Genomic DNA, 72,089 nt, shown 5'->3' with positions numbered 1-72,089 from the left:
TTTACCAGCAATTTGCTTCCCTTTCTTATTTGGGCCTGGCATGGCTAAGTGGTGAGGGCGATAGACTCATTAGCTGAGGATAGCAAGAAACAAGCTCTACATTTTTAGTTGTGGCGGTAGGTGGTGACGACTAGTTGCCTTCCCTCTATTCTTTCACTAATAAATTGGGGTCGGTTAGTCCATGACTCTCTCTACCTATAAAAAATCAAATGAATGTTATTCTTCCAACTACGTGAAAACAACTAAATGTTCATATTGTTGTAATAATCTTGGAAATTTATGCAGAAAACTTGAATTGAAAATTGCCTTATACCATTACTTTTCTTTTTGTTCAAGAATACGTTGAACATGATTCAAAACCTGCTTTCTGGTTGAACTTACTCGTTTGTTAGTGTTATTAAGCACTTTCATCTTTTATCTTTAATCACTAAAATTGGTACAGCACTGTTTATTTCTTCGTATATATTTTTTTGTGGATCCAGCATTTAGAAATAAAGTGGCCGACCTTCATTGGAATTCTAAAGCTTGGTCATTAGTAATTATACCACGGGAAATATGATATGCATGATATTATTTAACTAACAAAAGTTTCCGCCCCCGACAATCGTTTCATTTATTTCGTCTATTTCAAGATGGAAGTTACAATATGTATGCACGTCATTCGTCATGCATATTTACAGGATATTTGTTAAGAATCTCTTTAGATATTTGCTCTAACTGATTAATTTCTTTTTATTAGTCTACGTGTCATAAAGAACTCCTTAAAAACAGAAGCAGACATTAAGGTAGTAACAAGAAACAAAACTGAAGTGAATGTTGAACTCACATGAATGAGCAAATTTAAAAAATAATAGATTTATGAATCCATCTGGATCTTTTTAAAACTGCTGAAGTTTTCATTATAATCATAGGAAAGAAATTGGAAGTCTTGCGTGACTGACATGTAATATAAAACTGCTGTAACATATAGACTATTATTGGGTATTGCACATTTTCTGATAGTAAAACAGATTCGTTGCATTCTGGATTATTTATAAAAATGTACATTACATTCAAAATGTATAGCAGGTTACTTAATATAATTGTGAAAAGAAAGTCCACGACAAAAATTGAAAAAATACTCAAACTAGAAAATAAGAAATGTTTTTTTTTTTTATTTATTTTAAACATTTGCCTGCGATATCGAACTAATTTCCAAATAGTTTGAAATACAAACAATATATTTTCTCTATCCCATTGCTTTATTAAGAAACATGTTTTCTATTAATTAAAAAGTTTTAATTATTTAAATAATAATTTTAATAATTGGAAAAGAATTTTTGTATAATAGGTTATTATTAAAATGTTGTTTCTTTATATTTAAACTATAAAATATATGATATTGAACGAAACTTAGGAAATAATTTTGTTTTCCTTTAGCATAACGGTAAGTCTGGGCACATACAGCTATGGAAACGGCTTTCAGAACTCTCAGTAAGGATATCGCAATGTTTTCCACTGCGCAGCTCTGCGTTAAACTAAGAGAAATGAAGGAAAAGAGAATTTACACTGTAATTACTAATTATTATTGAATTAAAAGACTAAATAGAACGTAGCTTCTCAAAGCTAAACTGAAAACATATTTAGTGAAAAATGTTTTTGCTCTTTAGTATAACTTGCTTAGACACCTCAGTTAAAACATTTTATGAGAAAAATGTTCCAAGTTCCTTGTTTCCTTTGGAACTAGTTTCTACATCGCTATTTCTTCTCATTCTGATCGCCATATTTAAGAAGTCTTGTAAACACCGCTATATCTGTTCTAACTATAATTATCCACGAGAAACGGCACAAAAGTTATAAACAAATCCGTTGAAACTACTTAGAATTTTAAAGACGAACGTGATTGTTGTTATTCTAGTTGTTTAACAATCCATCTTAAGAGAAGAGTTTTTTTTTTAAGGTATGATTCGAATCTTATGAATCTTAATTTAAATCTTATTTATTATTTTAACAATACCGAGAGGAATAACCAGATCTATAATTAACGCTTATAGAACATAACAACGGTTCAGTAGTTGTTCCAGTTTATGCAAGTAGGTTTCTTTAATCAGTAATTGATATTATTTTTGTCGGTCGATTTGTATGTGAATTGCAATGAAGTCCACTTCATACTGTAAACGTGGTTTATTCTCTATTTGATATCAGGTGTTATGGTTTACTAAATATGGAATGATATGTTATTGTGGGTTATTACAACTGTTTTGACGTTATGATTTTACCTAACTTCTAAGTGATCGATTATGTGTTTAAGTTTAGTAACGAAGACAATTTGTTCTTAGTATTCATTAAAATACTCAAATATTCTGTTAGTGGTTTGAACTCTCAGGGCGCATGAATGTTGGTTTTCATTTCACTACACCCACATAATTATTCAAACTTGATTCGGTTAACATCGAACTACAGGAGACCAACCGTGCAATTTATTATTAAGTTGTGGTGCTCCTTGTTAAAAAAGTGTAAATATTAACATTTTTATTTCTATATTATTAGTATAAATACATGTATAATTAGTTATATACATTGTAGTAAAACTTCAATTCTACGAATTCAAATTTTAACAAATTAGAATCTGGGATAACTTATGATATCACTGTACTTCTAGTGAAGTATTATCCAATTAAAAGGCTAGTTTTAAAATATTAATATAATGATTACAAATCTATACTTAGTAGTTTATAAATTCCGTACAAACATAATATTTCATATAACTTTACCAACTGATGCGGTATCATCATTTAATATTGTGCATACCAAGAGTTATATGTAACAATTTCCCCTGTTTTATAAAATTTATATACACCAATAATACCTATTTTGAACTCTTTTCTTATGACTCATACCTATTAGTGTGAAGCTTCATTGGTTCAGTAATTATTTTAAGAAACTAAATTTCGTTATTTGTGATCGAAAGTCACAGATGTAATTCATCTATGAATGTCGTTTTCTTAAACCCAACCGACACAATAATGATACTTTAATTACATTAATAAGTGAATATGTGAAGATAAATGTCGAGACATTATTCAATCAAGTTTTGCGGGAAATTCGTAATTTGTACTCGCTGTGCACTATTCGCCACAAGAAGAAGTCCTACATGAATTACTCTGTACACTATAATGTGACATGAAAGTAGTTTTTAAAACAGCTGTTACATGGTATACCGTGTGGAAAGAAAAGTATCTTCAACTGACGACATCATAAAACAATAACTCGTGTTTTATCATTGTCTTTATATTGTTGCTATAGTGTAGTGGACAAAAGAAATATAAAAAAGCAATGTTAAGTTACAAACGTTTATTGAAATAGATACACTAATTAATTTACACCCCCAACTATCAGTGGATCAACACCGAAAGTTTCAGTAGACGACAACAGATCGAAACACTGAAATGTACATAAAAGACATATTTTAGAAATAAAATATGAATTCTTATGATTATTAATCAATCTTTTGCAAAGTTTAGGAAAGAGTTAGAAAGACTATTTTATTACACTTAACGTTTCACTAGTGATTATTAAAAGTACTTTATGACTTACGTTGATATTGTAAACTGTGATTCTTAAATATTATTCACTCAGCACTGATAATACAATAAAATTCGTAGCCGTGAAAAGCGAACATTATGAAGTAGGTACATTTTTGTTTCATTAAAAAATATTTACCTTGTGTCAAAGCAGAGGCTTTAATGTAATAAAGATTTTCCTAAGCCGAGACCATAGCCATATCCTAGTCCTCCCAGACCAGATCCATATCCCAGTCCTCCAAGACCATATCCATATCCCAATCCTCCAAGACCATATCCATATCCCAATCCTCCAAGACCATATCCATATCCCAGACCTCCCAGACCGTAGCCATATCCGAGGCCTCCCAGACCTAGTCCGTGGGCACCAACTCCAAGACCCAAGCCTACACCACCGTGGTTGATACGGGTGACGGAGGCAGCAGCTCGTCCAACGGGAATGCCACGTGCAGCAAAACCTTGAGCAGCGGCAACAGCGCCAGTTGCATCAAAGGCAGCGACAGGTGCTACGGCAGCGGGAGCTACGGCAACACGAGCAACAGCAGCGGGAGCGACACCAACAGGTGCAACACCAGCTGGACCAACAAGACCAGCGCCTAGCAGACCAGCATGGGTGTAGGCCAGAAGACCGAGAAAAACGATCTAGTAAAAAGAAATAGAAATTTGTTTTATATTTTTATAGAGCTCAAGCGATTGTAATGTCATCGGGCTAAACGTAATAAATTGGAACTTACCAGAGTGTTCATGGTTACTGCTGGTGTCTTTAGTTCTCAGAAAGAAATGTGTTGTTCTCTGATTTCCAAATCCTTTTATACTCTCATTTTGGTTCAGAAGAATGCATATGTTTAGTTCTCCATTCATAATTCACACCTTCCTTTGAAGGTGGTCAACTATTTGCCCACGCATTTCTGGCTCGTTTTCACCTTTAGAAATCGCTCATACATGCTCAGACTAATTTACGTTAAGTAAAACATCAGGGTCAACATGCTCTATTCGTAACTTAGCTTGTAGTACTTTTGGCTTGAGCTGTATTGAAATTGAAATTCAACCCAGAATTCTAAAAAAGAAAAACAAAAAAACAGCTTTTAATTTTACTTTAGTGTTTATACATGGAACAACTGTATGGTAAGATTGTTTTATAGCATTATGTTCTTCTAGGCTGAGTTAATGTTTGAGTAACTACACTCTCGTTATAAATTATTAGACTTATTTTAATATTTTCTGAGATGATAAATATCCACGAATAGTTTACTAGCTCTGTTCTTTGTAGTTAACTAAATCTTTACTGTAGACTTGTCTTATGTAAAATATTTATTTGCTGTCTTTCTCTTTCCTAATGGTGTTTCTACTTCTCTAATAAAGTGACAGTGATGTGAAAAAAAACACAAAGAAAATAATACTCTGATGGAGGTATATTTTAATCTATTTTGTGAATGAAACATTCAAATAGTCAATTACATGTCTATATTTCACCAATACCTTTCATCACCATCAAATAGATTACTCGGTCTCCACAAAACTTTTATATAAAGAAATCATAATCAGATTATGATTAGGAGGATTAGTAATCGTCAAGAAGTACAGAAACAAGTCCAAGCAAAATATAAATGTTATATTTTCAAGTTTACAACTAGGGTTTCTAAAAAAGTTAAAACTCAATTCGATATAGTTCTTACATTATTTACTTTGGAATACACTATTCCCTATTTGACTCCATGTTCACATTATTTGTGCCACAAACATGAACATGAATTAAGATCAGTTTTGCATATTTTTCAACCTTCTATTGCTCCATTTAATTTTTTTCACTCAACCATTATTTACTGAGCCAGGTGGTTTTGAGATTTCATGTGAAAACTGTTTGTCAGGTGTAAATTTTAATATTTATGGTGTTTTGAGTTTTGATTCATTAAACTAATTCTATACTTACATTATTTACAGAAAGGTTGGTGGTAACGTAAACCACTTCATACATGTACCCTACACCGCTGTTAGAAGCCTGCTTTGCCTTTTCGACCTTCCTTTATCTACCCCCGCTAGTACAGCGGTTAGTCTCCAGATTTACAACTAAAATCATAGGTTCGATTCCCCTCGGTGAGCTGAGCAGATAGCCCTTTGTGTCATTGCTATACGAGAAACACACAGACACACACCCTTCCTTTATCCACGTACCCACCTATTAATGAGTACTGGAACTTCTTGAAACCGGTATGAATCAGATACAAGTGTTGAATCAAATGACTTAGGTATTGATTGGGCTTCGTATTTAATTTTAATATTGTAATGTAAATTCTCGCATTCTTCTAAATCTTTAGACGAGTTAATAGCATGTTTTTGAGCTTCCCGTGCATTTGTGCGATCGTTCATTGTAACAGCTATTTGTTTTAAAAATAATTTCGTATTACAACAAGATGTGTTATAGAACCATTTTGACTATATCTTTTAGTAGTTATTCAGTTATTTACAAATTTAGTCATGTGCGTTATATAGGGTTTTTTCAGCCTTGAAATTTTTAAATTTCTTTTGAGCGTCTTAAAATATCAAATTTCATATATTTTAAATAAGCTCGAAAGAAAGATATCTTGTTAAATGATTCAGTTTTGTTAATTAGTTTGTTTATCATACATGCGATCACTGTGGCTAATTTTAAACTGATAAACTTAAGGAAGACCAAGCTAATAAACAGCGATCACTGCTAATAATTTGGCTAATTTAGTCGAGAAGTGGGACTTGACCATCACTTTGAGCCCGGCATGGCCAGATGGTTACGGCACTCGACTTGTAATCACAAGGTCACGGGTTCAAATCTCTGTCACACTAAACATGTTCGCACTTTTAGATGTGTGAGGCGTTATAAAGTGCGGTCAATTCCACTATTCGATGGTAAAAGAGTAACCCAAGACTTGGTCGTATTCGAACCACCAACTTGAACATTACGAGCATTGTATCATGACAATCAGAATATGCCATGCTCTCATAGTTTTCCAACTATGAACAAGAATATTTAATCTTTGTGAGCAGTAAATAGCTGAGTAGGAATGTTCAAGGCTCCTCTTTGGTAAATATCATGTACATTCACTTGAAGTGCTCAAGGTCCATTTTTAATTATTGTCATATTTTTTCTCTTGGAGTGTTCAAAGGCCATATTTAGTTGTTGCCATATTTTACACTTGAAGTGCTCAAGGCTTGAATTTAATGACTGTCATATTTGTTCACTTCAAGTGTTTAAATGCCATCTTTAGTGATTCTTATATTTATTCACATGACCTGGCTAAACGTGACACTAGTCGAAATCTACAGTTTTGTCCTACCAGAACAAGTGTGATGTACATATTTTTTCTTAAACCTTTATTATAATATCAAATTACTAAAAGTATGTCTTATTATTCTCCGTCATTTGCAATGTAACAATTTTTAGAACATCTTTCTTCTTTGAACATGTATTTAAGAAGAAAAATATTTCTCTTTCATATGAGAACTAACTTTACGCTTGTTGGTATTTAGTAGAACAGAAACTTCACTTATGTTTCGTTGTTTTTCAAAATTACAATGTATCATGTCGCTTTCTGTGAGTGACCGTTTCAATCATTTATGTTTTCATTTTTTACTACACGAAATTTATAACGCCTCGCATTATAATGAGTTATAATAAACCGTTCCGTTTTGATATTGGATTATTTCTGTCTCCTTGATCTACGTGAATTGTACTCACAGTATGCTTTTTAAAAAACAACAACAAAAGGCAATAAAACCGATATTACTGTAATGTATTGTTTTTATCTTTTCTCTGAATGAAGTGTATTCTTACTTAAATTACTGGGGTTTGTAAAATCTTGACAGTTGCACTAACTACGTTTCATGTTTTCTTCGTAGAAAGTGTTGATAACCTAATTAACTATGTTTTATGGTAGAATGTGTTTTCTGTATATCTTTTTTAGTGCATTAGTTACGTTAGATTGTAGGTGTAAATGAAAAAAAATTTTTGTTAAATAACAGAATTAAATTTCCATGTGAAACTATGAAAAAGAAGAGGTCCTTTATCGCAGAAATTCCAATGTGTAGCCCTGTTCTTAAAAACAAGAAAAAATATATATAGTTTAACAGTGTACTAATTTAAGTTATAAAATGTATATTTCTTCATATGGCTCTAGTTTCAGATTCTACATGGTTCTGGTACTTGTGTTAACTCATAAACCGATACGACAGTTTAATTACGACAGCATGAGCAAGTAATGAACATGACAGGTCATGTAATCCAAAAGGTCAACAGGTTTTTGTCATCAGAGTGTGTTGGTGTGTTGCTAATAAATTATCATTGAGGTCTAGAAAAGGTTAAATATCCGCTCGATATTAATCTTTCTCTTTTTTCTGTCTCCTTCTTTCAATCCTGTATAATGTACTAAGAATTCTGCATTATATCCTCTTATATGTCTTGAAAATAAAAACCTTGTAACAAACACTATGCATGACAGCGTGATCTGTTATATTTCATTTACCGATCACCATTTCACATGCCTTAAGACTGCACGATCAATATATGTGTATTCAACAGAATGTGATCTGGGTTCTTGAGTATATTGCATGAAAGATTCACTAAACTGTGGTCTTTACTTTCCGTACAGAGATGTGTGAGATTCACGAGTTCATATTATGTTTCACAGTTCGTTTCCTATACAATACTTCGTGTTCTTACGTATTTTTGTCTTTACACTGCTTTACGTTTTTTTATAGTTATTAAAACCAGTATTTACTTTAAAAGGCACAAAATGTGTGGTACAGTTTTTCAATATTTTTTATAGATACAGTAAATCTGAGGTCTTGGAGAACTCTTGGTTCTGTATATATGGCTAAAACAAAAGACATCTATTTATTATGTAACGTTTTAAGGTATCTGGTGAGTTTATATCTTGCCAGTACCACAGACTACTGAGCGACGTATGGTATAACCTGAGTGGTTGCAACTTGGACCCATGACGTCTAAATTATTGGATGTTATGTGTTAGAACAATAAAAGTATATCATGTATTTGAATTTTTCTTTTTTCGATATCTGGAGTTCTGAAAAATTCGATTCAGAACAAAAACGAATATTACACGTTTATAATACCCACATCAACTGTTCTTTGGACGATATGTGGTGTCTGTAATAATTTGTGTTCCAACAATAAACCAGTATTACTCGTCTTTAATATCCACCTGAGTTGCTCTTTGGATATGTGGAGTCTTTAATAATTTGTTTTCCAAAAACGAACCAGTTTATCACGCCTATAATAACTATCTAAGTTGTTCTTTGGATATGCGGAGTCTTTAATAATTTCTGTTCCAACAATAAACAAATATTACACGTCTGTAACACATAGATGAGCTGTTCTTTCGATATGTGGTGTCTTTAATAATTTGTGTTAAATAAACAAGTATTTCGCGTCTATTATATATAACAGGTAGAATTCCCTGAAATTGGTGTAACTCAATGACAGTTGGTGAACTAAAAGGAATGTTGATCTTCATTTCTATTTTTGTTTTGTACTTGTAGAATTATAATACTTTTTAACAATTAAAGAAGGCTTTCATAATCACATCTGAGCTTATTATACGAAATCATTGCGTGTTAATCATATATGTAACAGTTTTTTGCCCTTTTTAAGAGTCACTTATTTAGGTTTGAATGGTAGAAGTTCAATAGTTTTACATATACGATATACTTAATTTGAGTGGAACAACCAATACACTGGCCATGGGGTTAAGGTGAAAGCTACAAATTTCAAGCATAACCTTATGTCATTTTCAACTTCTAACTAGAAGGAAGGCAACTTGCAAGTAGTACTTACTGCTTCTGTTGGTATTTTAACCTAATAACGTTATTGATAAACACATTTATAAACGACCCTCCAGTTTAAAGTGAGTAGCGTATTAGAAGCATGTTGCTTGCTCTAACTTTGGACTTTAGAGAAAACAGTTCATCACAGAAGAATTCGGCCATGTAGACATAGAGTTTTGTATATTGAACGCTTACAGCAGTTTCAACACGTTTGAATCTCTCTTGAAATACAGTGTTTTATTTGATGAGTTCAATCATTATCGTCATTCGCAAAAGTGGCATAACGGTATGTCTACGGAATTACAACGCTACAAACCGGGTTTTATGATAAGTAGAGTACAGATTGCTCATTGTGTAGCATGGTGCTTAACTTCATATAAACAAGTGAACAAAAAATAGTAGCGAAAATGAATTGAACAAAAACGTCATACTACATAAACCACAGAGCGAAGACAACGAATGCACCACAATTACCGCGTTGTCGTAATGTAAGGTGACACTGCATCTTTTTTCTTTAATATACTGCTAGAATTCAAAATTCACCTTAGAAAACCAAATGACTTACTCAATATTCGTGTTTAATTACATTCTATTGATCACATACACCAGCTGTATATTTTGTATTCTCCCAGCTTTCTTACAATTCGCCACAATCTCGCTCAGGATTTAGATCATAACCTGTTTTAATAGATCCCTAATTTACTGTTGACCTAGATAATTAGTTAATTTCGAAAACCCTGTTTCGCTACTACAGCCTACATGTTATGCCTGCAGAGTTTTCACCTGACCTTAAATCCATTACTAGTGGAACCTTGAAAGCATTACAACCTCTTATAAAAATCATATTCATTTATATATATATATACTATTACCATAAGCCTTAAACCTGTTTTAATTCCATGTTGTTACCGACTTTATACGGCTGACTAAGATATAACATCATAAAGTATTTGAAAGAATGCTTATTATGCATTAAGTAGTTTCTGAAAATAAAAAAAGTGTACTCAAAGTTTTATATATTTAGTTTTCCACCTTTTGTTTTAAGTTTTCCTTCTTCTTGCAATTACTGATTTTACCCTTTATTTTCACTTGTTTTTTTAACTATTTTAAACTGAAATTGTTTCTTATTTAACTGAAAACTGTCAACAATGAAACAAAAAAGTCAAACAATAGTTTTGATTGGAACCGATTTGATTCAGTTAAGAATTGCCATAAGAGTAGATTGTTTCAGGTTTTATGAATCAATTATTTTAAGTTCTAGAAATAAACCAGCTTTAGTTACCTATAACAAATTAAAAAAAAAAACTTGGTATTTTCAAACGTATGTAACAGAAGAGCTAAATGGCTAGCTGACAGACCTCTGACGTTTTGTTTGTTTTTGGATTTTGCGCAAAGCTACACGAGTGCTATCTGCGCTAGAAGTCTTTAATTTAGCAGTGTAAGACTACAGATAAGGCAGCTTGTTATCACCACCCACCACCAACTTTTAGATTACTCTTACGGCTGAAAGAGCGAGCATGTTTTGGTGTAACGGAGATTCAAACTCGTGACCCTCACATTATGATTCGAGAGCCCTAACCACCTATTTATGCCCTAACGTTTTAAAATTGCCATTTCTTTGTTGAAACTACCGAACTGCAACCTTTCACCATAACCATCATGTCATGTCAATGTCCGGCCCATTGAAAAGAACGTAGCAACTACTTTAAATAATGTACTTATGTAAAATAAGAAAAAATAGCATAACAAACTGTTTTATATAAATTATTTAGTATTAAGCCTTCCACCAAATAGGGTTTACTTTTGAGGAGTAAATATCTTTTCGCGAAATGGGGATAATTTCTTTTCTGTGTGGATATAGCTGGCGAAGATTGATTATAATATATATTTTTAAAATAAATCCTGCCACATTTATATAACAATTGACTTCAGTTTTTTAACGTTATTGAAACCATGTAATAGCTGTTGAATGAACACCCTCATCCGCCTTGTGGCTCAGCAGTAAGTCAAAAGGTTTATAGCTCTAAAAACGTGATTTTATTGCTTCTGGTAGGCACATTACAGATGACCAATTATGTAGTTTTGCACTTGACAACAAACAAACAATCTGTTAACGTGCTTATAGAATACCGTATTAGGTTTGTACTAACATACTTACCGTAACTAAGAGAAAAGCTATTAGTGACAGAAATGACGCGAGTTTAAATTAGCATAATAATTGTGTTAATTTTGAAAATCTAAAACATAATAAAGATAAAATGCTTAATTATCGAAAAAATTTTGTTTTAAATTTAAGTATATGTTATGTTGTTACAGATTATTAACTTAATATGTAAGGTAATGAAAGGATAACAACAAAATAATTTTGTAAATTAATTCTTCGGGACTTTTTGTGGAAAATAATAAAACACCGAATATAATGGAAAGTATTGAAGAAGATTTGTTTCTAATTATTAATATTCTTCTACTAAACAAATTAATATTAGGTATAATAGATATGAATTTCTCTGACTTAAGATTGTTACATTCGCTCCTTCCCCGTCGCGCCAAACATGCTCGCCCTTTCAGTCGTGGGGGCGTTGTAATGTGACGGTCAATCCCGCTATTCGTTGGTAAAAGAGTAGCACAAAAGTTGGCGGTGGGTGGTGATGAGTAGCTGCCTTCTCTCTTGTCTTACACTGCTAAATTAGAGACTGCTAGCACAGATTGTCCTCGAGTAGCTTTGTGCGAAATTGAAAAAAGAAACAAACAAAACATTCGTTCTTCTATGTAAAAAATATTTTCTCAACCCAAACCAGCCGTTTTTACATATAAATATCTTGTTTAAATGCTTAAGAATTATCGTGACATCTGGTGAGAACAATTAAACTAACATTCATGGAGCATCGTTTTTCAGGTCTGGTTTTGCTGCTAAGAGTTCATATGATCAGATAGAGAGCTTTTTAAAAACAATTTATTAATGCCCTATTGTTTTAAATTATTTAATAGGAAGGTCTTTTCAGAACATATATTATCTCCAAGAGTTCAAATATCATGACAGCACTTACCTTTAAAACATTAAATTTGGAACTTTCTGGGTTTCACATTAACTCTAAAAGCAAGACACTCTCAAAGTAAAAAAAAAAATTAAATAATTTTATTAATATTAATAAAAGTATTAACATTATATGTGTCTGAAATTAAATAATGATGTTATTTTTCAATATATTGTGTATTTGGTATTTTTCAACCTTGTGTGATACGCAACTTTAAGGATCAGGTCAACGTGTAGGCATGGCCAGGTAGTTAATGCACTCGACTCGTAATTCGATGATCGCGGGTTGAAATCCTCGTCACAACAACCATGCTCACCCTTTCAGTCGTGGGGGTGTTGTAATGTAACGGTCAATGAGTAGCCCAAGAATTATCTGTGGGTGGTGATGACTAGCTGCCTTCCCTCTAGTCTTACCCTGTTAAATTAGGAACAGTTAGCGTAGATACCCCTAGAGTGGCGTTGCGAGAAATTCGATAGCAATAAGTAGGATGAGGTAATTCCAGGTGATACAATTACTAGTGATACCTTCGTCATGTGATTATGTCCTTTCATCATGAATGCAAGATAAAACAAAAGAGAATCACGGATTATAAGTTTTAACTATTTGTTAACCCTATATTTTGTATAAGTAGAATAACGGGTATTATCATGATCGCTCTAACTGTGCCTTCACTACCCGTATGTAAAGTATGAAGAGCATTAAGAGCTTTTATTCATTTAGGTTGAGAACCTTCCTTTCTTAATCAAGATAAAAGGGAAGTATTGAACACGTCTTTACTCAGAAATTAACTCTTTAGTGACATAAAAATAAAAATGGTATACAACTACAACTATGAATTAACAGTTTGTCAAGGAATGATATTGGTTTGTTATTTTTATTATAACAAGCTTTCTACGATTATTAAGCCAAACTACACATGTGAATTATAACTGGGCTCTAAGGAAGAGAAAGGTAATTAATAGCAAACACATCATTATGTTAGAAAACCTTTAAGTTTAATTGGAATGGACGATTGAAAAACAAAATTGAGCAGCATAATAAAAAAAGAAAGTTAACTTATTTGGGCAAATAATTGAAGATACCCAAACATGTTATAAACAAGATGCTGTCAAATTATTTAGGAACGGAATCTGTGTCAGTTCTCTTTAGCTTTCTTTTCAACCGCTTGAAACTGAGTTTCGACACCTATGGTGTGGTCTTAAACTTTTGTCCAGCTAGTATTTAGGCTAATTTCATAGTTTTCACATCTACGCTATTAGATGTTAATTTTTTTTATTTTTATGTCTTCTTATAGCAAAAACACCGAGTGGAATCGAACTCTGATTTTAGCATTGTAAATCCTGAGACATACCGCTGTACTTGCAGGGTACTTCGTTTTCTAAAGCTCTATTGATATTAGTGGTTGAGTCTAACAACACAAAATACATATATTTTCTTTATGTTCATTATCCTTAACAGACAGCATTGTATATACTTTATTTTATTTTCCTCTTCGTGCCTAATGTTTTGCTTTCTTTCAGTTTTTTCTGTGAACGTTTCTGGTTTTAAATTTATTATCTCTCTCTTTATATATGGCTATTACACATCATGAAATTTTATCCTGTTTACTTTTTATTTAATGAATAAAATTCGGAAACCAAATCACCATAACCATGTCAACGTTTATCTTATTTGGTTGTGAGGTCGTTTTTACGAGCCATTTCCTTCCATTTCTTATCCGTGACTGGCATGGCTAAGAGGTACGGGCGGTTGAGTCGTCAGCTGAGAAAGGTAGGTTCTTTTCCCCGTGACACCAAACATACTTGACGGTTTTACTCGTGGACGTGTTATAAAGTTACAGTTAATCACACTATTTGTTGGTAAAATAGCTGCCAAACGGTTGGCAATAGGTGGAAACGACTAGTTGCCTTTCATCTATTCATACAGTGGTAAATTAGCTTAAGTATCGGTCTTGTAGGTTTGCGCGAAACTCAAAAACAAACAAATATACCAAGTATGCTCGCCCATTTCAGTCGTGGAGGTGTTATAATTGTCCAGTGAATTCTACTATTCTTTGGTAAAATAACATTAACAAAGACAGCGGTAAGTGTTCAGGAATATTTGTCTTCATTCTATTCTTTCTCTGCGAAATTGGGGTCGGTTAACGAAGACAGCTTTTGTGTAGGTTTGCGTGGAATTCGAAATGAACCATTTGTTACGATCAGTTATGACATTTTCACCTTCAATAACGCAATTTTCCGTGTATTTTCTAATCTACATTAGAATCTAATGTATTTTCTACATTTTAAATTCTATTCTATGTGAAGTTTACACATTTTATCTCCCACTGAGTAACCTTTACACCCAAACATTATGGCTGTATCAAGTTTTGTACAATATTCCTTTCAATATCACAGACATCTTTTCTTCACCTGTGACTTTAGATACGAACAACATTTCATGCATCTTTTTGCTATCTTTGCTTTTACAGCTTTCTGAATTCTTCTATAACACTGTAATAATATTTATTCATACATTTATAACCACACGCTATAGTTTATCCAACAATGTTAACGGTTCTGCTGTTTTGAATTTCATGGCAAAAACTACATTCTATGTCCTTAGAGTAAATACGAGAATATGTTTGGAACACTGGAAATTTAATACTATTTTTTTTTTGTTAAGCGAGAGTCAGCACAGTCAACAAATGTTCATGATTAAAAAATAGAATCTAGAAGCAATAACTTCACAGCCTGAGTGCACAACATAATAAGACTTTGTAGTGAGAATGTTCATCCGACAACTAACGACATCATTTGGACATTTTAGTAAGAACTGAGACTTAAAAATAACTTGATTGGATATAAAAAAAAAAAGAGATGTATGGAAGGATTTGTTCACATCTATTGCTAACCTCCTAAGTATTATTTAACTCAAGAATACTTTAGTGAATCATGTCAAATATTTGACGACCGGCATGGCCAGATGGCTAAAACACTCGATAATATGAAATAAATGTTCCTTTAGTTATAATAACCTTGAAAATTTATGTATAAAATTTGAATTAAATATTTGCCTTATTCCATTATTTTTCTTTTTGTCCAAGTATACGTTGAACTTAATTCGAACACCTGTTTTCTGATGGAAGTTAATAATTTGTTTCATGACAAAAATTGGTGCAGCACTGTTTATTTCTTCGTATATTTTCGTATATTCGAAACATTAATAAGTCTTATGTAAAATTGACAAAATACTCAAACTGGAGAACGAGAAATGTTTATTTTATACTATTTTAATCATTTACTTACGATATAGAACAAGTTTTCGTGTCGATTGAAATACAAACAATATATTTTCTTTATCCCATTGCGTTAATCTGGTGCAGATTCTCTATTAATTAAACAGGTTCTTCTTCAGCACAAATAATCTTTAATAATTGGAAAGATATTTTTGCGTAATAGGATAGTAATATTTAGACGATAAAATATATGTTATTGTACAAAACGTAGGAAACAATTTTGTCCTCCATTGGCATAACGGTATGTCTGGGCACTTAACAACGAGAGAAACTGGTTTCAGTACCCTTGTTAAGCAGAGCGCAGTATGGTTCATTGCTCAGTTTCGTGCTTAACTACAAGAAATGAAAAAAAAAGTATTTAAACATAAGTTCTAATTCTTATTTAATTAAAATAGTAAATAGAACGTAGCTTCTGAAAGCTAAACTGAAAACATTTTAGTGAAAAATGTTTTTACTCTTTAGTATAACTTGATTATACACCTCAGTTAATAACATCTTATAAGAAAAATGTTCGAGTCCCTTCTTACCTTTGGAACTGGTTTCTTCATCGATATTCGTTTTCATTCTGATCGCCATATTTAAGAACTATTGTCAACACCGCTATTTCTGTTCTAACTATAATTATCAACGAATAACGGCACAAAAGTTATAAACAAATCCGTTGAAACAACTAAGAATTTTAAAGTCGAACGGGATTGCTATTATTCTAGTTTGTTTAACAATCCATCTCAAGAGAAGAGTTTTTTATTTAAGGTGTGATTCGAATCTTATGAATCTTAATTTAAGTCTTATTTATTATTTAACGATACCGAGAGGAATAACCAGATCTATAATTAAAGCTTATAGAACATAACAACGGTTCAGTAGTTTATTCAAGTAGTGGCCTGGCATGGCCGAGCGCGTAAGGCGTGCGACTCGTAATCCGAGGGTCGCGGGTTCGAGCCGCGTCGCGCTACATATGCTCGCCCTCCCAGCCGTGGGGGGGTATAATGTGACTGTCCATCCCACTTTTCGTTGGTAAAAGAGTAGCCCAAGAGTTGGCGGTGGGTGGTGATGACTAGCTGCCTTCCCTCTAGTCTTACACTGCTAAATTAGGGACGGCTAGCATAGATAGCCCTCGAGTAGCTGTGTGCGAAATTCCAAAAACAAACATTATTCAAGTAGGTTTCTCTAATCAGTAATTGATATTATTTTCGTCGGTGGATTTGTATATGCATTGCAATGAAGTCTACTCCATACTGTAAATGTGGTTTATTCCCCCTTTGGCATTGTTTACTCAATATGGAATGATATGTTATTGTGGGTTATTACAACTGTTTTGACGTTATGATTTTACTTAACTTCTAAGTGATCTATTATGTGTTTAAGTTTAGTTACGTGTAGGTAATTTATTTTCAATATTCATTAAAACATTGAAATATTCTGTAAGTGGTTTAAGATCTCAGGCTGGATGAACGTTGGTTTTGATTTCACTGTACCCACATAATTGTTCAAAGTACAGGAGACCACCGTGTAATTTATTATTGAGTTGTGGTGCTTCTTATTGAAAGAATTTGTCTAAATTCTCTAAATTTAAATTTTTTTATATATATGTTATTGCATTTCTAGTACGTACAATTAGTTATACACATTGTAGTAAAACTTCAATTCTATGAAGTCAAAATTTTTACAAATTATATTTTGGATTATCTTATAATATCACTGTCATTCTACTAAAGAAGCATCTACTTAAAAAAGGTTAATTTAAAAATATTAATGTAATAATTCCAAATCTGTATTTAGTATATTATAAATTCCGTACAAATGTAATGTTTCAAATAACACTACAAACGAATGCTTTACCGTTATTTAATGTTGTGCATACCAAGAGTTACATGTAATATTCCCCCTCTTTTATGAGATTTATAAACACCAATAATACCTATTTTAAACTCTTTCTTTATGACTCATACTTATTGGTGTAAAGCTTAATTGTTGCCGTAATTATTTTAAGAATGTAAATTTCGTTATTTGTGATCGAAAGTCACAGATGTAATTCATCTATAGATGTCGTGTTCTTAAATGCATCCGACACAATAATTATACATGAATTACATTAATAAGTGAATATGTGAAGATAATTTTCGAGACATTATTCTATCAAGTTTTGCGGGAAATTCGTACTTTGTACTCGCTGTGCACTATTCTCCCTAAGAAGAAGTGTTACACAAATTACTCTATACACTATAATGTGACATGAAAGTAGTTTTTAAAACAGCTGTTACATGGTATACTGTGTGGAAAGAAAAGTATCTTCAACTGACGACAACATAAAACAATAACTCGTGTTTTATCATTTACTTTATATTGTTGCTATAGTGTCGTGGACAAAATTAAATATAAAAAATCAATGTTAAGTTGCAAACGTTTATTGAAATAGATACACTCATTAATTTACACCCCCAAATATCAGTGGATCAACACCGAAAGTTTCAGTAGACGACAGCAGATCGAAAACACTGAAATGTACATAAAAGACATATTTTAGTAACAAAATATGTAAAGTTTAAGTAAAGAGTTACAAAGACTATTTTATTACACTTAACGTTTCACTAGTGATTATCTAAAGCACCTTATGACTTACTTTAATATTGTAAACTGTGATTCTTAAATACTACTCACTCAGCACTGATTAGACAATAAAATTCGTAGCCGAGAAAAGCGAACATTATGAAGTAGGTACATTTTTGTTTCATTAAAAAATATTTACCTTGTGTCAAAGCAGAGGCTTTAATGTAATAAAGATTTTCCTAAGCCGAGACCATAGCCATATCCTAGTCCTCCCAGACCAGATCCATATCCCAGTCCTCCAAGACCATATCCATATCCCAATCCTCCAAGACCATATCCATATCCCAATCCTCCAAGACCATATCCATATCCCAGACCTCCCAGACCGTAGCCATATCCGAGGCCTCCCAGACCTAGTCCGTGGGCACCAACTCCAAGACCCAAGCCTACACCACCGTGGTTGATACGGGTGACGGAGGCAGCAGCTCGTCCAACGGGAATGCCACGTGCAGCAAAACCTTGAGCAGCGGCAACAGCGCCAGTCGCATCAAAGGCAGCAACAGGTGCTACGGCAGCGGGAGCTACGGCAACACGAGCAACAGCAGCGGGAGCGACACCAACAGGTGCAACACCAGCTGGACCAACAAGACCAGCGCCTAGCAGACCAGCATGGGTGTAGGCCAGAAGACCGAGAAAAACGATCTAGTAAAAAGAAATAAAAATTTGTTTTATATTTTAATAAAGTTCAAGCGATTGTAACGTCATCGGGCTAAATGTAATAAATTGGAACTTACCAGAGTGTTCATGGTTACTGCTGGTGTCTTTAGTTCTCAAAAAGAAATGTGTTGTTCTCTGATTTCCAAATCCTTTTATACTCTCATTTTGGTTTAGAAGAATGCATATGTTTAGTTCTCCATTCATAATTCACACCTTCCTTTGAAGGTGGTCAACTTTTTCTTTCGTTTTCCTTATCTTGCAGATTAACTATACGTACTACATGCCCACGCATTTCTGGCTCGTATTTTCACCTTTAGAAATCGCTGATATTTTATTGCGTCAGACTAATTTACGTTAAGTAAAACATCAGGGTCAACATGCTCTATTCGTAAGTTAGCTTGTAGTACTTTTGGCTTGAGCTGTATTGAAATTGAAATTCAACCCAGAATTCTGAAAAAGGAAAACAAAAAAACAGCTTTTAATTTTACTTTAGTGTTTATACATGTAACCACTGCATGGTAAGAATGTTTTATAGCATTATGTTCTTCTAGGCTGAGTTAATGTTTGAGTAACTACACTCTCGTTATAAATTATTAGACTTATTTTAATATTTTCTTTGATGATAAATATCCACGAATAGTTTACTGGCTCTGTTCTTTGTAGTTAGCTAAATCTTTACTGTAGACTTGTCTTATGTAAAATATTTATTTGCTGTCTTTCTCTTTCCTAATGGTGTTTCTACTTCTCTAATAAAGTGACAGTGATGTGAAAAAAACCACAAAGAAAAGAATACCCTGATGGAGGTATATTTTAATCTATTTTGTGAATGAAACATTCAAAAAGTCAATTACATGTCTATATTTCACCAATACCTTTCATCACCATCAAATAGATTACTCGGTCTCAACAAAACTTTTATATAAAGAAATCATAATCAGATTATGATTAGGAGGATTAGTAATCGTCAAGAAGTACAGAAACAAGTCCAAGCAAAATATAAATGTTATATTTTCAAGTTTACAACTAGGGTTTCTAAAAAAGTTAAAACTCAATTCGATATAGTTCTTACATTATTTACTTTGGAATACACTATTCCCTATTCGACTCCATGTTCACATTATTTGTGCCACAAACATGAACATGAATTAAGATCAGTTTTGCATATTTTTCAACCTTCTATTGCTCCATTTAATTTTTTTCACTCAACCATTATTTACTGAGCCAGATGTTTTGAGATTTCATGTGAAAACTGTTTGTCAGGTGTAAATTTTAATATTTATGGTGTTTTGAGTTTTGATTCATTAAACTAATTCTATACTTACATTATTTACAGAAAGGTTGGTGGTAACGTAAACCACTTCATACATGTACCCTACACCGCTGTTAGAAGCCTGCTTTGCCTTTTCGACCTTCCTTTATCTACCCCCGCTAGTACAGCGGTTAGTCTCCAGATTTACAACTAAAATCATAGGTTCGATTCCCCTCGGTGAGCTGAGCAAAGAGCCCTTTGTGGCATTGCTATACGAGAAACACACAGACACACACCCTTCCTTTATCCACGTACCCACCTATTAATGAGTACTGGAACTTCTTGAAACCGGTATGAATCAGATACAAGTGTTGAATCAAATGACATAGGTATTGATTGGGCTTCGTATTTAATTTTAATATTGCAATGTAAATTTTCGCATTCTTCTAAATCTTTAGACGAGTTAATAGCATGTTTTTGAGCTTCCCGTGCATTTGTGCGATCGTTCATTGTAACAGTTATTTGTTTTAAAAATAATTTCGTATTACAACAAGATATGTTATAGAACCATTTTGACTATATCTTTTAGTATTTATTCAGTTATTTATAAATTTAGTCATGTGCGTTGTATAGGGTTTTTTCAGCCTTGAAACTTTTAAATTTCTTTTGAGCGTCTTAAAATATCAAATTTCATATATTTTAAATAAGCTCGAAAGAAAGATATCTTGTTAAATGATTCAGTTTTGTTAATTAGTTTGCTTATCATACATGCGATCACTGTGGCTAATTTTAAACTGATAAACTTAAGGAAGACCAAGCTAATAAACAGCGATCACTGCTAATAATTTGGCTAATTTAGTCGATAAGTGGGACTTGACCATCACTTTGAGCCCGGCATGGCCAGATGGTTACGGCACTCGACTTGTAATCACAAGGTCACGGGTTCGAATCTCTGTCACACTAAACATGTTCGCACTTTTAGATGTGTGAGGCGTTATAAAGTGCGGTCAATTCCACTATTCGATGGTAAAAGAGTAACCCAAGAGTTGGTCGTATTCGAACCACCAACTTGAACATTACGAGCATTGCATCATAACAATCAGAATATGCCATGCTCTCATAGTTTTCCAACTATGAACAAGAATATTTAATCTTTGTGAGCAGTAAGTAGCTGAGTAGGAATGTTCAAGGCTCCTCTTTGGTAAATATCATGTACATTCACTTGAAGTGCTCAAGGTCCATTTTTAATTATTGTCATATTTTTTCTCTTGGAGTGTTCAAGGCCATATTTAGTTCTTGCCATATTTTTCACTTGAAGTGCTCAAGGCTTGAATTTAATGACTGTCATATTTGTTCACTTCAAGTGTTTAAATGCCATCTTTAGTGATTCTTATATTTATTCACATGACCTGGCTAAACGTGACACTAGTCGAAATCTACAGTTTTGTCCTACCAGAACAAGTGTGATGTACATATTTTTTCTTAAACCTTTATTATAATATCAAATTACTAAAAGTATGTCTTATTATTCTCCGTCATTTGCAATGTAACAATTTTTAGAACATCTTTCTTCTTTGAACATGTATTTAAGAAGAAAAATATTTCTCTTTCATATGAGAACTAACTTTACGTTTGTTGGTATTTAGTAGAACAGAAACTTCACTTATGTTTCGTTGTTTTTCAAGATTACAATGTATCATGTCGCTTTCTGTGAGTGACCGTTTCAATCATTTATGTTTTCATTTTTTACTACACGAAATTTATAACGCCTCGCATTATAATGAGTTATAATAAACCGTTCCGTTTTGATATTGAAATATTTCTGTCTCCTTGATCTACGTGAATTGTACTCACAGCATGCTTTTTAAAAAACAACAACAAAAGGCAATAAAACCGATATTACTGTAATGTATTGTTTTTATCTTTTCTCTGAATGAAGTGTATTCTTACTTAAATTACTGGGGTTTGTAAAATCTTGACAGTTACACTAATTACGTTTCATGTTTTCTTCGTAGAAAGTGTTGATAACCTAATTAACTATGTTTTATGGTAGAATATGTTTTCTGTATATCTTTTTAGTGCATTAGTTACGTTAGAGGGCCCGACATGGCCAAGCGCGTAAGGCGTGCGACTCGTAATCTGAGGGTCTCGGGTTCGCGCCCGTGTCGCGCTAAACATGCTCGCCCTCCCAGCCGTGGGGGTGTATAATGTGACGGTCAATCCCACTATTCGTTGGTAAAAGAGTAGCCCAAGAGTTGGCGGTGGGTGGTGATGACTAGCTGCCTTCCCTCTAGTCTTACACTGCTAAATTAGGGACGGCTAGCACAGATAGCCCTCGAGTAGCTTTGTGCGAAATTACAAAAAACAAACAAGTTACGTTAGATTGTTGATGTAAATGAAAAAAAAAATTTTGTTAAATAACAGAATTAAATTTCCATGTGAAACTATGAAAAAGAAGAGGTCCTTTATCGCAGAAATTCCAATGTGTAGCCCTGTTCTTAAAAACAAGAAAAAATATATATAGTTTAACAGTGTACTAATTTAAGTTATAAAATGTATATTTCTTCATATGGCTCTAGTTTCAAATTCTACATGGTTCTGGTACTTGTGTTAACTCATAAACCGATACGACAGTTTAATTACGACAGCATGAGCAAGTAATGAACATGACAGGTCATGTAATCCAAAAGGTCAACAGGTTTTTGTCGTCAGAGTGTGTTGGTGTGTTGCTAATAAATTATCATTGAGGTCTAGAAAAGGTTAAATATCCGCTCGATATTAATCTTTCTCTTTTTTCTGTCTCCTTCTTTCAATCCTGGAAAGGTACTAAGAATTCTGCATTATATCCTCTTATATGTCTTGAAAATAAAAACCTTGTAACAAACACTATACATGACAACGCGATCTGTTATATTTCATTTACCGATCACCATTTCACATGCCTTAAGACTGCACGATCAATATACATGTATTCAACAGAATGTGATCTGGGTTCTTGAGTATATTGCATGAAAGATTCACTAAACTGTGGTCTTTACTTTCCGTACAGAGATGTGTGAGATTCACGAGTTCATATTATGTTTCACAGTTCGTTTCCTATACAATACTTCGTGTTCTTACGTATTTTTGTCTTTATACTGCTTTACGTTTTTTTATAGTTATTGAAACCAGTATTTACTTTAAAAGGCACAAAATGTGTGGTACAGTTTTTCAATATTTTTTATAGATACAGTAAATCTGAGGTCTTGGAGAACTCTTGGTTCTGTATATATGGCTAAAACAAAAGACATCTATTTATTATGTAACGTTTTAAGGTATCTGGTGAGTTTATATCTTGCCAGTACCACAGACTACTGAACGACGTATGGTATAACCTGAATGGTTGCTATTTGGACCCATGACGTCTAAATTATTGGATGTTATGTGTTAGAACAATAAAAGTATATCATGTATTTGAATTTTTCTTTTTTCGATATCTGGAGTTCTGAAAAATTCGATTCAGAACAAAAACGAATATTACACGTTTATAATACCTACAACAACTGTTCTTTGGACGATATGTGGTGTCTGTAATAATTTGTGTTCCAAAAATTAACCAGTTTATCACGCCTATAATAACTATCTAAGTTGTTCTTTGGATATGTGGAGTCTTTAATAATTTGTGTTAAATAAACAAGTATTTCGCGTCTACTATAGATAACAGGTAGAATTCCCTGAAATTGGTGTAACTCAATGACAGTTGGTGAACTAAAAGGAATGTTGATCTACATTTCTATTTTTGTTTTGTACTTGTAGAATTATAATACTTTTTAAAAATTAAAGAAGGCTTTCATAATCACATCTGAGCTTATTATACGAAATCATTGCGTGTTAATCATATATGTAACAGTTTTTACCCTTTTAAGAGTCACTTATTTAGGTTTGAATGGTAGAAGTTCAATAGTTTTACATATACGATATACTTAATTTGAGTGGAACAACCAATACACTGGCCATGGGGTTAAGGTGAAAGCTACAAATTTCAAGCATAACCTTATGTCATTTTCAACTTCTAACTAGAAGGAAGGCAACTTGCAAGTAGTACTTACTGCTTCTGTTGGTATTTTAACCTAATAACGTTATTGATAAACACATTTATAAACGACCCTCCAGTTTAAAGTGAGTAGCGTATTAGCAGCATGTTGCTTGCTCTATCTTTGGACTTTAGAGAAAACTGTTCATCACAGAAGAATTCGGCCGTGTAGACATAGAGTTTTGTATATTGAACGCTTACAGCAGTTTCAACACGTTTGAATCTTTCTTGAAATACAGTGTTTTATTTGATGAGTTCAATCATTATTGTCATTCGCAAAAGTGGCATAACGGTATGTCTACGGAATTACAACGCTACAAACCGGGTTTCATGATAAGTAGAGTACAGATTGCTCATTGTGTAGCATGGTGCTTAACTTCATATAAACAAGTGAACAAAAAATAGTAGCGAAAATGAATTGAACAAAAACGTCATACTACATAAACCACAGAGCGAAGACAACGAATGCACCACAGTTACCGCGTTGTCGTAATGTAAAGTAGCACTGCACCTTTTTTCTTTAATATACTGCTAGAGTTCAAAATTCACCTTAGAAAACCAAACGACTTACTCAATATTCGTGTTTAATTACATTCTATTGATCACATACACCAGCTGTATATTTTGTATTCTCCCAGCTTTCTTACAATTCGCCACAATCTCGCTCAGGATTTAGATCATAACCTGTTTTAATAGATCCCTAATTTACTGTTGACCTAGATAATTAGTTAATTTCGAAAACCCTGTTTCGCTACTACAGCCTACATGTTATGCCTGCAGAGTTTTCACCTGACCTTAAATCCATTACGAGTGGAACCTTGAAAGCATTACAACCTCTTATAAAAAATCATATTCATTTATATATATATATATATACATATATATATACTATTACCATAAGCCTTAAACCTGTTTTAATTCCATGTTGTTACCGACTTTATACGGCAGACTAAGATATAACATCATAAAGTATTTGAAACAATGCTTATTATGCATTAAGTAGTTTCTGGAAATAAAAAAAGTGTACTCGAAGTTTTATATATTTAGTTTTCCACCTTTTGTTTTTAAGTTTTCCTTCTTCTTGCAATTACTGATTTTACCCTTTATTTTCACCTGTGTTTTTTAATTATTTTAAACTGAAATTGTTTCTTATTTAACTGAAAACTGTCAACAATGAAACAAAAAGTCAAACAATAGTTTTGATTGGAACCGATTTGATTCAGTTAAGAATTGCCATAAGAGTAGATTTTCTCAGGTTTTATGAATCAATTATTTCAAGTTCTAGAAATAAACCAGCTTTAGTTACCTATCACAAATTAAAAAACAAATTACTTGCCATTTTCAAACGTATGTAACAGAAGAGCTAAATGGCTAGCTAACAAACCTCTGACGCTTTGTTTGTTTTTGGATTTTTCGCAAAGCTACACGAGTGCTATCTGCGCTAGAAGTCTCTAATTTAGCAGTGTAAGACTACAGATAAGGCAGCTTGTTATCACCACCCACCACCAACTTTTAGATTACTCTTACGGCTGAAAGAGCGAGCATGTTTTGGTGTAACGGAGATTCGAACTCGTGACCCTCACATTATGATTCGAGAGCTCTAACCACCTATTTATGCCCTAACGTTTTAAAATTGCCATTTCTTTGTTGAAACTACCGAACTGCAACCTTTCACCATAACCATCATGTCATATCCGGCCCATTGAAAAGAACGCAGCAACTACTTTAAATAATGTACTTATGTAAAATAAGAAAAAATAGCATAACAAACTGTTTTATATAAATTATTTAGTATTAAGCCTTCCACCAAATAGGGTTTACTTTTGAGGAGTAAATATCTTTTCGCGAAATGGGGATAATTTCTTTTCTGTGTGGATATAGCGGGGGGAAATTGATTATAATATATATTTTTAAAATAAATCCTGCCACATTTATATAACAATTTACTTCAGTTTTTTAACGTTATAGAAACCATGTATTAGCTGTTGAATGAACACCCTCAACCACTATGTGGCTCAGCAGTAAGTCAAAAGGTTTATAGCTCTAAAAACGTGATTTTATTGCTTCTGGTAGGCACATTACAGATGACCAATTATGTAGTTTTGCACTTGACAACAAACAAACAATCTGTTAAAGTGCTTATAGAATACTGTATTAGGTTTGTACTAACATACTTACCGTAACTAAGAGAAAAGCTATTAGTGACAGAAATGGCACGAGTTTAAATTAGCATAATAATTGTATTAATTTTGAAAATATAAAACATAATAAAGATAAAATGCTTAATTATCGAAAAAATTTTGTTTTAAATTTAAGTATATGTTATGTTGTTACAGATTATTAACTTAATATGTAAGGTAATGAAAGGATAACAACAAAATAATTTTGTAAATTAATTCTTCGGGACTTTTTGTGGAAAATAATAAAACACCGAATATAATGGAAAGTATTGAAGAAGATTTGTTTCTAATTATTAATATTCTTCTACTAAATAAATTAATATTAGGTATAATAGATATGAATTTCTCTGACTTAAGATTGTTACATTCGCTCCTTCCCCGTCGCGCCAAACATGCTCGCCCTTTCAGTCGTGGGGCGTTGTAATGTGACGGTCAATCCCGCTATTCGTTGGTAAAAGAGTAGCACAAAAGTTGGCGGTGGGTGGTGATGAGTAGCTGCCTTCTCTCTTGTCTTACACTGCTAAATTAGAGACTGCTAGCACAGATTGTCCTCGAGTAGCTTTGTGCGAAATTGAAAAAAACAAACAAACAAAACATTCGTTCTTCTATGTAAAAAACATTTTCTCAACCCAAACCAGCCGTGTTTACATATATATATCTATTTTAAATGCTTAAGAATTATCGTGACATCTGGTGAGAACAATTAAACTAACATTCATGGAGCATCGTTTTTCAGGTCTGTTTTTGCTGCTAAGAGTTCATATGATCAGATAGAGAGCTTTTTAAAAACAATTTATTAATGCCCTATTGTTTTAAATTATTTAATAGGAAGGTCTTTTCAGAACATATATTATCTCCAAGAGTTCAAATATCATGACAGCACTTACCTTTAAAACATTAAATTTGGAACTTTCTGGATTTCACATTAACTCTAAAAGCAAGACACTCTCAAAGTAAAAAAAAAAATTAAATAATTTTATTAATATTAATAAAAGTATTAACTTTATGTGTGTCTGAAATTAAATAATGATGTTATTTTTCAATATATTGTGTATTTGGTATTTTTCAACCTTGTGTGATACGCAACTTTAAGGATCAGGTCAACGTGTAGGCATGGCCAGGTGGTTAATGCACTCGACTCGTAATTCGATGATCGCGGGTTGAAATCTTCGTCACAACAACCATGCTCACCCTTTCAGTCGTGGGGGTGTTGTAATGTAACGGTCAATGAGTAGCCCAAGATTTATCTGTGGGTGGTGATGACTAGCTGCCTTCCCTCTAGTCTTACACTGTTAAATTAGGAACGGTTAGCGTAGATACCCCTAGACTGGCGTTGCGCGAAATTCGATAGCAATAAGTAGGATGAGGTAATTGCAGGTGATAAAATTACTAGTGATACCTTCGTCATGTGATTATGTACTTTCATCATGGATGCAAGATAAAACAAAAGAGAATCACGGATTATAAGTTTTAACTATTTGTTAACCCTATATTTTGTATAAGTAGAATAACGGGTATTATCATGATCGCTCTAACTGTGCCTTCACTACCCGTATATAAAGTATGAAGAGCATTAAGAGCTTTTATTCATTTAGGTTGAGAACCTTCCTTTCTTAATCAAGATAAAAGGGAAGTATTGAACACGTCTTTACTCAGAAATTAACTCTTTAGTGACATAAAAATAAAAATGGTATACAACTACAACTATGAATTAACAGTTTGTCAAGGAATGATATTGGTTTGTTATTTTTATTATAACGAGCTTTCTACGATTATTAAGCCAAAATACACATGTGAATTATAACTAGGCTCTAAGGAAGAGAAAGGTAATTAATAGCAAACACATCATTAAGTTAGAAAACCTTTAAGTTTAATTGGAATGGACGATTGAAAAACAAAATTGAGCAGCATAATAAAAAAAGAAAGTTAACTTATTTGGGCAAATAATTGCAGATACCCAAACATGTTATAAACAAGTTGCTATCTAATTCTTTAGGAACGGAACCTGTGTCAGTTCTCTCAAGCTTTCTTTTTAACCGCTTGAAACCGAGTTTCGACACCTATGGTGTGGTTTTAAACTTTTGTCCAGCTAGTATTTAGGCTAATTTCATAGTTTTCACATCTACGCTATTAGATGTTAATTTTTTTTTTTTTATGTCTTCTTATAGCAAAAACACCGAGTGGAATCGAACTCTGATTTTAGCATTGTAAATCCGGAGACATACCGCTCTACTTGCGTCGGACTGGGTTTTTGAAGCTCTATTAAAATTAATGGTTGAGTCTAACAACACAAAATACATATGTTTTCCTTATGTTTATTATCCTTAACAGACAGCATTGTATATACTTTATTTTATTTTTCTCTTCGTGCCTAATGTTTTGCTTTCTTTCAGTTTTTTCTGTGAACGTTTCTGGTTTTAAATTTATTATCTCTCTCTTTATATATGGCTATTACACATCATGAAATTTTATACTGTTTACTTTTTATTTAATGAATAAAATTCGGAAAACAAATCACCATAACCATGTCAACGTTTATCTTATTTGGTTGTGAGGTCGTTTTTACGAGCCATTTCCTTCCATTTCTTATCCGTGACTGGCATGGCTAAGAGGTACGGGCGGTTGAGTCATCAGCTGAGAAGGGTAGGTTCTTTTCCCCGTCACACCAAACATAATCGCCGGTTTTACTCGTGGACGTGTTACAAAATTACAGTTAATCCCACTATGTGTTAGTAAAATAGCAGCCAAAGAGTTGGCAATAGGTGGAAACGACTAGTTGCCTTTCATCTATTCATACAGTGGTAAATTAGCTTAAGTATCGGTCTTGTAGGTTTGCGCGAAACTCAAAAACAAACAAATATACCAAGTATGCTCGCCCATTTCAGTCGTGGATGTGTTATAATTGTCCAGTGAATTCTACTATTCTTTGGTAAAATAACATTAACGAAGACAGCGGTAAGTGTGCAGGAATACTTGCCTTCATTCTATTCTTTCTTTGCGAAATTGGGGTCGGTTAAGGAAGATAGCTTTTGTGTAGGTTTGCGTGGAATTCGAAATGAACCATTTGTTACGATCAGTTATGACATTTTCACCTTCAATAACGCAATTTTCCGTGTATTTTCTAATCTACATTAGAATCTAATGTATTTTCTACATTTTAAATTCTATTCTATGTGAAGTTTACACATTTTATCTCCCACTGAGTAATCTTTACACCCAAACATTACGGCTAATGGTACCAATGTTTTGTACAATATTCCTTTCAATATCACAGACATCTTTTCTTCACCTGTGACTTTAGATACGAACAACATTTCATGCATCTTTTTGCTATCTTTGCTTTTACAGCTTTCTGAATTCTTCTATAACACTGTAATAATATTTATTCATACATTTATAACCACACGCTATAGTTTATCCAACAATGTTAACGGTTCTGCTGTTTTGAATTTCATGGCAAAAACTACATTCTATGTCCTTAGAGTAAATACGAGAATATGTTTGGAACACTGGAAATTTAATACTATTTTTTTTTTGTTAAGCGAGAGTCAGCACAGTCAACAAATGTTCATGATTAAAAAATAGAATCTATTGTGAAGATTTTTGAAGCAATAACTTCACAGCCTGAGTGCATAACATAATAAGACTTTGTAGTGAGAATGTTCATCCGACAACTAACGACATCATTTGGACATTTTAGTAAGAACTGAGACTTAAAAATAACTTGATTGGATAAAAAAAAAAAGATGTATGGAAGGATTTGTTCACATCTATTGCTAACCTCCTAAGTATTATTTAACTCAAGAATACTTTAGTGAATCATGTCAAATATTTGACGACCGGCATGGCCAGATGGCTAAAACACTCGATAATATGAAATAAATGTTCCTTTAGTTATAATAACCTTGAAAACTTATGTATAAAATTTGAATTAAAAATTTGCCTTATTCCATTATTTTTCTTTTTGTCCAAGTATACGTTGAACTTAATTCGAACACCTGTTTTCTGATGGAAGTTAATAATTTGTTTCATGACCAAAATTGGTGCAGCACTGTTTATTTCTTCGTATATTTTCGTATATTCGAAACATTAATAAGTCTTATGTAAAATTGACAAAATACTCAAACTGGAGAACGAGAAATGTTTATTTTATACTATTTTAAACATTTACTTACGATATAGAACAAGTTTTCGTGTAGTTTGAAATACAAACAATATATTTTCTTTATCCCATGCGTTAATGTGGCGCAGATTGTCTATTAATTAAACAGGTTCTTCTTCAGCACAAATAATCTTTAATAATTGGAAAGATATTTTTGCGTAATAGGATAGTAATATTTAGACGATAAAATATATGTTATTGTACAAAACGTAGGAAACAATTTTGTCCTCCATTGGCATAACGGTATGTCTGGGCACTTAACAACGAGAGAAACTGGTTTCAGTACCCTTGTTAAGCAGAGCGCAGTATAGTTCATTGCTCAGTTTCGTGCTTAACTACAAGAAATGAAAAAAAAAGAATTTAAACATAAGTTCTAATTCTTATTTAATTAAAATAGTAAATAGAACGTAGCTTCTGAAAGCTAAACTGAAAATATTTTGGTGAAAAATGTTTTTATTCTTTAGTATAACTTGATTATACACCTCAGTTAATAACATCTTATAAGAAAAATGTTCGAGGTCCCTTCTTACCTTTGGAACTGGTTTCTTCATCGATATTCGTTTTCATTCTGATCGCCATATTTAAGAACTATTGTCAACACCGTTATTTCTGTTCTAACTATAATTATCAACGAATAACGGCACAAAAGTTATAAACAAATCCGTTGAAACAACTAAGAATTTTAAAGTCGAACGGGATTGCTATTATTCTAGTTTGTTTAACAATCCATCTCAAGAGAAGAGTTTTTTATTTAAGGTGTGATTCGAATCTTATGAATCTTAATTTAAGTCTTATTTATTATTTAACGATATCGAGAGGAATAACCAGATCTATAATTAAAGCTTATAGAACATAACAACGGTTCAGTAGTTTATTCAAATAGTGGCCTGGCATGGCCGAGCGCGTAAGGCGTGCGACTCGTAATCCGAGGGTCGCGGGTTCGAGCCGAGCCGCGTCGCGATAAATTTGCTCGCCCTCCCAGGTAAAGGAGTAGCCCAAGAGTTGGCGGTGGGTGGTGATGACTAGCTGCCTTCCCTCTAGTCTTACACTGCTAAATTAGGGACGGCTAGCACAGATAGCCCTCGAGTAGCTTTGTGCGAAATTCCAAAAACAAACATTATTCAAGTAGGTTTCTCTAATCAGTAATTGATATTATTTTCGTCGGTGGATTTGTATATGCATTGCAATGAAGTCTACTCCATACTGTAAATGTGGTTTATTCCCCCCTTTGGCATTGTTTACTCAATATGGAATGATATGTTATTGTGGGTTATTACAACTGTTTTGACGTTATGATTTTACTTAACTTCTAAGTGATCTATTATGTGTTTAAGTTTAGTAACGTGTAGGTAATTTATTTTCAATATTCATTAAAACACTGAAATATTCTGTAAGTGGTTTAAGATCTCAGGCTGGATGAACGTTGGTTTTGATTTCACTGTACCCACATAATTGTTCAAAGTACAGGAGACCACCGTGTAATTTATTATTGAGTTGTGGTGCTTCTTGTTGAAAGAATTTGTCTAAATTGTCTAAATTTAATTTTTTTTTATATATATGTTATTGCATTTCTAGTACGTACAATTAGTTATACACATTGTAGTAAAACTTCAATTCTATGAAGTCAAAATTTTTACAAATTATATTTTGGATTATCTTATAATATCACTGTCATTCTACTAAAGAAGCATCTACTTAAAAGGTTAATTTAAAAATATTAATGTAATAATTCCAAATCTGTATTTAGTATATTATAAATTCCGTACAAATGTAAACTCTTTTTTTATGACTCATACCTATTAGTGTGAAGCTTAATTGGTGCAGTAATTATTTTAATAATGTAAATTTCGTTATTTGTGATCGAAAGTCACAGATGTAATTCATCTATAGATGTCGTGTTCTTAAATGCATCCGACACAATAATTATACATGAATTACATTAATAAGTGAATATGTGAAGATAATTTTCGAGACATTATTCTATCAAGTTTTGCGGGAAATTCGTACTTTGTACTCGCTGTGCACTATTCTCCCTAAGAAGAAGTGTTACACAAATTACTCTATACACTATAATGTGACATGAAAGTAGTTTTTAAAACAGCTGTTACATGGTATACTGTGTGGAAAGAAAAGTTCTTCAACTGACGACAACATAAAACAATAACTCGTGTTTTATCATTTACTTTATATTGTTGCTATAGTGTCGTGGACAAAATTAAATATAAAATATCAATGTTAAGTTGCAAACGTTTATTGAAATAGATACACTCATTAATTTACACCCCCAAATATCAGTGGATCAACACCGAAAGTTTCAGTAGACGACAGCAGATCGAAAACACTGAAATGTACATAAAAGACATATTTTAGTAACAAAATATGAATTTTTGTGATTATTGATCAATCTTTTGTAAAGTTTAAGTAAAGAGTTACAAAGACTATTTTATTACACTTAACGTTTCACTAGTGATTATCTAAAGCACCTTATGACTTACTTTAATATTGTAAACTGTGATTCTTAAATACTACTCACTCAGCACTGATTAGACAATAAAATTCGTAGCCGAGAAAAGCGAACATTATGAAGTAGGTACATTTTTGTTTCATTAAAAAATATTTACCTTATGTCAAAGCAGAGGCTTTAATGTAATAAAGATTTTCCTAAGCCGAGACCATAGCCATATCCTAGTCCTCCCAGACCAGATCCATATCCCAGTCCTCCAAGACCATATCCATATCCCAATCCTCCAAGACCATATCCATATCCCAATCCTCCAAGACCATATCCATATCCCAGACCTCCCAGACCGTAGCCATATCCGAGGCCTCCCAGACCTAGTCCGTGGGCACCAACTCCAAGACCCAAGCCTACACCACCGTGGTTGATACGGGTGACGGAGGCAGCAGCTCGTCCAACGGGAATGCCACGTGCAGCAAAACCTTGAGCAGCGGCAACAGCGCCAGTTGCATCAAAGGCAGCGACAGGTGCTACGGCAGCGGGAGCTACGGCAACACGAGCAACAGCAGCGGGTGCGACACCAACAGGTGCAACACCAGCTGGACCAACAAGACCAGCGCCCAGCAGACCAGCATGGGTGTAGGCCAGAAGACCGAGAAAAACGATCTAGTAAAAAGAAATAGAAATTTGTTTTATATTTTTATAGAGTTCAAGCGATTGGAACGTCATCGGGCTAAACGTAATAAATTGGAACTTACCAGAGTGTTCATGGTTACTGCTGGTGTCTTTAGTTCTCAGAAAGAAATGTGTTGTTCTCTGATTTCCAAATCCTTTTATACTCTCATTTTGGTTTAGAAGAATGCATATGTTTAGTTCTCCATGCATAATTCACAACTTCCTTTGAAGGTGGTCAACTTTTTCTTTCGTTTTCCTTATCTTGCAGATTAACTATACATACTACCTGCCCACGCATTTTTGGCTCGTATTTTCACCTTTAGAAATCGCTGATATTTTATTGCGTCAGACTAATTTACGTTAAGTAAAACATCAGGGTCAACATACCCTATTCGTAAGTTTGCTTGTAGTACGTTTGGCTTGAGCGCATTATTGAGTACCCCTTGAAATTCCTGGTTTGACATATGAAAACTATAGATGGCCTTTATAATATAATAATCAATATAGACTTTTATAAATGATAAAATAAGGAAATATAAACGTTTCACGATTTTGTCATCTTGTTGCTCATCTTCATTCACAAATACTTCACTTAATTTGAGCTCACCACGGGTATCGAATTCATATTTCTAGCGGTGTGAGACTCCAGACAAACTGTTGTGCAAATGGAGGGCTTGAATTATTTTGTTTGAATTAAATTTAATTTTTCTCGCTGTGTTTAAACTGCGAAATTTTATAATCTTTCAACCCAGAATTGTAAAAACAACAACAACAAATACAGCTTCCAGTTTTACTCCTTTAATTTTTTAAACATGTAACCACTGCATGGAGGAATTATTTTACCACATTTTGTACTTCTAGACTGACTTAATTTTTAAGTAACTATACTTTTGTTATAAATTATTAGACTCATTTTAATATTTTCTTACATAAATATCTACGAATAGTTTACTGGCTCTGTTCTTTGTAGCTAGCTAAACCTTCACTGTTGACCTGTTTTATGTAAAATATTTATTTGCTGTCTTTTTGTTTCCTAATGGAGTTTCTACTTCTTTAATAAAGTGACAGTGCTGTAAAAAAAACACACAAAGAAAAGAAGACTATGATGTAGGTATATTTTAATCTATTTTGTGAATGAAACATTTAAATAGTCAATTACGTGTCTATATTTCACCATTATCTTTCACCACTATTAACTAGATCACTCAGTCTCAGCAAAACTTTTATATAAAGAAATCATTATCAGATTTTCTATAATTTTTATTTTGCTTCTTTCGTTACTTCCTCGCTGGGATATCAGTAAATCTTTGAATTTACAAAGCTAAAATCAGGAGTTCGTTTCCCTTATGTGAACACACCAGATAGCCGGATGTGGCTTTTCTATAAGAAAACACAGACAGTAACACCATTCTTCATTAATAAGTGAAGGTAAACACAATATAACTAAAAATGATAATTTGATAGGAGGATTAGGAATCGTTGAGAAGTACAGAAACAAGTCCAATCAAATTATAAATGTTAGATTTTCAAGTATACAACTAGGGTTTCTAAAAAAGTTAAAACTAGATTCGATATAGTTCCTACATTATTTACTCTACAATACAAAACCCTATTCGACTCCATGTTCACATTATTTGTGCTACATACATGAACATTAATTAAGATCAGTTTTGCATATTTTTCATCTCTCTACTGCTCCATTTAATTTTTTTTACTCAACCATTATTTACTGAGCCAGGTGGTTTTGAGATTGCATAAGAAAACTGTTTGTCGGGTGTAAATTTTAATACTTATGGTGTTTTGAGTTTTTATTCATTAAACTAATTCTATATTTACATGATTTACAGAATAGATGCCGGTAATGTAAACCACTACACACATATACCCTTCACCGCTGTTAGAAGCCTGCTTTGCCTTTTCGACCTTCCTTTATCCAAGTACCCCACCTATTAACGAGGAGTGGAATTTCTCGAAACCGGTATGAATCAGCTACAAGTGTTGAATTAAATGACTTAGGTATTGATTGGGCATTGTATTTAATTTTAATATTGTAATGTAAATTTTCATATTTTTTTAAATATTTGGACGAATTAATAGCATGTTTTTGAGCTTCCTGTGCATTCTCTGATGGCATCTGTGCGATCGTTCATTGTAACAGCTATTTGTTTTTAAAATCATTTCATATTAGCAACGAGATGTGTTATTAAACCATTTTGACTATATCTTTTAGTGTTTATCCAATTCTTTACAAATCTAGTCATGTGCGTTGTATAGGTTTTTTTTCAGCCTAGAAACTTTTAAATTTTTTTTGAGCATCTTAAAATAATTTCAAATTTCATACATTTTAAATAAGGTCCAAGGAAAAATACCTTGTTAAATGATTTAGTTTTGTTAATTAGTTTGTTTATCACACTTGCTCTCATCATCCGTAATTTTGAACTGATATACTTATGGAAGAGCAAGCTACTCAACAGCGATAACCGCTAATAATTTGGCTGATTTAGTCGAGAAGTGGGAATTGACCATCACTTTCAGCCTGGCACGGCCAGGTGGTTATGGCACTCTACTTGTAATGACAAGGTCGAGGGTTCGAATCCCAGTCACACCAAACATGCTCTCCCTTTCAGCTGTGGAGACATTATAAAGTGACGGTCAATCCCACTATTCGATTGTAAAAGAGTAGCCCAAGAGTTGGCGACTAGCTACCTTCCTTCTAGTCTTAAACTACTAAATTAGGGACAGATAGCCCTGTTGTAGCTTTGCGCGAAATTAAGAAACAAACAAAAGTTGTTTTTTCTTTAATTTTATGCTAAACTAGGGGATGATTATCTGAGCTAGTCGTCTATGATATAAAGTGATACTCTAGATAGAAGTTAATACCACCTACTGCTAAACTATTGGGATGCTCTTTAACAACAAAATATGAGATTAATCGTCACATCTGAGCATCCCAATGACATGTTCGGTGACCGGATTCGAACCATCAACCTCAAGATTAGGAGCATCGTATTATAACAATCAGGATATGCCAGGATCTCGTACTTTTCCAATTATGAACAAGAACATTTAATCTTTGTGAACAGTAAGTAGCCGAGAAGGAATGTTCAAGGCTCCGCTTTAGTAAGTATCATGTACATTCACTTCAAGTGTTCAAGGTCCATCTTAAATTATAGTCATATTTTTCACTTGAAGTGTTAAAGGTACTTATTTAGTGACTGTTATATTTGTTCACATGAACTGGCTAAACGTGACATGGGTCGAAAGCTACAGTTTTGTCCTACCAGAACAAGTATGACGTGCAATTTTTTTCTTAAAACTTTATTATAATACCAAATTACTAAAAGTATGTCTTATTATTCTCCGTCATTTGCAATGTAACAGTTTTTAGAACATCTTTCTTCTTTGAACATGTATTTAAGAAGAAAAATATTTCACATTCATATGAGAACTAACATTACGTTTGTTGACATTTAGTAGAACAGAAACTTCAGTTATGTTTCGTTGTTTTTCAAACTTACAATATATCATCTCGCTTTTTCTGTGTGACAGGTTCAATTAGTTTATGTTTTCATTTTTTTACTACACGAAACTTATAACGCCTCATATTATAATGAGTTATAATAAACCGTTCCGTTTTGATATTGGAATATTTCTGTCTCCTTGATCTACGTGAATTGTACTTACCGCACGCTTTATTAAAAAACAAAAGTTAATAAAGCCAATGCTATTACTGTAATGTATTGTTTTTATCTTTTCTCTGAATGAACTGAGTAATTTTTGCGATCTACGGGCTCCTTAGTAATCGTAATAATTAAGTATTTTAGTAAAATACGTGTCTCTTTGAGGCACAACAACAAGAAAAATATATAGAGTTTAAAAAATGTACTAATTTTAGTTATAAAATGTGTATCTCTTCATATTGCACTAAGTTCTGATACGACATGGTTCTGATATGTGTGCTATCTAGTAAACCGCTTCGACAGTTTATTTAGAACACCAGGTGCAAGTAATGAACATGATATGTCACGTAATCCAAAAGGTCAACAGGTTTTTGTCGTCAGAGTGTGTTGGTGTGTTACCAGTAAATTATCATCAAGGTCTAGAAAAGGTTAAATATCCGCTCTATATTAATCTTTCTCTCATTCTCTCTTTTCTTTCTCCTTCTTTCAATCCTGGAAAATGTATTAAGAATTCTGCATTATATCCTCTTACATGTCTTGAAAATAAAAACCTTGTAACAAACACTATACATGATAGCGTGATCTGTTATATTGCATTTACCGATCACCATTTCACGTACCATTAGAATGAACGATCAATATATATGTATTCAACAGAATATGATCTTGGTTCTCGAGTATATTGCAGTAAAGATTCACTAAACTGTGGTCTGAACTTTCCGTACAAAGGTCTCTGAAATTCACGAGCTCATATTATGTTTCACAGCTCGTTTCCAATACAATGCTTCGTGTACTAACGTGTTTTATTTTTCTTCACACAACTTTACACTTTTTTATAAATACTGAAGGAAGTATTTGGTTCAAAAGTCACCAAAATATTTGGAACAGTTTTTCAATATTTACTTCTGGATAGTGTGAAACTGAGGTCTTGGAGAGTTCTCGGTACAGTATATATGGCTAAAACATAAACATAAACGACGTATGGTATAAAGTGAATGATTGCTAGTTGAACAGCATGACGTCTAAATTATTGGATGTTTTGTGTTAGATCTTTCTCATGTAACTGAATTTTTATTTTTTCGATATCTGGAGTACTAAAAGATCCGAGTTAGAACAATAAACGAGTATTACACGTTCATGATACCTACATCAGCTGTTCTTTGGACGATATGTGGTGTCTGTAATAATTTGTGTTTCAACAATAAACCAATATTTCCCGTCTTTTATATCCATCACAGTTGACATTTAGAATGAAATGTAGAGTCTTTAATAATTTGTATTTCAACAATGATCCAGTATTACACGCCTATAATAACTATCTGAGCTGTTGTTTGGATATGTGGAGTCTTGAATAATTTGTGTTCCAACGATAAATTAGTATTACTCATTTATAATACAGACATCAGCTCTTCTTTGGATGATATGTGGTGTCTTTAATAATTTGTGTTCCAAATCACTAACAATAAACCAGTATTACACGTCTTTAATATCCATCAGAGCTGTTCTTTGCATAGTATGTGTGGTCTTTAATAAATTGTGTTCCAACAATAAACCAGTGTTCCTCATCTATAACTCATATCTGAGTTGTTCTTTGGATATGTGGAATCTTTAATCATTTGTGATCCAAGAATAAACCAGTATTACACATCTATAATACATAAGGGGTGTAATTCCTTGGAACTGGCATAACTCAACGACAGGTGGGGAACTGAAAGGAATGTTGGCCTACACTTCTAATTTGTTGTGTACTTGTAGAATTATCTTACTTTTTAACAATTGAAGAAGGCTTCCATAAACATAACTGAGCTAATTATATGAAATCGTTGCGTGTTAATCGTATAAGTAACACTTTTTGTGACTTGTGAGAGTCATTTATTTAGGTTTTAATGGTAGAAGTACAATTGTGTTACAGATATGATATTCTTAATTTTAGTGACTCTTAAGACAAAAAATACAAGGGTTCAAGTGGCTAAGGTGAATGCTACAAATTTCAAGCATAATCTCATTTTCAACTTCTAACTAGGGGAAAGGCAACTTGCAAGCAGTACTCACTGCTTGTGTTGGTATCTTAACCTAATAACGTTATTGATAAACACTTTTATGAACGACTCCCCAGTTTATAGTGCGTAACGCATTCAGCAACATGCCGCTTGCTCGAACCTTTGATCCTAGAGACCACAGTCCATCACACTAGAATTTGGTTGTGTAGACACAGAGTTTTGTATATTGAACGCTAACAACACTTTTCACTCGTTTTAAACTTTCTAGAAATAAAGTGGTTTATTTGATGAGTTAAATAATTATCGTCATTTGCAAAAGCACAAGTGTCACAACAGTATGTCTTCGGACGTACAACGCTAGAAACCCGGTTTTGTGATGGGTAGGATACAAATTGCCCATTGTGTAGCTTTGTGCTTAAGTTAAAACAAACAAGTGAACAAAAATAGTTGCAAAAATGAATTTGACAAAAGTGTCATACTATAGAAACAATAAAACCACGAAAACGAATGCACCATAATTCCCGCGTTATAGTAATATAACGTAACACTGCATCTTATCTTTTTTAATATACTGCTAAAATTTAAAATTCACCTTAGAAAACCAAACGACATACTCAATATTCGTGTTTAATTACCTTCTATTGATCACATACACCAGCTGTATATTTTGTATTCTCTCAGTTTTCTTACAATTCACCACAATCTCGCTAAGGTTTTAGGTCATAACCTATTTTAATAGATCCCTAATTTACCATTGACCTAGATAATTGGTTAATCTCGAAAACCCTGTTTCGCTACCATAGCCTACATGTAATGCCTGTAGAGTTTTCACCTGACTTTACATCCACTGATACTGCAACCTTGAAAGCATAACAATCTCTTATAAAAATCATATTCCTTTATATATATATATAAACTGCTATCATAAGCCTTAAACCTGTTTTAATTTCATACTGTTAAGGGCTTTATACGGCAAACTAAGATACAATGTCATGAAGTATTCGTACCAATGCTTATTATGCCAGTCATGCACTAAGTAGTTACTTGAAATAAAGAAAAGTGAACTCGAAGTTCTACATATTTACCTTTCTTGTTTTGTATTTGAATTTCGCGCACAACTAATGTAATATAACTGTATATATTATTATACAATACAATAATTAATTCATAATTAATTAATATAATATATTAATACTGTAAATATAGCAGTGTTAAAAATAATCAGTAGTGTCGAGAAAACCCACTTGTAGAGAAAAATATATATGTAAAAAACGGCTCGTTTAAGGTCGAAACGTTGTTCGCTCCTCTACGTAAAAAAAAAATTCTCAATCCACACCAGCCGTTTTTACATATAGTGTTATATATGCTTTTTTAACATATGTACTTATAGAGAATTACGGGTACCTTAGCTATTAAGGATATTTTCGGCTGTACTTCCAATAATAGTGCAATCATATTATAATAATCGCAGTAATAATTTTTTTTGTTTGTTTTGAATTTCGTGCAAAGCTATACGAGGACTATCTGCGCTAGCCGTCTCTAATTTGGCAGTCTGAGACTAGGAGGGAAAATAGCTAGTAAGCTCCACTCACTGCCAACTCTTTGGCTTCTCTTTTACCAACAGATAGTTGGAATGATCGTGACATTATAACGTCCTCAAGGCTGAAAGGGCAAGCATGCTTGTGGGATGGAAATGCGAACTGGCGATTCTCATATTACGAATCGAACGCCCGAACCATCTGGTCATGCCGGACATTTACCTTTCTTAACTGAGCTTTTAGGACGAAGTAGCTAAGTGAGATAGGACTAAGCGTTCTGACCTTTACTGTTTAGACAGAGCTTAAACGATATTATTTCGAATATGAATGAAGAGAAAAAAAGTAAAGTTTCATACACAATTTGGCTTCTACCCATTACCTCAACATCCTAAAAATACTAATTACAAGAACAAATTTTCGTCAGGAAAATTATACGATAGACGAAAAATAAATTAAATTATTCTAATATGCTTTATGAAATTAACTGTACCAGAATGAATCGTTTCACAATTGAAAGTTTTGCCAGCATAAAGTGAACGTTAATGATGATTGTGCTGTCATCTTGAGCCTATTATAAGAAATATATTAGTAAGTGGCATCAATTTTCTGAGAAATCTAGATATTGAAATTTTTTTACTGGGTTTCAAACTACCACCTATACACTGCCATAAATGAATCTTTAATTCACATAGTTTTAATATTACTAGAATGTTGACGTTCTTTCTAACATAGATAGCCAGTATAACTCTTTTTCTATATTAGGTATTTTAAGTAGTCACTAGGGATTACTTTGAAACCTTATAACGCTACAAATCAGGTCTATATGCTTAACAAACAACACTTTGGTAAGGAGCAATTTAATATAGATTCGAACTATTTAGAAACATTAGCAATGACGTGCACATATATATGTATATATTTGCCTTTTTATTTTTGACCTCATTAATCGTTTTTCATAATAACATCATTTTTCTTAATAATTTCCAAGATAAGGGGACTAATGTGAGTATTTCGACAGAAAATACAGTTATTCAATACAGTAGCACTATGGAGAAAATAATTTTATAGAATGAAAATCTGCTTTCTGATTTGAAAACGATATGTTTTGAAATTTTAGCGGATGCTAACATCTATATATGCAAATAAAACTTGGATATAAAGAAAATACGGTTTAAGTTACAAAGCTCATGTTATTTATCGAAGTTTGATGCTCGGAATGTGAATCAGAGGGATGGTGGTTTGTTTCTTTTGTCCCCAGAACGTGCTCCGAACTTTGACGTCGTGCGTTCACAATAATCCTGGCGGTTAGATTAGGCAAGAGTAGGCAAAAAGTTATCGGTGTGTTAACTTGTAGAGATCATTCGAGTTTATCAGCTTAAGCATGGATAATCCATAAGAATTCAGGTGTTTAACATTGCTTTTCTTATAATTTAACGCAGTTCCATCATGTATTTCGTATATTACTATGATTCCCCTATGCATTTTTCCGGATTTCGGTAATCACAGTGCATACTTCCATTGGGTTCCTATGACTATATATGAATTTCCAGTGGATTATAATCGTTCTTCTGTGTGCTACAATTAAAGAAATGCTTATTTACAGAGACATCATGTTCTGAAATACGCTTGAAATAAGATGTTATGGTTTATCCTCTTAACAATATTTGTATAAAATATGTAAATTGAAAACTGTTTTCTTCTTCTTGCAATTACTGATTTTGCGCTTTATTTTCACCTGTGTTTTATAACTATTTCAAAATGAAATTGTTTCTTATTTAACTGAAAACTCTCAACAATGAAACAAAAAAGTCAAACAATAGTTTTGCTTGGAACCGATTTGATTCAGTTAAGGACTGCCATGGGAGTAGATTTTCCTAGGTTTTATGAATCAAATTATTTCAAGTTCTAAAAATAAACCAGTTTTAGTTACCTATCACAAATGTTTTAAAAGTACTTGGTATTTTCAAACAATGTAACAGAATAGCTAAACGGCTAGCTGACAGACCTCTGACGTTTTGTTTGTTTCTGAATTTTACCCAAAGCTACACGAGTGCTATCTGCGCTAGCCATCCCTAATTTAGCAGTGTAGCACTAGAGGAAAACAGTTAGTTATCACCATCCACCACCAATTCTTGGGCTACTCTTTTACCAACGAATAGTGGGATTGACCATCATTTATAACGCCACCACGACTGAAAGGGCGAGCATGTTTTGGTGTGACAGGGATTCGAACCAGTGATCATCAGATTATGAGTCGAGAGCCCTAACCACTAGACCGTACCTGGCCCTGATGTTTTCATATTGCCATTTCTATCTTGGAACTACTGATCTGCAGCCTTTAACCATAACCATCATGTCATAGCCGGCTCATTGAAAAGAACATAGCAACTACTTTCGATAATGTAATTATGTAAAGGAACAAAAATATTGGCATAACAAACTGTTATATTTGAACTGTTCATTATTAAGCCTTCCTCCAAATAAGTGCTTTCTTTTGAGGAGTAAATATGTTTTTCTCGAATTGGGTATCATGTCTTTTGTTGGTGAAAATAAGTGGGGGAGCTTGATTGTAATATATTGTAAAAATAAATCCTGCCACAATTATACAAAAAATTGCTTCATTTTTTTAACGTTATAGAAAATTTATGTATTAGCTGTTAAATGAACACCTTCATCCACCTTGTGGCTCAGCAGGAAATCAAAAGGTTTATAGCTCTAAAAACGTAATTTTATTGCCTCTGGTGGACACAGTATAGATGACCAATTATGTAGTTTTCCATTTAACAACAAACAAACAAATTATTAAAGTGCTTATAAAAGATTGTATTAGGTTTGTACTAACATACTTAACGTAACTAAGAGAAAGGCTATTAGTGACAGAAATGACGCGAGTTTAAATTAGCCTAAAAATTGTGTTTATTTTGAAAATCTAAAACATAATAAAAATTAAGTGCTTAATTATCGAAGAACTTTTGTTTTCACTTTAAGAAGTATGTGTTAAGTATATGTTATGTTGTTACAGATTATTAACTGAATGGTAAGGTAATGAAAGGATAACAACAAAATAATATTGTAAACTAATTCTTCGGGAATTGTTGTGGAAAATAATAAAACACCGAATATAATGGAAAGTATTGAAGAAGATGTGTTTCTAATTATTAATATTATTATTCTAAATAAATTAATATTAGGTATAATAAATAAGAATTTCTCTGACTTAAGATTGTTACATTAAATACCTCCAGTGAAAAAATAATATCTGGTTTAAATGCTTAACAATTATTGTGACATCTGGTGAGAACAATGAAAACTAACATTTATGGAGCATCATTTTATGGGTCTGTTATTGCTGATGAGTTCATATGGTTATAAAAGAGCTTTTTAAAAATAATTTATTAATGCCGTATTGTTTTAAATTATTTAATAGAATCTCTTTTTAAAGCATATATTATCTCCAAAAGTTCCGATATCATGAGAACACTTGCCTTTCAAACATTTAATTTGGAACTTTCTGGATTTCACATTAACGCTAAAAGCATAACACTCTCGAAGTAAAAAAGTTTATTAATATTAATAAAAGTTTTAACATTATATGTGTCTGAAATTAGATAATGATGTTATTTTTCAATATATTGTGTATTTGGTATTTTTCAACCTTGTGTGATACGCAACTTTAAGGATCAGGTCAACGTGTAGGCATGGCCAGGTGGTTAATGCACTCGACTCGTAATTCGATGGTCCCGGGTTCATATCCCTGCTCACCCTTTCAGTCGTGGGGGTGTTATAATGTAACGGTCAATGAGTAGCCCAAGAATTGGCGGTGGTGGTGATGACTAGCTGCCTTCCCTCTAGTCTTACACTGTTAAATTAGGAACGGTTAGCGTAGATAGCCCTAAAGTGGCGTTGCGCGAAATTCGATAGCAATAAGTAGGATGAGGTAATTGCAGGTGATAAAATTACTAGTGATACCTTCGTCATGTGATTATGTACTTTCATCATGGATGCAAGATAAAACAAAAGAGAATCACGGATTATAAGTTTTAACTATTTGTTAACCCTATATTATGTATAAGTATAATAACGGGTATTATCATAATCGCTCTAACTGTGACTTCACTATCCGTATATAACGTACGAAGAGCTTTTATTCATTTAGGTTGAGAACCTACCTTCCTTAATCAAGATAAGAGGGAAGTATTGAACACGTCTTTACTCAGAAATTAACTCTTTAGTGACATATAGAATAAAAATGGCATACAACTACAACTATGCATTAACAGTTTGTCAAGGAATGATATTGGTTTGTTATTTTTATTATAACGAACTTTCTACGATTATTAAGCCAAACTACACATGTGAATTATAACTAGGCTCTAAGGAAGAGAAAAGTAATTAATAGCAAACACATCATTAAGTTAGAAAACCTTTAAGCTTAATTGGAATGGACGATTAAAAAACAGAATTGAGCAGCATAATAAAAAGCATTATAAAAAAGAAAGTTAACTTATTTGGGCAAATAATTGCAGATACCCAAACATGTGATAAACAAGTTGCTATCTAATTCTTTAGGAACGGAACCTGTGTTTCTTCTCTTAAGCCCTCTGGGCCCGGCATGGCCAAGCGTGTTAAAGCGTGCGACTCGTAATCTGAGGGTCGCGGGTTCGCATCCACGTCGCGCCAAACATGCTCGCCCTTTCAGCCGTGGGGACGTTATAAAGTGACAGTCAATCCCACTATTCGTTATTAAAAGAGTAGCCCAAGAGTTGGGGGTGGGCGGTGATGACTAGCTGCCTTCCCTCTAGTGTTACACTGCTAAAATAGGGACGGCTAGCACAGTATAGCCCTCGAGTAACTTTGTGCGAAATTCAAAACAAACAGACAAACTTAAGCCCTCTAGTGGCACAGCGGTATATATGTGAACTCCCTACGCTAGAAACCGGGTTTCTACACCTGTGGTGGGCCAAGCACAGATAGCCAGTTGTGTAGCTTTGTACTTAATTCCAAAACATAAACAAACAAAGAGTTCTGTTAAAAATAAACTCACCAAATAATATAGTTTAATTTAAATAATAGCTCTGAGCTCCAAAATTTACACCCAAATGTTAATCTATTTCATACAAAATTACATGTAATGTACAACGAAACATTAAAGAATACTGGCTGTTTACTACTTAATTTTATAATGGTTATTTTAATTCCTAATTTACAATTAGTAAATAAACAATAAGTGTAATAACGTAATCAGGAATGGAGACATGTAGCGCCTTGGGAACGTTGTAATGTTTCGGTCAGTCCCACCATTCGTGGGTAAAAGAGTAACCCAAGAGTTGAAGGTAGGTAGCGACGAATATGCTGCCTTCCTTCTAGTTTCTCATTGCTATGTTACGTTCGACTAGCGTAAATAACCATCGTTTAGCTTTCTGCAAAATTCACAATCAGTTATATTGCGTTTAAAAATAAAAAGTGAAATTAAAACTTTTGAATAAGTGATAGACTTTAGCTACTAAAGAAACTCTAATATATTTTGATATTATTTTGAAGTTCACTATTTACTGTAGGTTCTCATTTCTTCTCTTCGGTTTCATGTAGTAATAAAAATAACGATGGTTGATTTTAAAACTTTTTTTTATTTCGTCAAAGTTTTCTTTATCAATTTTGTTAATAAGCACAAAGATACACAATATGTTATCTGTTCTGTGCCCACTGAGAATTGTCGAAATCCAGCTTAACCATTGTTGCTCTTTAGACATGCTAACTTTGAGACTTTTCGATGCACCATAATAATACCACATATTGAACAAAAAATAGCATTATTACGCCGTATATTTAACCTTCCTACTTTAATACTCTAGGTAAGTTATATTATCAGCAACACACTGGCAGTGTGTTCATTTCTCAATTTTAGAAATATGATCGGTTTAAAGTGAATGTGTTTCTTATAGCTTCAAATTTTGAATTTTTGGAAAAGAACAAGATGCGGTAAAAACATTATAGAAGTATAAATCAGTTATTGCCAATTTATCAATGTGTTTTTAACGTTTTCCACACACAAACGTCGTAAGAACACTTGTTATATGTACTTTGAACTTTGTAATAGTGTAGTTAAAACGACAAAGTATATCAAGTTAACAATACGCATTTTTCATATCTATAAATATTTCCTGTTAAAACATGTTTTAATTATTTGTATTTGTAAAGGTGTCCATATTGTTGAGTTCTTTAGTTACTTAGCGACCATAGTTACATCTATAACTCTTTCTGACATATCAATAATCACCTAGCCATAGCTTTGGCAAAATATACGTACATAGTTATCATATCCATAGGCACGTCGAAAATATGTATACTTTCAGTGTCTGTATTCATAGAAAGGACGTTTATTTTCGAGACTCTCATAGATATAGTGGTTGTTATTACACCTTTATCAACTATGGAAATGTAAACCTACCCCAATAACTACAACCATCCATATTTCTTGTATCTAGCCAAAGCGACATCTACAAATGCAAGGGCAGCAAAAAGAAATATAAATGCTGAAGCGACTGATTAACCATAACATCGAGATCTTTTCATTTGATATTAAAATCATATTCAAAATTCGAATTGTAATATCTCACATGCATTACTTTGCATTTATTATAATTAAAAGCCATCTGTAATTTAATAGTCCAACTCCCCAAATAACAAGAAGCTCTTGTATAGCAGTATCTCCCTTTCCACAGCAAGCGATACCGAAAACTTTAATGTCATCAGCAAATATACAAACTTTTATTTCATATATTTAACAGCTGTAAATTTCAAAGAAGTTTATTTGTGATGCTAATCGAGTTTGACTTAATTCCATTTATGACAAACTTTCTGTATGTTTGTATGTATTTTTTTCTTATAGCAAAGTCACATCAGGCTATCTGCTCAGCCCACCGAGGGGAATCGAACCGCTGATTTTAGCGTTGTAAATCCGGAGACATACCGCTGCACTAGTGGTACTTTTTATTTTGTCTTAACAAGCTCAAAATTAATGCGATCATCTTGTTGAATCATGTTACCATCTAGGAAATGTTCAGGATGAGAAATATCTCTTAAATATTTATTCATATAACTTAAAAAAAAACGTGAACTCTAATAATCCACTCATACCATAATCATCAGATATTAGCCGTCGTGTATCATTCATGAAAGGTCTTACACCCATCCTAGCATTTTGTTTAGAATTCATATGTTTGAAGGAATAACTACTGTTTTTTTTGTTTTTCCTACTTTTCGTTTTTATATTTCTTTAATTTTTAATCTCAATTTTGACCAACTCTCTTGATTTTCTATAATTCTTAAAATCTTCTATCATTGCAATCGATTTCAACATTTTCCGTTTATAACATTTTTTCTGCAGTTTTATGAACCAACACAGTTTTTTCCTTACAACCAACTTTTCAATATTAAAGTAACGTGCCTATTTTGAATAGTTAAGAACTTATCATTATACATTTTCCAAATTTGGTTAAAACCTACAATTAATTCAATTGCTAATTCACAGCAGATAATTCAAGTTGATCTCTTCAAAATAGAAAATAAAATTTCGTCAATTTCACCTTTTGTTTTCGAATGCAGCAAAACAACGAATCTAATTGAGCAATAATTAATTACATTCAAATGTTCCGCATTCTCCACTATATTAACCAACTTATTATTATAATATAACAATAAACCTGTAATAGCATTGTTTCTAATATTTTATTTACCCAGTTGTTGATTGAATAGTATATACCTAAAAGTTAGACAAAGAAAAAAATTTTTTTTAAATTACCACTAGATTTATTGCTCAAAAGTTATAAAAATTCAAATATGAATTTGAAGTCAGCTCAATTTTTCATTTTATTTTTCACAAAGCTACACAACACCTATTTGCACAAAACATTTATAATTTTAAACTGATAGGTCAAATAATAACAGCTCACCAACACTATTTACATCCAGTTTTTCCAGTATTATATGCTTAAATAGTAATATTTGATGGATATAATGCATCCATAGCCTGGAACTGGAATGATTTTTTTTTTAGAGTAATGGAACACGAGTCACGAACACTCAGACCTACAGTCAATGCGTTTAGTTTATTTCAGAACAATCTGTTTAAAAATTATTAATATTTTCTCTGTAACTTATGTTCAGAGTGTAAGCAACGTAGAATGTTGTATTTAACACATAACTGAGATATGCTTTATTTGTTTCTACAAACTTAAATTTTTAAGACTTGTTAAAATTATTCTCATATTAATTCTATTTGGTAATAAAATGAACAAGTTATATTTATCACATATTTGCCAATTGGTAATATTAAACATAATTCCATAATGATCAGACTGGTTTTGCTTGTTTGTTTTTGAATTTCGCGCAAAGCTACACGAGGGCTGTCTGCGCTAACCGTTTCTAATTTAGCAGTGTAAGACTAGGAGGACTCTTGGGCTACTCTTTTACCAACGAAGATTGGGATTAGCCGTCACGTTATAACGCCTTCACAGCTGAAAGGGCAAGTATATTTGGTGCGACGGGGATTCATACCCATGATCCTCAGATTACAAGTGGAACGCCTTAACCCACCTGGCCATGCCGGTGTAAAGATTTCAAGTTAACCCCGTTTTCAAGTTACCCCTCGGTAATATGAAATCGTTTTCAGAGTACCGGGGGAATAAATGAAATGGATTTTAACACTCCTACGAAAAGTGGGGCCTAATAGGCCCCAGAGCAACTTGAAAGGTTATTAACATTAGGCTAATAATTTTGTATTTAAATGAAATTGCCATTTAAATCCATTAATGAATGGATTAACGAGATTCCCAATGTCCCTATCTACTATCTAGCGAAACCACAGCCAGGGGAACGGGCTTGGAGTAATCAGGACTAGAAACGTCTTTTCGAAGGAGTGTTAAATTACTCTCCTTGATTTCAAATTACCGCCTCTTCTAACGCCAAAATGACAAACATAATGATTGCTTTTAATATTTGTAGTGCGTGTCGAGTACGTATCTAAGTACATGATAATAGGCAAAAGGCCTATTATTTCTTTTATTAAAATTGATGATTTATATAAGATAAAAGGTATTTTAAGGGCTCGTCCAGACCACAAGGTATACATACATTCAATATATCGTAATTTATACATATTATTGTTTCTATATTTCTTGGCCCGGCATGGCCGAGCGCGTTAAGGCATGCGCTCGTAATCTGAGGGTCGCGGGTTCGCATCCGAGTCGCGCTAAACATGCTCGCCCCCAGCCGTGGGGGCGTTATAATGTTACGGTCAATCCCACTTTTCGTTGGTAAAAGAGTAGCCCAAGAGTTGGCGGTGGGTGGTGATGACTAGCTGCCTTCCCTCTAGTCTTACACTGCAAAATTAGGGACGGCTAGCATAGATAGCCCTCGAGTAGCTTTGTGCGAAAATTCAAAACAAACTATATTTCTTTATGCGCACTGAAATAAAAATGAGTGATTGATAGCATGAGATATAGAACATGATAAATATTCGAATTTTTACATTATTATTAATGAGTTAATAAAAACATCTAGCATCTTAATAAACCGTTAAAACGAGTCTATCAGGAAGGGGGTAGTTTGAAATCAAGTGGGGTAAGATGAAATCGATTTCAGACTACCCCCGGGGGTAACCTGAAATCGATTTTGTCCTACTCCCCGGGAACATGAAAACGATATTACCGTTTTCATATTACCGGGGGGTAACTTGAAAACAGTGATAATTTGAAATCGTTACACCGGGCCAAGACCAGACTGGTTCAAACATACAATTAAGGGACGCTTTTTTTTCTTTGCAGATTTCAGTAAGACTTCTAGAACATGATTTCTTTATTGTATTTAATATTTGTATTCAGTAAAACTTTTAGAACATGGTTTCTTTATTGTATTTAATATTTGTATTCAGTAAAACTTCTAGAACATGGTTTCTTGAGTTGCCTGTAATATTTGTATTGAGTAAGACTTCTAGAACATAGTTTCTTAAGTTGTCTCTAATATTTGTATTCACTAAGACTTCTAGAACATGGTTTCTTGAGTTGCCTGTAATATTTGTATTCAGTAAGACTTCTATATCATACATAAGGGTATCAGCACCATCACCTATTACTCATTTGATCTTGGCAACTATCTAAAAAAATACAATATAACTGTCTTCGTCCCACAAAGAAGAGCTTAACTAGGTCGCTAACAAAATATTCATATTATTAATTTTTTAACTCGGCATTACTGGGTGTCTGTGCAAGTTTATATATACTTATAAAGTGAGATATTTATTCTCTAGAAGCTACAGATTAGATTTTGTTTGAGAAGTTAAAGTTGTTTAGTTTTGAGAGGCTCCAGATGACTATGCTTTACAAAATAAATATAACCTTAAATCTACCACAACTTCAGGATCCCCAAAATACAAACACGGCGTCCGTTCCTATAATAAGGTTTATTACACAGAGAATAAATGACGAATCAAATCTCAGCGGTTCTTAAGCTAATAAACTAGAACACCTTAACAGTGTGTTCAGGTCTCGAGAGAAAGGCGTGGTCTTGCGAACTTTTTTAATGACGTCACTTTTGCTTGTCACTACTCAAGGTTTTTTTTTTCTTTCCTGAAGGGTATATCACGGAGACGTCGCCTGGGCGTACAATTTTAATGACATGTTTGTTGGAAACTTGTGTTGTTAGCTTTTACACAATAACTAATTATCTTAAGTATGTATAGAGAGAGTTGCTAAATTCTCTTGTTGACCTTATACCGGTTAACCTGGATTCAGATTTCTCCTTGAACTGTACTATTTAAAAGCTTAACCAGAACATTTTTTTTTCAGATTTTATTTAGTCAAACTTCACCTTGAACAACAGGTTTTCCAAACATACAGCTGTAAAACGTCAGCAATAATTCTGGTAAACCATTCGCGATAACGGTTTTATTAAACAAAATAGTAAATTTGATGTAAACACAAACTTCCTTCCACCTCCCCAGCTAATACTTTGGACCATTATTGTTTTCACACATTAATAAGATTATACCTCTCCTGGCCCTTTTTGTGGTTATCATAGTGAAAGTGTTGATCCAAACATAAATACACAGTTTACTGTAGTGAACAGCAAAGAAGCAAACTTTCTTTTTTAGAAGAGGTCATGACGAACCTGAAGTTGTTTATGGTAAGGTTATTGTTGTTGGCTTGTTTATCTTTATTAAGGCAACACAATGGTTGGTTGAATTTTTTAGACGTTCTTTAAATTATGATAACTATGAAATTATTTTCATTTCGTAGATAAAGTGAGAATCTTTGCTGCTCTGTAACTTAGATCAGTTATATTTTGATCTAGAAGTCAGTCATACGTTATAGAAAAACTAAAACTCTGAAGATGTTTCCTCAAAGTTCATACAAATTTCAAGTTATCCTATGGAAACACACTTTTTTACCAAACATGAAATATTAGTTTAAAAGTTCCTAGAAGCTAAAGCATGAGGACTCAGTATCTTTTTTTTAGAAAACCTAATGAATTACACATTCGTACAACTACAAAAACAAACTTCAACTGGAAATTTGCAACAAAATTAAACACAAGTGGAATATCATCCTAAACTATGGCTGAACCAGTAACGTCTCAAACTATGTTATCACTCATTGATCACGGCCAATTGAGGAGATGTAAGTAGTATTCCTTGGTATCAAATAATTCTCCACGGGCATTATTATTATTACAGTGTAGGTAGATTTGACTAGCTCTTCATAAAAGTCACCCTATGTAGTTCCACAGGAAAGTACCAGCCAGCAAACCTTAATATCTCAAAAACCAATTTAGTTGAAAAGTGCAAACCAGTCAAGTCTGTGTATCTGAAGCTGGTCCTCCATTGTTTGATAATCGATAATAAATAGGCAGCTACACTGCCTACCAAAGCAGTTCAATGTTATTAACTGATAAATAATGGCTCGCTGACAACCCGAGTTTATATATTCGCAGTGGGCACAACACTGATAGCCCATTTTTAGTTTTATCCTTAATGACAAGTAACAATAATAAACTAATAATCTAAAACACAATATGCTTAGAACCGTTCCAGTCCAAAAGCTGTTGATATTTGCTATCCTTGATACTATATTAATAAAACTTGAAATTGTTGATATTCCTTTGGTTAGACTTGTTTCGAATTTCGTGCAAAGCTCTCGTCGTCCCTAATTTAGCAGTTTAAGACTAGAAGGAAAACACCTAGTCATCACCACCCACCGCCAATTCATGGGCTGCTTTTTTTACCAATGAATAGTGGGATTGACCGTAACTTTATAACATCCCCACGGTTGAAAGGGCGAGCATGTTTGGTGTGAGGTGGATTCGAACCTGCGACCCTCAGATTACGAGTCGAGTGCCTTAACCACCTGGCCATGCCGGGCCTTTTGTTATTTGGGTTGAATATGATATAAAATCAAATTTACGTATTAGATAGATAAAGACACTGAAAATGAGGGTTTGACCAATATTTACTCAACACAGTTATTTTCAAAATGTAATCAAATATTTGCATTTTTATTTGAAATGCAACTAATTTTAACAAAGAAACGAAAACGTCTCCACGGTGACCATAAACACATAGCTTAAGCACAGTTATAGTACCATCTGATGGAGAATCTTGCACATCATATGCTGAGTGTGTTTCAACAGGACATCAGCTTGCTAAAGCAAAGTGAATTTTTGTATCTTAATCTTAAATTACTAGAATAATTTTTTACGAGAATATCATGATCTCCTTGAAATAAATTTTCATTGTGACGAAACATGGTAGTGAAATAAAATATCTTATTTGGGGACCAGCAAAATATTTTATACTTATTACTTTAAATAAAAATTATTTTAATGTTAAATTTAAAGGGTTACTTGTAACTCTGTAATTTGTCTTATTTTCTCATAACGAATTATTTCTGTTTTATTATATGTAATTACATATATTTATTTTGTTAAATCATAATGATAAAAGCATGAATGTATGAAAATACTAAAATTTTTACAAAATAGAGATAGTTTTCTGGTTTGTTTTGAATTTCGCGCAAAGCTACACAAGGACTATCTGCGCTAGCCGTCCCTTATTTAGCAGTGTAAGACTAGAGGGAAGGCAGCTAGTCATCACAACCCACTGTCAACTACTTGGCCTTGCCGGGCCTTTAATAATAGGAAACATAGTATTTTAGAATAATCAAATATGACAGTGGACGTTGACTGACATTACAATAGCCAATATTTTCTGATATTTTGGCTTGATGTCAGAAAACTCTGGCCTGGCAAATTTCAACCACACAAAACTAATCCTTCTATTAAATAAGAGTATCATAAAATATCTGTTTATTATCCTTAATACGACATTAATAAAACTTAGAATTTTTGTAATTCGGCTTGAATACGATAGAAACATGAAATTTACGTACTTCGTGATGACAAGGAATCCACTCGAAGTACAAATGTATTCTCAAGACGGCTTGTTTCGAACATGAAGATGACCTAAGAAGGTTTAACGTTGTTATGAACTTTATTTTATTAAAGTTTTAATACCCATACCAGCCGACTTAAGGATATAAATTTGCGTACTAGACCCGAATATAAGCAAATATTAATTTTATTTTTTTACTAGATAACATTATTATGACAAATATTCGGTTTTCAGTACGAAGATGCTTTAAATTGTTGTTATTACATTTGAATATTAGAAATACTGGATTCGCGGAATGCTTTGTCTCTCATTGTCTAGCCCAACTTGAGAGTTCTGGTACTGAACGAAAAAGCTTATTGAACAATTACTTGTTGGATATAAAAGATAGATCCAAAGTGCTAATTTTCCAACTGCAATGGATAAAAGAAAAAAAGGAATACGAGGGAAATGATATTTTATAACAATTACGAAATAATAATTCATTATGTTCCTTTGTATTTTTGACTTCTATTTATCTTATATTGCTTACCTAGAATTAGTACAAAGTGTTTAATGTTTAGAGGTGGATATTTCATCTTTTACTTTCCTTTATTTCATTGTTCCAGTTACTTTCGCTGGTGATGATAGTTTGTATTGAAAAGCTCGAAACGGCGTGGGTGTATACTCAACAGACAGTTCTCTTCGTACCTGATGACGCCATGACGCAATCAACAGCACCAGAAACTTCTGTTCTTACGTCTAGTGCACAAAAACTCCAAGACGTCTCCACGGGTCGTCAGTTTGTTTACAGTCATAAAATAAACCATGAACTCCTCCGCTACGGAATCTTTAGAAATCCACACGTTTTCACTCCCCTACCTGAGCTACCAGACTATCCAGTGATTTATGGGTTAAGCTATACCGATCAAAATATTTTTGGAGGGTAATTGTAGATCCTAACGAAATAAAACCTCAGTGTGATTTTACCTTGTTGAAATTTATTTAAAATGCAATTATCCCCGTTCTTTAAATGTTACATATTTTTCATGTACAGTATCTTATAATTTGGTTCGAGGTTTGTAAATGTGATTTGAGGTAGCTAGTTTCACTTAGCTATTCTACGTACAGTTTCTAAGGTGTTTCACAGGGTTAAGCCTCGTTATATTTCTTATAATGTAATTGGCTTAGATTTTACCAATATAAGAAGTGAGTATAAAGTAGTTAAACTATTTACAATATTTTAAACTTTGATAACTGTTTAAAAGTTAAAGTTAAGTCGTATAATGAAATGACAAAAAATTATATGTGAATTAGCATCTACTTGTAAGTGATGCGAATATAATGAAATATATATATATATATAAGGATTTTGAGTAATTATAATAATAATGTTGGTTATCACAATGACGTCATATGGCTTATTTTGACCATTGTTTCAAACAGTAATATATGTAACGACCTGAAGGACAGTATAGGAAATCATCCACGATCGTGTGAGTTAATTTATTTTTAATGTAAGATATATATTGTATTTTCCAGAATTCAGAAGTTGATTTGAAATTTTTAACTAGCCAGTCCTTTCGTTTCTTTCCGTCGCCTTGCTTATTTTTTATAGTATTTTAATATATGGTATTGCAGAGGTATATAATACGTATATTTTTAATGTAGTATCCAAAGATGGCCACTGTGATATGTTATTATTCACCAACAGTTTTACCGGTATATGTAATCAATGTAGAATGAACATTATTGGACATAAAATATTAATATATATTTTCACGTTACATATGTTTACTTTTCCAGTTTTACTTGTGAGTCCAATATATATTTTCTGTATTTTTATGTGAATAAATACTTCATATTTTCTGCCAGTATCTCAGGTCGTAACTATTGATTACTTTATACGTATTTGGTATTAACTTAGAAAACTGAGTAATAATATGTGTGATGCAAAGTTTATTTCGCTACAATGCAAACACTTCGTTATGTTCACTGTCATACTTGATTATTCTAAATACTAAATACTTCAAATTTTCTGCCAGCACAAACTATTTACAATGTCTTTAACTTTGACAATAACTTTGGCAGAGTAAAATAATAAAGTAAATAACAATTTGGGTGATGCAAAGTTTATTTCGCTATAATTAACAAATTGTAACAAAATCTCGGAGCTCACACATTCTTAAAGTATAAATTACTAAATGTTTCATATATTAATATTTAATATTAAAAACGAATAACTGGAAAGATATATGTATTAATTCAAAAATATGTATATGTACTAATATACACATATGTATAAAATAATGACTTTTTCACTCATAATTTGTGAATATTTAATGGAACTTTTAAAATTCTCCCTAAATTCCGACATATAATTGTAATTCAGGTCTTTATAACATGACAACGATAAAAAAACAATTTAAAACCGTTTTTTCGTCAATAACTTATTCAATAATATAATTGATAAATCCACAGCCGTATTTTGTAATTCAACCATCTATTTAACACATTGAGAAGGATTATCTAGAGATCTAATGTTCTCATATCTAAATTGGTAAGAGTTGACATACACATTTGTGTTTACATGAAAAACAAAATATGATCTTTTTTTACATACATATTATAGCATATTCCGCGTATTTGTATTTCATTTTTGTAAACATTTAATACATCTCTTGGAAGCCGGAAGGAGACATAATGAAAATATATTTATACATGTAGGCATTGTTCAAACAGCTGTACGATGCTATGACATAGCAACATTAAATGCTTCGAGAGCAGTTTGTTAGTTCTTTATTTTGTATTGAGCTACATTACAGAAAAACTAATGATAACAAATACATCTTATTGGTCACATTAGGACTGATGAAATTGTTCCATTGAAGTCTGAAATACATCCGTCAGTGTTTCACAATAATTAAGCAATAAGTGTTTAACAATTACCGAGAAGCGAATGAGAGCAATCAGATGTTCAAGAAGCCTCATGTGTTATGCAACATTTCTTAAATGAATTTCATGAAAAAGAGCGTTGTTTGGTTTAGTATGATTATTATTTTATTAAATACATAACGCACCTGACAGTTTAAAGTGTTACATTTTTCAGGAACTTTTACCACTGGGAGAGTGACATCTGTATACGATTATAATATTTCTAGTTGGACCAATACCGTAATAAAATAGATTTTTCTTTTGACTAATTAAATAATCAATGCTTTATGAACATCTTGACCAATTTGTTGCGATCTGTAGTTTCATTTCTTTGATATGGACGAAATATTTTTGACGATATTTTTTTTAGGTAAAACTGTAATTAAATATTGCAGTAAAAACTCTTTCATGTAAATAACTAGTCTGTTTGTTTATATGCAAAAACGGCTCGTTTGGGTTGAGAAAATATTTTACATAGAAAAGCGAACAACGTTTCGACCTTCTTCGGTCATCGTCAGGTTCACAAAGAAAGAGGTAACTGACCGGAAGCTGACCACATGTTTAAAAGGGGTTGTGTAACTGAGTGTCGGAATGTAGAGGGCGGTATTAGATGTTTGAATATATAATTTTATTTATTTTATTATATTAATATAGGTATAAAGGCGTTCCTTTATATTGGTTTATTTTGGGTTTAAGTTGTTGTATAAGTAAGGCTTCTTTAATTTTGCGTTTGTTTATGTTTGTTTCTTTATTTAGTATTTGAGTGTTTTTTATGGTTATGTTGTGTTTATTTGACTTGCAGTGTTCGAAAACGTGTGAAGGTGACTTTTTATGTTCTTTGAATCTGGTTTCCATTTTCTACTTGTTTCTCCAATATAGAAGTCGTGGCAGTTATCACATTGTATTTTGTAAATAATGTTGGTGTGGTGTTTGTCAGTGTAGTTTTTACATAGTATAGACCTCAGTTTTGTGTCTGGTTTTTGAATAAATTTGGTATTAACTGGAATGTCATATTTTGTTACTAGTTTTTGCTAAATGTTGGTGTTCGCTCTTCTATGTAAAATATTTTCTCAACCCAAACGAGCCGTTTTTGCATATAAATTTCTCAACAAGTGGGTTTCTCGACATCACTGAGTCTGTTTGTTTGTTTGTTTGTTTTGGAATTTCGCACAAAGCTACTCGAGGGCTATCTGTGCTAGCCGTCCCTAACTTAGCAGTGTAAGACTAGAGGGAAGGCAGCTAGTCATCACCACCCACCGCCAACTCTTGGGCTACTCTTTTACCAACTAATAGTGGGATTAACAGTCACATTATAACGCCCCCACGGCTGAAAGGGGAGCATGTTTGGCGCAATGGGGGATGCGAACCCGCGACCCTCAGATTACAAGTCGCACGCCTTAACACGCTTGGCCATGTTAGGCCATATGGTATATTTGTAAACAATAAATTATGTTAGCAATTAGGAATAAAGAGTTTCAGAAAAAAAAAATTGCAAAGTTTGAACAGATATTTGAAAACACAATTAAATGTTGACTAACAGCAACACATCTAAGGCTCCCTTAAACCCGTCTTCCTCTCTTTAAACCTGAAACTGATTATCAGGGTACAAGAGCACCAGTTTCTTTTTCAACTGTGAGAATAATGATAAGATATTTTTTGTTCAAACATTTGTCAATTTCTTTTGAAATTTTCATTTTGTCACAGCTTATGCATCTTCACCAAGCTAAGAAAGAGAGTTCTATTAATTTGAAGTTTTCCTATAATGTTTTTAATTTCCTACTCATATAAAATAGTGAGTAAATTATTTAAATTATAAATAAAGATCGGTTTCAAACACCAAAGTTCATTTCATTTTACTTTTAAATATTCTGACATTAGAACGTATCTTTAAATACAGTTGTGATTTCTAGAAGTGTATAGTTAGTGTTTTTTCATTTGGATAACGGGCCTGGCATGGCCAAGCGCGTAAGGCGTGCGACCCGTAATCTGAGGGTCGCGGGTTCGCGCTCGCGTCGCGCTAAACATGCTCGCCCTCCCAGCCGTGGGGGCGTATAATGTTACGGTCAATCCCACTATTCGTTGGTAAAAGAGTAGCCCAAGAGTTGGCGGTGGGTGGTGATGACTAGCTGCCTTCCCTCTAGTCTTACACTGCAAAATTAGGGACGGCTAGCACAGATAGCCCTCGAGTAGCTTTGTGCGAAATTCCAAAACAAACAAACAAACAAACAAATCATTTGGATAAATAAAATGTGTCAAACCTTGGAACACTAGGTACTTATATCGTTGGCTATCTTGGGATAACAAAGAATGTAGAATAAACATTACAAAAAATGTAACACACAAGTAAAACATGTAACATACAAGTTATCATTTTATTACCACTTAGTCGAAGGTGAGCTTGATCATAACAAGGAGACTAATATTCGTAACCATCGTGTGCATTACCATAATAAAATGGATAATCATAAACACCAGAGGCATGATTAACTGGATAAACCTGGCCATTGTATCCTAGATGATCATCATTTTCGTATCCAGAGTATCGATCATCTGGGTTATCATAGATGTCGTCTCCAAGGTGGCTGTAGCCTCCATAACCATTACCACCATAATAAGGTTGAACATTACCGATATATTCAGAAGAACCATAACCTCCTTGTCCGTAACCAGGGTAGTAGCGACGAAAGTATCGTATGCTTATACCATTAATACCATTGTAAGTTTGATGATGGATAACATCAATATCACCGGCGAAGGACTGAGTTACTGCAACCACCACACAAGTAACGAAAAACTATAAAAACAAACCACCAGATATTATATATACATATACTTATGAGTAAATTAAACTCGAGAAATAAGTACCATATGCTCATGTATATATATATGTACTTACAGCTACTTTGACCATTGCTTTCAGGTTAAAGGATAAACAGAATGTACTACAATTTCTTGAAGACGTGAAATCTTTGCGACTTATATAATAACTGAGTAAGGACTTGTCTATTTCTAACCATTTATTTATCTATTCCACTTTTGTTTTCTGTTTCTAGGCTGATGTATCAACTGATTAATCCCAATTGTTCTTTGTGTTTTTTTTTCTTCTAGCACAGTTGCTTAATACTGTGGGTAGAAACCGGATGTTATGCGCAATATTATATTACATCTATTCGACCGTTTAGCTGTTGCAGAACTTAGTGACAATGTTTTGGCAACACATAAACGTGTATATATAGAGCAGTACAGAAATGATAATATTTTCTTTCGTAACCACCTCGTCATTGTCTAATAAAAGTTTTATGTAAATTTAAACAATTTGTTACGCTCCTGGCGTTTGGAAAATGAAATACTGATTCATAATCACTTGACCGATTGCCCTGTCATATTTTTCTCAGTCACACTTCGTATACAGGTTATTTCTTTGTCAGTCAGTGTAGTTAACTTTTTTTCGGAAGATCACTGTAAAGTACATAATAAACATAAATATGTTACACGCTATCATACTGTCATAGTAGTTACAAGAACGTTTGAATTTTACTTTAGAAACACGTGTTGTGTATGTTAAAGCAGAGCTTCCGTCTCTTAACGATAGAAAATTAACAATGATAATTTTTATGTATTAATTTAATTATATTATTAAAATAATTAGAGTTCGCTCAAACCATTGATTTTTCTCAGTTATTCCTTCGTTGAAACATTCTTCAGGATACTTTGTAATTTTTTAATTTTTTGGGATGACTTGATAAAACAAACTTAACATTACTGAAATTATTTCCTTTGCGTCCTAGAGTTTTTCAATATTTTACCGCTGTTGATCAACATACATTAAATATCGTTTTCGAAACGTGTTTCTCGTAAGTAATTCATAATTCAAGTGTAATGTTTTGGAAGTTGCATCTGATGAAAAGTATTTGTAATCAAATTGTTTATTATTCTAGTGCTTAGTTTTCTGTTAGATTTATTTCACTATTTGCCTCAGTGACATGATTTAAAAGTCGACTATGCCATTCTTTGTAATCTCTAAAACTTTTGTATATTCACTATTGTATCTCAAGTTTTCCACCCCCCTCCTACTTAAAAATGTTTGTTTATTTGAATTTCGTGCAAAACTATACGAGGGCTATCGGCGTTAGCCATCCCAAATTTAACAGTGTAAAAATTAGAGGGAAAACGGCTAGTCATTACCACCCACCGACAACGCTTGAGCCACTCTTTTACCAACGAATAGTGGGATTGATCGTAAACATTATAACACCCCCATGATTGAAAGAGTGAGCACGTTTGGTTGACGGGGATTCGAGCCTGTTCCTCTCAGATTAAAACTCGAGTGCCTTAACCACGTGGCTATGCCGGCTCTCTCTTGAAGATGGCATAGTTTGTCAAAATTAGGTTCAAAATTCAAACAGTAAATCTCAAAGTACACAGTACTTTTCAAATATAAAAGAACTGAAATAAGTGCAGTAATTTTTCAATAAAACACAAATATTTACAATTGAATTCGTATGTACATAATTTATAAAACAATTGTTTACCTACAAAGAATAAGCATAGTTCTGATATTTACAAAAATATTTACAAACTCTGTGATTACACGTTAAAAAGCAAGAATAAAATAATAATTTTTAAGATGGTTAAGAGTGAAGAACCAATGATATATTAAGCTAGAAAAACATCATCCATACAATAAGTTTCAGCAAATGTGTGGAGCCAACAAAGCATATTTCAGCATGCCTGTCGGGGATCAAAACAAACCCTGGGCACCTCATTTTACCTGCGAGCACTGCTAAAAACTCTAGAAGGTAAGACGGATAATTTTTGCTTGTTTGAATAATAAGATTTTATATTATACAAAGTTTAGACCTTTTAAAATTTAAATATGTTTTAATTTATTTTTTTAATTTCCAATAGTATAGAAAAATATCACATATAAAATATTTTGCATGAATCTTTTACACATTAGTTGTGGATGAAATAAATTTATTCTTCATAATAACAATTTTATTTTGCTATTTTGTATGATGTTGCAGAGAGGAAAAGAGAGCCATGAAGTTCGTTATTCCAAGAATTTAGCGTGAACCCACTGACCACCCAAGCAGTTGCTACTTCTGCATGGTGGACCCTTCCAAACGTCGGGTTAGTAAGAATGCATCTGCTATCATGTATCCGGACCTTCCATCATCCATCATTCCAGTGCCACACTGCCCTGAGCTCCCTGTATCCACTGCAAGAGAGAAGCAGCCATCTCGAAAAACTACTCACTTCTAAACATTTTTGTTCATTTTTGTATAACTTTGGTATAAATACATGTAAATCTTGATTCATATGTTGTTTTATTCAGACTTTATGCAAATGAAAATGTGCAAATTTGCCCGTTTTTACACAGAAAATAGATTAATTTCTAATTTCATTATCGAGGTCACAAAAGCAAAGCTTGAAGGGAATAATGGCCATTTTCTGTACTTTTTCAACATAAGCAATTAAAAATAAAAATACTATCCAGGAACAAAATTTGTTACATAGTGTAATAACTAAGCAATATTTAACATTAAAGTATAATTACCTACATTAGTTTATTAACAAGCACAGGTAATCAGTGTAAGTATTTATTTGGTAAAGTAACTATTTCAACTTTAACCCTAAGTTAATAATAATATCTAGTACATTTGATTATTAGAAGCATATTTAATTCCTGTTGTTGCTACTCCAAAACAAATACTGACCGTATTAACTAAAATGTTTTTATTATCAAAGGAAAAACACATAAGCAAATTAATTCTCTGTTAAATCGTTTTTATAGCTGTGAGATAACTAAGATTTTTAAAAAAAACATTGTATATTTGAAGGTCAATAAGAACTGTGCGAAACATCTAAACTGGAACATAAATTTTTATTTATTCTTGTTTTTATAAGTTGTTAATTTTTAAATTTAAATATTTTGAAAAATCACATTTTTTTTTTAATCTTATTCCGCTGACTCTAATCAATTTACCTGGTCTTGTTATCCTAACAGGTAATGATAAACTAGACTAAAGAAACAGTTTTGAATCATTCCATTACTTAGATACCTGTTTATTTTTGTTAACTGTAAATACAATACGTATTTAACTATGAAAATATCTTAAAGGTAATTTTTTTAATATTGTCAGAAGTTATTGTGCGTAATTTACAATACGTTGATCCTACTTTAATCAATTCTTAAGTTTGACAAGGGATGAAACGTGCAGGTTTTAATATATTGTATTTTCTTATCAAATTTCAGGCTGTTTTTTTTTCTTTGTTCGATTTAGCATATTCATTTGTCATATCCGTTTGCAGTGTCAGTTGCTGTTTTGCATTAGTTCTAAGTAAAAGTTACATTAACCAGAAATGACTCGAAACTGTTTCTCTAGCGTGAACATCTAAAGCTAGACATTACTTTTATGTGATTTGTTTTTCTTTATAAATTCTTACATTTTAACTTTAAACACTTCAAGACTTTGCTCTAAATTAGTTTAAAAAGCATCTTAATTTGTCTAACTTCAGATGTTCCAGCCTTCCAGTGGCACAGAGGTATATCTGCGGATTCACACCATTAAAAACTGGATTTCGATAAGCGTGGTGAGCAGAACACATATACCCCATGTGTAGCTTTGTGCTTAATTCTAAACAAAATATTAGATGTTCCATACAGTGTCTTATTGATATTCCTGGATCTATTTTGTCTTTTAGATCCAAGTTACCTTATAGTTGTAGAAACATAAAATTTAACCAAGGGTTAATTTGTTTGTCATTTCCTTCATTCTGGTCGATATTAATTTTGGAGTAGTAAGAACAGAATATGAATACGAGTCTAATAGTACTAGTACTAGTCGAATGTACTACTGGTGTTCAGTTAAATAGATGCTTTCTAGTTAAATTAATCGTTATATTTATTTATTGGGCAAGATATAGTGATTATGATGTAGTTAATATAAATTATCAGTGAAACTGAGTCTAGAATAGCTGCTTTAGGAAATAAGTTACTTGAAACATCTGTTTCAATAACTCTTTTGTTCGTTGTTAAGCGCCTGACTACACACTGGGCTATCTATACTGGGCTATATCTACTAAAGGTAACAAAACCTGGCATTTAGCGTTATAAGTCTCAAGAGGCACTGCTGAGCCACTGGGGGTGAGCTATTTGAAAGGACGTGGATACCAATATTTAAAAACTTTTGTGATGATATATGTTTTAGAAGACCACTACGGCAGCATATTGTTGTTGCACATAGTCAGCCTAGATAACATTCCACTGAGAAAGAATTAAAGAAACAATGAAATCAAGCCTTCTCTGTTTAGTTTATATGAAATCTACCCCAGCGTACGGATTTTCTGTTTAGTTTATATGAAATCTACCCTCGCGTACGGATTCTCTGTTCAGTTTATATGAAATCTACCCTAGCGTACGAACAACAGTTATTTGAACGTAGATTTTATAATTTTTTTTAAATATAATATATAATTGATTATCTTAAACTGTCATGGTGTATTCATATCAAAGTCAGGGTTAATAGTAAACAAAATGTAGATATTTCCATTATCCCTATGAATAACTTCGTACCACACACTGCACCACAATTTCAGGGATCTTGACTCAGCAAAAACATTCAGCAGTTTGTGAAGACATGAATCGTTGCAAAGAAAATATATTACCACTTTACTTGAAAATTCTAAACCAACCATAAATTGGATTTTATATAATTTATTCTTACACAGTAGGCGCTTATTTGAGTGTGTGTGTAGCTGTTCTATTTAGTTTTGTTTCTAGGGGAAATAGAAGAGAAAAACAGTTCTAATATATATATTTATAACAATATTTCATGCGACCTCGCAACGTTCGACAAGCTTTCATTTTTTAACGCGCAGTCTTCAAATAAATACGTAGATTTAAAATATACAATATGAGCAAGTAAAAAACTTGTTTTGTAAATTCTTATAAAACATATTTCTGAAAAAGATGTGATATGCAATATCTATATGTCTAGAAATAGAAACTTTCTCATTTCATGTAATGTTCTCTACTACCACTAAAGCAGCTTCAATACATGCAAATCACCAAATAGATCAAGTAACACGGTTGGAAACCGTTAAATTTACGGATTTGCAAGCCAAAATCCGAGCTTCGATTCTCCGCGGTAAAAACAAGGACGGCTAGCGCAAATAACTCTAGTACATAGCTTTACGCATAATTTAAAAATAACAACTTTAACCCGTTAAGGATTTTTTCTGTTTGAACTCAAACCAAACTTAAAACACTTTCCTAGTTTTATCACAGTATATGGTGTGCTACAACGTTACTTAAATTTAAATGTAACTAAAACTATGAAATTATTTAATCAATAGTTTTAAAACTATATTGAAAATTTTCTAAACTATTGTCTTCAAAACAATATAAACATTTTAGTAAAAACGACAACAAACAGAGTTTCTGAATTAGATACTAGCACAAAACTGGATTAAATTATAAAACGTGAATTCGGTGAAAAAATACTTCAAGCAAAAGAATGAATATTAATTCTGATGTGCATTAAACAGTTTACTTTATTGTTTATTTGTTTGTCTTGAATTTCGCGCAAAGCTACACGAGGGCTATCTGCGCTAGCCGTCCCTAATTTAAACTAGAGGAAAGATAGCTAGTCATCACCACCCACCGCCAACTCTTGTACTACTCTTTTACCAACGAATAGTGGGATTGACCGTAACTTTTTAACGCCCACACGGCTGAAAGGGCAAACATGTTTGGTGTGACGGGGATTTGAATGGTTTACTTTAAAGCTAAGGAATTTTTATTGTGCTGTTTCGCTGTAGTTGATACTAGTGAATTAATGGGGTAGAGATCTACCATTGTCACTGCTATGGTGACTTTGATTATCTGGTCACGTAGCGGTAGTAGCTAAGGTTATGACCACATGATTATTCCAGGAACGAACACTTTTCATGTTTTTTCTAGCTACGACCATCGTGAAAGTAATTATGGCGAACTCAGGGATTGTTCATTTTTTATTGTTAAGCACAAAGATAGAGAGTGAGTTATCTGTGTTCTGCCCATCGCAGGTACTGAAATATGATTCTTAGCGTTTAAAACCCTTCATTATCCATGTGCTATCAGCTATATTATCCACTGTGTTATATTATAGAATATAAAATATTGCTATGTGAAATACTTTATTGATTTCTTAATAAAGAGAGATTGTGTTTTTAAGTAATTTTTTACTGTAAACAAATTAGTTTTATAGCATTTTCTACGAACTAAAAATACAAGTAGACAAGAAATTAATTTAATAAACACACAATAATTGTTGTTTATCACATAGTAGGTTATTTTAACTGGACAAAATATCTTGCTTTTGAGTCTCCAGGATTTTCCTTTTGTTTTCTATCAACCACTAATGCAAAGTGATGAAATTTCATACATCTACAAATCCACCAAGTTATGCATTTTAGGGAAATATTAAATAAGCCTTAGGGTCTGTTGCATTAGAAGAACAATTGTTAAAAACATAAAGTCATTATTTTAAAATTAATTTTCGTGCATTATTCAAAAAATTAATTTGAATACATTTGTCTCACAAAGAGCAGTTGGGATCACATGCTTTTGGATGTATAATTTTTATAACTCATTAATATAAATTTAAAATATTCATCGATGTATTGAAAATGAAATAATCTACAGATATAATATACAACTTTAACTAATAAAATGTTCAAAAATATTTACAAGTGAACATTAAACAACAAGTTTGTTTGTTTATTTTTGAATTTCGCGCAAAGCTACTCGAGGGCTATCTGTGCTAGCCGTCCATAATTTAGCAGTATAAGACTAGAGGGAAGGCAGCTAGTCATCACAACCCACCGTCAACTCTTGGGCTACTCTTTTACCAACGAATAGTGGGATTGATCGTCACATTATAACGCCCTCACGGCTGAGAGGGCGAGCATGTTTGGCGCGACGCGGATGCGAACCCGCGACCCTCAGATTACGAGTCGCACGCACGCCTTAACGCGTGTTGGCCATGCCGGGCCCAACAAAACAAATAGTACTATCATACATACCCATGAGTGAATGCATTCATACGTACATAAAGATATACTGGGTGTATGAAAAATATTACAACACGTAAAAGAGGTGTTTCTGGTGTTTTATTATACATATATTTATATATCATTCCAAACCACCTCATATTTTATTCGAATTATGATTTTGAAACTTAAAAAACATGTACCGTGAATATAGATCAATAAAGAAAAATAAGACACAATAAACCAGGCACCAAAACTAACCTAAACAATTTTCAGATTTCCTCATAAAATTATTAAAAAAAAACTGAAAACTATTCTTGTAAATTTAACTTTTAATTTGGATTATACTCAGCGAACGGTTGAAAGTTATCCACTAGTGATTGTTCAGCTTTGTTGTTATTTATTTTATTTTAATAAACGCCCTCTGCTAGTACAGCGGTATGTCTCCGGAATTACAACGCTAAAATCAGGGGTTCGATTCCCCTTGGTGGGCTGAGCAGATAGCCCTATGTGGCTTTGCTATAAGAAAAACACAAACACACACTTTTAATAAATGCATTGCTTCCTAGCAACTCTATTTTTAAGTTTGAAAGCTTATTACTCTAAAAATTGAGGTTTGACACTTGTGATAGAGACAGCACAGATAGCCCATTGTGCAGCTTTGTGGTTAAGAACAAACAAAATATTTGAACCAACAAATGGCAAAAATGATTCATACTGTTCATGTATAAAGTATTTTAATTTTTGTGTGTGTGAATGATGTATCTATTAACCAGTAAAGTAATCTGATGGTCGCGGGTTCGAATCCTTGTTACACCAAACACGATCGCTCTTTCAGCCGTGGGGGCGTTATAATATGACGGTCAATCCCACTATTCATTGGTAAAAGAGTAGCCCAAGAGTTGGCGGTAGGTGGTAATGACTAGCTGCCTTCCCCCCTAGTTTTATATTGCTAAATTAGAGACGGCTAGCGCAGATAATTCTCGAGCAGCTTTGTGCGAAATCCAAACCAAATCAAACCAAATTAACAAATCAAATATTTACTACCGGGTATTAACATTTTCCTCAGTAAATAAAGGTTTTGGGTGTTTGTAGTTAAGCCCAAAGCTGCACAATGGGCTATTTGTTCTCTGCCCATCACTTCTATTAAAACCCGGTTTTTAGCTTTGGAAATTCTCAGACCTTCCACTGTCCCATTAGGGAGCACAAAAGTTTTAAGACGATTTGTTATTTAACTAAAACATATCAGAAACAAACATTTAAAGCATCAATTTCGAGATGTGAAGCTAAAAGTATCAGTGATTACGTAATGATTCACTAAATTATTATTGTCTTTACAGTTGTTTTAGTTTTAAATGGATCTTGTTTGGTAAGTATCAGAGTTTTCGGCTGGAAATGTTTTAAAACAAAAACAACAAAACGAATGTAACATAGCTCAATGAGTAACCAAACTATTTCATTCCAACACATAGTGATCTGCTCAAATAACAAACTTTCAATTACTTTATCGTTTTCGTTTGTTTTGAATTTCGCGCAATTTAACAGTGTGACACAAGAGGGAAGGCAGCTAGTTATCACCACCCACCAGCAACTCTTGGACTACTCTTTTACTAACAAATAGTGGGATTGATCATCACATATAACGCCCCAACGGCTAAAAGGGCGAGCATGTTTGGTGTGACGAAGATTCGAAACCGAGACTCTCGGATTACGAGTCGAGTGCCTCAAACACCTGGCCATGCCAGGCCTGACTTAACGGAATGAAACGAATTTTCAAATGAAAATAAATAAAAACAATTATCTTAAAACCTTCACTATCGATTATCAAAAGTGACTCGAAGAGTTTGTTAAGTGTGTGTTTCTGAATTTTAATTATATAAGCTCTTATGACTTACTGTGTGAACTAGATACTATAATACGAAAACTAAGAACTCTATCTGATAATCATGTTTTCGAAATAAGTGAAATATTTATGCCTAAATTTAGAGTTCAACGGAAAGTTGAGCGAGGCTACATTTAACTTAAATTAACAAACTTAAATTAACATGGGGCTGATAACAGTGAGATATGTTAAGTGTTTTCTTATAACAAAGCCACATAGGGCTATGTGCTGAGTCCACCGAGGGAAATCGAATTCCCTGATTTTAGCGTTGTAAATCCGTAGATTTTACGCTTTTATAGCGAGGGAGAAAGATATGTTAAAGAAATAGCAATCAGAAATGGGGTTATTTTTATAACTCTAAAAATTCATTAGTTGCGTATAACAATTAACTTTAGAGAAAGTAGATTTATCTCTGAAATCTGTTCGTTAGTGAATCAAATAGAATATTGCATATCATGTTTTTTCAGAATCATAACGAATGTGTGAACAAATATGAAGTTACAGAAACTATGTCAGATTTATCTATATCCATTTGTAAACAAGCGTTTGACCTTTATGTGGCATATCTTGAGACTTGAATAAAGATTTGAAACCTATTGACAAAGAACGTGACATATGTGATACAGGGTCCTCGAAGCTCTATCATTGTTGTTCGCTGTTTAATAACAACAGCGTGTATTCAAACAATTATTTAATATAAAACTAGAACAATTCATTTTGATATATTTAAAAAAAAAAAACTATAAACTAGAAGACATAATGAATTAATCACAATGATATTCATGATAAAAAATGAAATAGATTGCAATTTGTTTTTTTCCACATTAGAAAAATATTTCAGATCTATCTTTTTCTGCCACAAGTCATTATCCAAGACGTCTTGTGTTCAGTATCATAGATTGTCTATTAGATTGGAGATGTCAACCAAACGTGTATGCGAAATGCAATTTATATGCAATGGGAAAAAGCTAACGCTAGGGTACTTAACATCGAAAGCTGGCGTAATAATAGAACTATTAGGCTTGATGTCCGTGATGGAAACCATTTCAGAGTTGTGATGCCAAAGGAATTGTTCACAGTTTTACAGATGACAACAGATGTTGTTCCAAGACACAGACCTTATGTCATATATATATATGTTGTTTTACCTTTGCATTCACCATTTTTTCTGTTTTACCAAGATAGTTCTTACTAGAGTTACAAGCTCAAAGTAACCTAGTCAAGTGTACATTTAAAATGTGTTAATGTACTTTTCCTTCAGGTGATTTAGTTTCTTCTATATGTTATGACAGAGTTGGCCAGGACTTATCAATGTACTTGATTATATTTGTCATAAGACATTGTGTTAGACGTCTCATAATAACAATTGTTGCTTTAGCCTACATAAATAGTATTTCAACCACTACTGAACTGAAGAGCTCTGGATTTAGAAAAACGCGTCGTCGCTAATCGGGTTAAAAGAACATAAAATTGTGTTAGACCTCTCATCTTATTTTAACTACATATTCCTAATCTACTTCCTTACGAATTAAGAAAGTGTATAATAGTAATATTTCACCGATATAATATTCGTCAAATTTATTAGCGACGACGCGTTTCTCTACATCATGAGCTCATCAGTCCGCTAGTGGTTAAAATACTTTATATAGGCTAAAGCAACAATTGTTATTACGTGAAAATTCGTAAGGGACTAGATTAGAAATGTAGTGTAGAAAATAGATTTACTGTAATGTCTTATGACATATTCTAAAAGCGTTCATAGCTTATCACTGTATTATTTATTTCTCTTTTCTCAATCTGAACGGGAATTTTCGTGGTAACATAGGTAATGATTTGTTTTTAATCTGTGTGGTCTTGAATGATTAAAATTATTTTCCACTTTTCCACTGTTTCAGAGTATTCGATAGTAATTCATACTTCATTAGTGATTTCAACTAACAGCCTTGTCTATTTTTTGAAAGTTTAGTTGGCACATGCTATATATTTAACTGCTTGTTTAATGGAAATTGGAACAATCATTGGCTTAACTATTTCTGCGATGTGGCCTTGATATCAGAAAAACACACATTTCTCATTTTTATGTAACTTTCTTTTCATAGACTTTCTGACATTAACCTCAGAATTCATTACGCAATGGCTCTGATTTTTACCTGTTTTTGTTCTTTATGTTCAGTATTTTTCTTTTATGGAAGTCGATGTCGAAGAATGCAGGTTTCTGTTCTTTAATATACTTCCTGTCGGTCTTCCTGTTAATCTGCGAAACGTACCCGATTATTGAAAAGGAAATCAGAGCACCTGAAGATATAACAAATCGCCTTGTCGTTTTTGATTTTGACAGTTTTACAGTCTTTCAATGGTTAAGTGTATTATAATTCAGTCGATATGATAAGATCTGAGTGAAAAATCTTTTCGATATCAATATACAACATTCAATGATTTTCAGCTCGAAATTTTGGTTAAGTGTTTATTAGGATTAGTGATTCTGTTTGTTTTATTCAACTTGCTATCAACATTAATCATGCTTGTAGTCTTAACATTGTAGTCTTTATTGTTGAATATGTTTTGGAATTGTTACTCATCAAACTTTTCACACTATTATTGTTTGTGATCATGTTTTCAGTCTTTGTGTTACGTTTGTCATTTTATTTATCTTGTTGTTGAAAATCATTGCATAACGTTATTTCAGTAGTTTTGTAATAAGTGTTTTTAATAACAATACTATAAATTATTTATCAGGTTCATTAGACTTTTTGTTTTTGTAGAGCAAGCTTTTGGCCTTAACAATATTGCATATCAAAATGTTGATTTCATTTTAGCTTTGTTATATTAGTGATAAATTTCC

At 32.9% G+C, this 72,089-nt stretch overlaps 5 protein-coding genes across 5 annotated transcripts; 1 reads left to right on the top strand and 4 right to left on the bottom strand.

The window, feature by feature from the left end:
* Positions 1-3,318: 3,318 nt before the first annotated feature.
* LOC143256722 (uncharacterized) lies at positions 3,319-4,446 on the bottom strand. Its single transcript, XM_076514331.1, has 3 exons — positions 4,298-4,446; positions 3,703-4,205; positions 3,319-3,423 (listed from the first exon to the last, which is right to left on the bottom strand). Exons 1-2 carry the CDS (start codon positions 4,307-4,309, stop codon positions 3,723-3,725), a joined length of 495 nt encoding a protein of 164 aa, XP_076370446.1. The 5' UTR covers positions 4,310-4,446; the 3' UTR covers positions 3,319-3,423; positions 3,703-3,722.
* Positions 4,447-18,084: 13,638 nt separating this feature from the next.
* LOC143256721 (uncharacterized) lies at positions 18,085-19,194 on the bottom strand. The gene is made up of 3 exons (XM_076514330.1): positions 19,037-19,194; positions 18,442-18,944; positions 18,085-18,190 (listed from the first exon to the last, which is right to left on the bottom strand). Exons 1-2 carry the CDS (start codon positions 19,046-19,048, stop codon positions 18,462-18,464), a joined length of 495 nt encoding a protein of 164 aa, XP_076370445.1. The 5' UTR covers positions 19,049-19,194; the 3' UTR covers positions 18,085-18,190; positions 18,442-18,461.
* A 13,663-nt stretch (positions 19,195-32,857) lies between these two features.
* LOC143256720 (uncharacterized) lies at positions 32,858-33,980 on the bottom strand. The gene is made up of 3 exons (XM_076514329.1): positions 33,839-33,980; positions 33,244-33,746; positions 32,858-32,963 (listed from the first exon to the last, which is right to left on the bottom strand). Exons 1-2 carry the CDS (start codon positions 33,848-33,850, stop codon positions 33,264-33,266), a joined length of 495 nt encoding a protein of 164 aa, XP_076370444.1. The 5' UTR covers positions 33,851-33,980; the 3' UTR covers positions 32,858-32,963; positions 33,244-33,263.
* A 17,848-nt stretch (positions 33,981-51,828) lies between these two features.
* On the top strand, positions 51,829-56,262 carry LOC143256719 (uncharacterized). Its single transcript, XM_076514328.1, has 2 exons — positions 51,829-52,154; positions 55,023-56,262. Exons 1-2 carry the CDS (start codon positions 52,131-52,133, stop codon positions 55,341-55,343), a joined length of 345 nt encoding a protein of 114 aa, XP_076370443.1. The 5' UTR covers positions 51,829-52,130; the 3' UTR covers positions 55,344-56,262.
* A 3,418-nt stretch (positions 56,263-59,680) lies between these two features.
* LOC143258133 (uncharacterized) lies at positions 59,681-60,370 on the bottom strand. The gene is made up of 2 exons (XM_076517153.1): positions 60,224-60,370; positions 59,681-60,121 (listed from the first exon to the last, which is right to left on the bottom strand). The coding sequence occupies exons 1-2, from the start codon at positions 60,236-60,238 to the stop codon at positions 59,744-59,746; spliced, it is 393 nt and encodes a 130-aa protein (XP_076373268.1). The 5' UTR covers positions 60,239-60,370; the 3' UTR covers positions 59,681-59,743.
* Positions 60,371-72,089: the final 11,719 nt, after the last annotated feature.

The sequence above is a fragment of the Tachypleus tridentatus genome, chromosome 7, assembly GCF_004210375.1.
Source record: "Tachypleus tridentatus isolate NWPU-2018 chromosome 7, ASM421037v1, whole genome shotgun sequence".
NCBI lineage: Eukaryota > Metazoa > Arthropoda > Merostomata > Xiphosura > Limulidae > Tachypleus > Tachypleus tridentatus.
This window is presented reverse-complemented; position numbering and strand designations above follow the sequence as displayed.

Bases quoted from the DNA above. Each gene is read 5' to 3' on its own strand.
- LOC143256719 (XM_076514328.1), top strand. From the start codon at position 52,131: ATGACGAACCTGAAGTTGTTTATG. The intron at 52,155-55,022 runs GTAAGGTTATTG...TCATTGTTCCAG, and splicing joins CGAACCTGAAGTTGTTTATG to TTACTTTCGCTGGTGATGAT.